This window comes from Melanotaenia boesemani, chromosome 19, assembly GCF_017639745.1.
Source record: "Melanotaenia boesemani isolate fMelBoe1 chromosome 19, fMelBoe1.pri, whole genome shotgun sequence".
Lineage (NCBI taxonomy): Eukaryota > Metazoa > Chordata > Actinopteri > Atheriniformes > Melanotaeniidae > Melanotaenia > Melanotaenia boesemani.
This window is the reverse complement of record NC_055700.1, coordinates 12,811,725-12,883,813: the sequence shown is the minus strand read 5'-3', so window position 1 is coordinate 12,883,813 and position 72,089 is coordinate 12,811,725. Positions and strand designations below refer to the sequence as shown.

Genomic DNA, 72,089 nt, shown 5'->3' with positions numbered 1-72,089 from the left:
TGTCCTATTTATTTTTATATTCCATGCTGTAATTCCATTCAGAGTAACAGAACTGAATGCGTAATACATTCCCCTGTTTCACTGTGCTCCTATAGAGTTACAGAATATGAATGTCTAGTTTCCAAAGAAAAAGAAGGGAATGAAAGCACAAGTAGAATTTATATTGCGTGAATGTATGTTTTGTCATTGCCTTCCCTGAACTCAGGAAGAAAGGTCAAAATGCACACTGTATACTAACGGTTGGCATCCTTATTTCCTGTTCAGAAAAAATTATATATTAGTTTTTTATAATCAAAAGTCTATTAGCCAGTTCATCATAATGTTACAATTAAAACTTGCATTTCTATCCTAAAGCTTCTTTTATGTCCTTTTTTGCCTTATCTACAGCATCATACAATACTAACACAACATGCAGACTGGGCTCTTGCTTTGAGTTTCTCTCCTGCATTATCGCTGTTCACTATCTCTTACTGACCTTGCTGACCTCATATATTGTAGTTGTATTCCAATGTAATGACAGGTGCATATTCTTCTTTTGCACACCTTAGAGCTAAATACTTTTTAAGACTCAGAATATGTCATGAAGAATGAAAAATATGTTTCAAATATGTTGTTTTCTCTTTTGGTTGGGTGTACAAACATCATTTAGTCAATTGCTATGAGGAGAAATACATATAGACACATGTATTTTGCAAATCATTATCTACCTATCAGGTGATAGACACCAAATACTTTATCACCCCAAAAAGAAATAATTATAGTGAAAGTTGATGTTATTGATAATATCTAATTTCTAATACATTTGAAGGGAGAATTTTGATCAAGAAGCCAAGTAAAATCATAAAATTCCAAATTTGTGCAGTGTGCATGCATAAAAATGTTACTGTTTTGTATCAAGTATCTACATAATCTAATGTTCTTAATAAATGTGCTGTTTATTTGCATTTAATTGACACTTAACTGAGAGTGGCTAGATACAGCACACTCCCATCCACTTTTTTTTTTTTTCTCCATCAGAGCTACCTACACTTGTACAAAGGAAAAATTGAGAAAGCCAGGCAAGTGGTTCTTCTGAGTGAAGCTGCTGCAACAAGTATTGGGGAACCGTATCATTTTATAAAACAAAGGTGGCTGTGGCAAATGAAGTGCCACGTCTCTAACAGCACATGTTTTGCTGTGTTATCAGCAGTCAATCCCTTCTTGGTTGTTTTGCTTGATTCACCAATGTCTCAGAATACAGTTGTGTGGTTGCTGGGCCATCAAGTCAAACTGGTATGCTAGACCTGAAAGAAGTTCATCAAGGTAGAAGTATGCTGTCAAGATGAATTGCCATGGAACAGACACAAAGGCATGGACTCATTCTTGGTGTCATCCTGGACTTCTCTCATATAATTTCACTCAGGAGGTTGCTAAGCTGTTTGAATTCCTCCCCCATAGGGTGCTGTTGGTAATACAAATGAGTATAGATTAATATCCTTCAAGTCCACTCACTCACTTTCTGCTAGAAACATCTGCATAAACCTCTGCCTGTAGGACACACGTGAAGTTCTGATTAAACTATGAATATAGTAAAAATCCATTTAACCCTAATAGCATATTAGCACATATATGGCTGCATTTATAACATGATATATTCTGTAATGAGTTGTCAAGGGGGGGGGGGGGGACCCAGAAATTCAGCCACACACAGTGATGGAGTATGAAACAAGAAATGGGTTTATTGAAACAGGGGCTCCAAGGCAATATCCAGAGACAGTCCAGCAGGGAGTGACAATAAGGTCCTTATTTGCTGTGGGGTACAGGATCCTGAAAAAGGGACTCCAGACATGAACAGGGAAAATCCAATAATCCAGAAGAGTAGTAATGAAGCCGGCAGGGTCATACACGAGAAAGCAGAAAACAGGTTACTTATCAGTGACAGGTAAGGCTCAGTGGTCAGTCCAAAGCATGGGTCAAAATCCAGAGAAGGCAGACAGCAGGAAAATCCAACAGGGAATCAGGCACGGGGAAATCCAGGAGACGTGGCAAGGTCGGCAACAGGAGTCTAGAAACAAGGGATGAACGCTGGATATCAACAGGGTTAGCAATGTTGACCATCTGGCAGGGAAGCAGAGGCTAGAGAGTGTTTAAGTAGGGCGGGAACCAGGTGGAGAGAGTGAGTAATCAGGGCAGGTGGAACAGATGAACTTAATGAGAGAGTGGAGGTTCCTGCAGGCAGTCATCACTGCAGCGCAGTAATCATGACAATATTGTGTTCTACAGTTGCCTTTTTAACTATGAAATGTCCAAATAACAAGGTGAGCATTAACCAATCACCAGTAAAAATGAACAAATATGTGTTTTCCTTTTTTCTCTTACTGTGCATATACTTTTTCTTGTCTTTTTAAATAAATCTTAAAATTAGCCAACTGACTGGGCAAAAATAATCTCAACACCACCTTCAAACTGTGCCTATTCATCAAAGAAAATGCATCAACTTTGTCTTGATCTCTAAATTAAATGTGGAAATGCCGGGTCTTTTATGAAAAAAAAAGAAAAAAAGCATAACTTTCTGTCAATAACAGTTGGCTTATCAAAGTAACTTTTGGGGCATATATTTTTATAAAAGTATAATAATACTGTAACAGTCACATAATCATTTATCTGTCAATTTGAAAATGATGATGGTTTGAGCCAAAATGCATTTTTTTGTGCAATGTGACCATCACCCTCATATGAGAATATACCATGGTCGATGCATGTCAGCAAACTTTATTGTTAGGGTTAAAAATAATGCTACTTAGTTAGGCTTACAAGATCTACATTATACCTCTACATTTTACCCATCTCTAGACTCAGTGGAGAATAGTGAGCTGCCATGTTTTGGTGCCCAGGGAGCGGTTGCGGGGCCACCTGTGTTGCCAACCTGGAAATTTGAACCAGATCCTCCATCCCCCAAGGCCGCCTCTCTAACCTCTTGGTCACCAATTCCAGCCTAAATGTGGATAACGCATGGAATGTTAACCAAATTAAAGTTAAAACTTAAACAGTTCTGGGTTTCAATACTTGCTGAAGAACAAATGAAAGCTGGGAATAAAGCCATAGGTGGGTTCAGCTGATAGATTTAGTAACACTGTAAACCATCGAAACTGGCAATCAACAAACACTGTTAAACAATATATGGAAGATTTTGGACTTTGCACTATTTGGGGATCTTGTCACCCTAATATCAGAGAGTACACCTTCTTTTCTTCAGTTCACCATTCATACTCTAGGCTAGATTATTTTCTGGTTGGTGGCTCTTTGGTGAGTGACGTTTCAGAGACCCAGATTCACCCCATCACAATCAGCAACCATGCACCAGTTTTCTTCACTTTGAGGCACACGAGAATCACACCACCTACTAAAAGCTGGAGATTTAAGACAAAATTAAAGATTCTGACTTTATTAGCTGCTTCACAAAAGAGTGGGCTAGATACTCAGAATACAATGACAAACCAGGAGTCTCAGCATTTGTTCTATGGGAAGCAGGTAAGGCGATAATGTAAGGCAAAATTATCTCTTTTGTATCACATAAACAAAGAAAGAAAATTCAAAATTATTATTATTATTAGAACTAAAAAAATAAATCATTAGAGGACGCCTACAGTGCTTCACCAGATGAACCAACGATGAACCAAATAAGGAAGGCTAGACTTGAATTAAATGAAATAACAAGAGAACAGAATTTCTGGTGCAAAGATTACACTTGGAGACATTTGAACATTGTAATAAATGTGGAAGATTCTTAGCTAATCAGTTGAAAATAAATAAAGAAAAGTCTACCATTCAAGATTCAAGATTCAAAGCGTTTATTGTCACATATCAGCTGTTAAAGATTCAGTAGGTAATATTACAGCTGCTTTAGAGACACACCATATCCTGGATCATTTTCAGTCTGGCTTTCGCAGGGCACACTCCACTGAAACAGCCCTGCTCAGAGTCACCAATGACATCCTGATACAGAGCGATGCAGGTCATTGCTCTGTGTTATTGTTACTAGACTTGACCTCAGCTTTTGACACTGTAGATCATCGCATCCTGCTGGACAGGCTGAAACACTGGGTGGGGGTTTCAGGATCTGCTTTTAAATGGTTCTCCTCTTATCTCTCTGGGAGATTAGTCTCCGTGGCTGCTGCAAAGTTTAAATCCTCTTCTTCAGCTCTTGATTTTGGTGTTCCACAGGGGTCTGTTCTGGGTCCTTTATTGTTTATTTTATATTTGCTGCCACTGCAGCACATTATCGGCTCTTTTAAAGATATTTTTTATCATTGTTATGCTGATGATATTCAGCTTTTTATTTCTTTTAAACCTCAGGATGTTTTTAAGATTTAGACATTGCTTGGGTGTTTGGATGCTGTCAGGAGCTGGATGAATGACAACTTTCTTCAACTTAATCATAAAAAAACCGAGGTCCTTGTTTGTGCCCCTGACAGATTTTTACCTGAGATAGCTTGGCCCACTTGCCTCATGCATTAAGCCCTCGGTCAGGAACCTTGGGGTAACCCTTGACCCTGCAATGTCCTTAGATCAGGGGTGCCCAAGTTCGGTCCTCGAGATCTACCATCCTGCAACTTTTAGATGCAACCCTTCTCCAACACACTTGAATCAGATGTCATCCGCATGTCATTCAACTCTGCAGAGGCCTGGAAACGAGCCAGTCATTTGATTCAGGTGTGTTGGAGAAGGGTTGCATCTAAAAGTTGCAGGATGGTAGATCTCGAGGACCGGACTTGGGCACCCCTGCCTTAGATGCTCATGTAAAATTACTTGCTCGCTCTTGTTTCTATCACCTCAAAAACATTGCTAAGCTGCGCCCAGTTGTTTCACCATCTGAGATGGAGATGATCGTACATGCCTTCATCTCTTCCAGACTGGATTACTGTAATTCCCTCTTCACATGTTTAAACAAAAAATCGCTTGACCGTCTCCAGTTGGTTCATAATGCTGCTGCAAGGCTGATAACTAAATCCCCCAAATTCACCCATGTCACTCCTCTACTAATCCAGCTGCACTGGCTGCCCATCTATTACAGGGTGCATTTTAAAATTCTGGTGTTTACCTATCAAGCCCTACATGACCAGGCACCTGAATACATCAGGGATCTCCTACAGCTCTACATGCCCAGCAGGTCCCTGAGATCGAGTCACCAACATCTGCTGGTTGTTAAACCAACACGGCTGAGAACTAAGGGAGACAGAGCCTTTGCAGCAGAGGCTCCTGTCCTCTGGAACTCCCTTCCTCTAGGCCTGAGATCTGTGGACTCCATGACCTCTTTTAAAAAGCAGCTAAAAACACATCTTTTTAAACTTGCTTTTACTTAGTTTTATTTGTTTTTATTATCTCTGTATTACTGTTATTTGGTGTTTTATCTTGTTGTTAAGCACTTTGTGATTTTATCTTGAAAGGTGCTATATAAATAAACATTTACTTACTTACTTACTTACTTACGCATGAGCCAGATGCAATAAACAACATCTTTAGAGATTTCTATAAAACTCTGTATACATCACAATTAGATCCATCAGACAACGATATTCATAATTTTCTTAACAATACAGATCTTCCAGGTTTACAGCAGGAACAAGTCACGGCCTTAAATTCCCCCCCTCACAGTGGAGGAGCTACATGAAGCCCTTAAACATACGCCCTGTAAAAAAGCCCCAGGTCCGGATGGCTTCCCAGCAGAGTTCTATAAAGAACTCTGGACAACACTGCCCCCTACATTTTTCAAAATGGTGACACAAAGGAAAATGGTTACTTACCCCTAAACATAAACTCTGCCACCATTACTGTACTATTAAAACCAGGTAAAGACCCCACAATACCATCTAGCTACAGACCCATATCACGGATAAATGCAGACCTTAAAATAATCTGCAAAGCATTAGCTGGAAGGTTAGAGAAAGTAACTCCTCTCATTATACACCCTGATCAAACAGGCTTTATAAAGGGCAGATATTCCTCTGTTAACATGCGGAGACTAATTAATATAAAGATTATTCTACCATCAATAACCTGGAAACAATAATAGTTTCTTTAGATACAAAGAAAGCTTTTCATCATGTTAACTGTAAATATTTACTAGCTACTTTAAACAGATTTGGCTTTGGACCATCTTTCATTAACTGGATTAAAATCATTTATAGTTCTCCCAATGCGAGTGTCAGAAAAAATGATCAAACCTCTCCAAGTTTTAATCTACAAAGGGGTGCGAGATAAGGTTGTCCACTATCCCCTTCACTTTTTGCTATATTTATTGAATCACTAGCCACTGCAATTAGACAAAATCAAGCTAATAAAGGCATTCAGTCCAAAAATTTATTTCATAAAATAAGTCTTTATGCTGATGACTTTTTACTATTCCTCCAGAACTCACAAACCTCTCCATCTGAAACAATCTCACAATTAATAAATTTTCATCACTCTCGGACTACTCCGTTAACTGGTCTAAGAGCACAGTTCTACCCATCAACTGTAGCTTTCAAAATCTACCCAGCATCACAATATAATCAGGTACCATTAGATACATGGGTGTAAATATTCCCACCAGGCTCTCAGAACTAACAAAGCTTCTTAAGACTATAGAAGCTGATCTTGCTTGCTGGAAATCTCTACCCATTTCACTCATGGGGAGAGTTGCCACTAAAAAAATAATGGTTCTACCTAAAATCAACTACTTGTTTTCTATGATCCCTATGAAACCTCCCTCCATCTGGTTTTAATCGCTAGAATCACACATCTCCTGATTTCTCTGGAAAAATAAACCAACCCGGATAAATTTAAAAACTTTATAGAAGCCGAAAGATAGGGGAGGATTAGACCTTCGTAACTTTCAACATTACTTCCTAGCTAATAGGTTGCAATATGTCCTAAAATGGCTTAAACCTAGTCCACTAGACGACCTGTGGATAGATATAGAACAAACATTTTGTGACAATTTGGAAATTTCTAATCTTCCATTTTTCAGCTAAAGTATAAAAAAGCTGAAGTGCTTCAAAAGTGTCAACATCAGCGCTTCTCTGACAGCCTGGCGGGAATTTCTCAAAAAAAAAAAAAAAAACTCCTTAATAATACCATGTACACTCACACCCATCTGGAGCAATCCTGATATTCTACTAAACAAAAATATGCTAAATTTTAACCAATAGATTAGCAAAGAAATTAAATACTTTGAAGATATTATCCATAACAGAAACATTTTGTCTTTTAATACACTCTCATCACAATATGGGATTAACAGCAACAGATTCTAAGAATATCAACAACTCATGACCCTAATACACACAAAATTCCCCCTTCACTGAACTGACCTGGCTCTTCCACCAATGGTAGCAAATTTTATGGACCCCAGTACCTTAAAGTTACTTTAAAAAATATACAGATTATTGTCAAAAGTAGATGATTCAAATTCCCTACCTACTTCAAAATGGGAGATAGATTTATCCATCAATCCTAGTCAACCATTTTGGCTACAAATATGTCTTAATGCCTTTAATATGACAGAGAGCCTAAATTTACAACTCATACAATACAAATCCCCCTGCCTTTGCTGTCCTAGGCTTGGTGCTCTGTGGACCTGCTGGGCCTTTGGGGCTTTGACCCCCCCTATCCCCCGCTGTTGCTTCGGGGTGCGCCGTGATTACGGCCCCCTTGCACATTTCCTCCTTGTTGCATGGCCACACACACATTCACACGTGCATTCTCACAAACATGCTTGTCTCTCCATTCGCTTCTGACTAGATGTTGCTGATGTTTATGTGTTGGTACATTTTTCTGCAGGTATGTTTGATGACTACTGTACTTCTTCATATTATCATTATCCTATTTTCTTTATATATCATGTAGTACTGTGGTAGTTTATATTGTTTTTTGTGATGTGTTTTAGGCAGCCTAGACAATTGTTATTTCCACATTTTAATCCTGTCCTTGTCTCCCTTTTTTCCCTCTTCCTCTATCTCCCTGGCAGGTTTGGCACTGACATATAAAGACTAAAGAATATAAGATTACAATAAAAATAATAAAAATATCAAGGGCAGACATGTATATTACATGTCTCTATTGGTAGAGCAAGTCTGTCAAGCAAAATACGGCACACAGACACCGTTCCATACGTTAGGATGTTGGACAGAACAGGGTTAAAAAAAAAGAGAGAGAGAATAAAGCCATAAAAACATCTGACAAAAAAGGCTTTCCGATAAGAGTTGAACCCAGCTTGAAGCTTGACTTTTTTTCACATAAAAAAAGCAGTTAGCATGCTACTAACATAAGAATTTGGGCACATGTAAGAGACAGTGATGGTATGATAAAGCCACAGTATTTGCAATTGTTTTTTTTTTTTTTTGTTTTTTTTGAAATTCAGCAAAAAATTCATAATTTATGTATTGTATTAGACTCATGATCAGATATACTTTTTAGATAGCAGAGAATAGTCTTTTTTTTAAATACCATATTAGTGTAAAAACAAATTCATGTTTTCTATGGCTGCAGATCTGCATTGCTCCACATCATGCTAATTTTGTCATCTTCCCAAGTTTAAGTATCCTAACGGCCAAAAACTGTGACTGTGAACATGCCAGAAGAGGATGTGCTCCCTTCTTTCCACACCTTTATAATTCATCATTAGAGAAGTACAAGGACACACATGTTATTAAAATCCTGGTGAGAAATCATTTCAAATTCTTCTCAACTCCTCTAGCATGTCCACCCACTGAGCTTTGGACAGGAGGCCAATAAACCCAGGCTGAAGGCAATTTCATAATGCTTTGCACACCTTAGGAGTAATCATTGACATGGTGCCACAGCTAATATCAGAAACAGCTAATATCATTTGATGCGAATATCCTGCAGCTAAAAACCACAAAGTTAAAGTCTGCATTTCAGAAGCATCCATGGGGGGGTGAGATTGGGGGATGGAGAGATGGGAGGGGGGTTGGTGTTTTTTGTGTCTGATGTGAGTAGCACTGACCCTCACAATAATACAGTATGCTCATGTTGTGGACTGATAATATCAGTAGTATCAACAGTGCCTCATACATGCATTTAAAAGCAATAGCAGTCTGCCTTCTAAACTGAACTGTACTAATAACAAAGCAAAATATTATAATTTATTTTGATATTATCTTGGCTGACAATATTGTTTTACATCAAATTTACTATTTAAAGTTTACTCTGGTTTTGTCTGTGTTACTAATTGTGCTTTAGAACATTACCTCTGTAAAACAATCAGAGGTTAAGAATTTGTTGCTCAAATTCTTTCCTATCTTGTTATAAACCAAGCTTTCTCTCTTCAGGGAAGCTCAGGGTTCATTTCTGAGTTCTATTGTCTGATCCAATAGCAATATACAATAGCAAACATGGCAACACTGGAGATCACATTCTCAGAAAGAGACATGAAAAGAGGTAGCACAGTAGATGGTGGTAGTCTGTGCAGCCATTAAATACATTGCAGCATCTTTGTTCTTTCTGCGAATTGCACGTAGACTAAACTGTGCAACTTTGTCCCAACAATTTCTGGGTGGTATGCCCTGTTTACTCTGTTGGGGTACAGATGCTGGGGGTACTCTGAAAACATACAGAAATACAAATGAAATGCATGCAGAGGATAGACAGAAAGCTTTGTCCATATCCGTATGTATGGTACTGGCTTATTTAATATTGAGAATAAATTAGCTTTAAGATGATGGTCCACCATACTCTTTGCAGGTTTCAATAGTTTTTGGAAAATCTTCAGTTTAATAGTTTTAGCAATGTCCTTAGTATTTTTTATTTTTGTGATGCAGACCTATAATTTGACCTTTCTGGAACAGAGAAGCATTTATTCCAAAACCTTTGTGCGATTATTCCTACATGGATGAGAAGGAATGAGAAGCAACTCACATCATCCGATAGGAATAAACTTGTTAGGATTAACTTGTTGCCAGTTTAAGCACATTAATTCACTGCTATATTTTTCCAAAAGGAAGTGCAGTATTGTGGCAGGCTATGAGGTCAATCTTTTTTCATAGTCACAAGAAACTAATGACACATTGACTGCACAGCTGTTTTCAGACAAGAAACTTGTTATAGGCGCACAATAAAAGTCGTCAGTGGAGCAGTATACCTTTTCACATACATCCAATAAAATACATAAAATACATATATGGGGCCCAGCACTGCAGCCTTATGGCTGTAGTGTGGGCCCCGGTGTAGGACATAGGTAGACTGGCTTCTGGTACGGATGGATCCCCATGATATTGTTTCCTCACAGCAGCATCAAGCCAGATGTTTATCACTTTTAGTGTTTTATACTACATTTAGTTTAGAGACAGAAATCAGGGAGTCATGTTTGTGCAGAATGGGGGAGGGGGCTGCTTTGTGTGTATGTATGCATATGTATGCGTGCAACTGTGTGAAAGACTGAGTTGTTTTTTTTTTTTGTTTTTTTTTGTTTTTTTTTATTGTTATGAAGTCTCTTTTGATGTGTGTAAAGGCTTGTTTTGTTTTTAATATGCATGAATTGATTTTTTCATGTAAAGCACTTTGTGTTGCCCCAGCATGAAAAGTGCTTTATAAATAAAATTTGAATTGATTTGACTTAATTTGATATATATTCATTTTCTGTACCACTTCGTCTAATTAAGGGTAAGGGTACAAACAACCATTCACACTCACACCTAGGGAGTATTAGAGTGATCAGTTAACCTAACACGCATGTCTTTGGACGGTAGGTGGAAGCCTGAGAGAACCCACACATACACGGGGAGAACATGCACTCTCCCCACAGAAAGGCCCCTGTTCACCCCTCCTCCCAGCCAAGGCTCGAATCAGCAACCTTCATGCTGTGAGGCATATATATATTAGGGTTGTCAAAAAACGGTCGTAACTAATTAATGTTCTTAATTGCGATAATATTTTTAACACAATTAACGCAAGCGCGGCATGACAAGCTCCATACATCCTCCATCATTTCTCTGTTATGATGGTGGGACATGGAGAAGCAAGATGGAAAAGATGAGAATGAACACATTAATGGAGCAATATTTTTTTTTTAATACTTTTCCTGCATTTTGCTCAAATGTGTCTGCTCTAGTGGCTCTCTGATAGTCTCAACAGTTGTTAACTTTGGGTGATGCTGCTGTATGACTTATCACTGCCGCACAAACACTCACACTTCAATGTTAAAAGGAAAAATTTGTTTTTAGACAGATTATCAGCTTTATCAGAGTTTCTTCGTCAATGTTGGCTGTTTAACTTCAGTTAAATGAGAGAAATTTCCACCATGGAGATGGTTGGTGAGATAATGCTATATAAAATATTAATTATGATCTAAAACATGGTAGAGCTGATTTAGAACAACATATTACATGCTGAATTTACTGACCCATCTGACTTTTACCCAAGAGAAGGTCATTTAACACTTGATATTTGTCAGCACTGGCTCGTTCTGTTAATACCATACAGTACAAATGGGTCAATTTCCGGCACAGTCATGAATGATGATTAATCATGATTTATTCATTTGTAAGCTATTATTCATATATATATATATATGTCTAAACCTTATGTCTAAACCTTAATGTGTGACTTTGAAAGCAGTCTGGAGTTGAACAGTGGTGAAAGTGTGACATGATGGATGCTTGGGGGCAGTGTTGTGGAAAACGTGATTCCACCTCATACCTAATGGAGTGGCAAGCCTTCCTTTAGACTGCCAGAGATCCCAAAATAAAGGCCCAGACATTTGACCAGGCTGACAACACTGCTGACATCAAATTAAAGTTTTGTTATCCATCTCCACTGGTGCTCTGAGATAAAGCATTCTATAGCACATTGCATTAGGTCAATACATTTGTTGGAATAAAATAAATAAAAGTAATATATATTATCATTTGTACAAACCTTGAAGAAATCTTTATTCCCACATTTTGAGATAGGATTGTGCATCAGACAGCCGGATTTCATGGTGTACCTCTTTGCAAGAACCTTTCACAAGCACACGCCACCACATAGAGACAAATACTCACTGAAAGAAAGTGACGCAAAACACAATGCTGCTTTTAACCTTTTCTTAAAGCTCTCCAACCATGGGCATTTAGGCATCACAAACACAAAAGAGAGGAGTGGGCAAACAGGGAAGCTGCCCCAGAGTGACCCCACTAGTAATGGGATGACTTTGATATTCCCTGAGCACATGACACAAGGTACTTGGATTAAAAGCCTTTTATTCACCATGACCTTTCCCTTGCCGTCTTTCCTCAGAGAAATCTTCCCTGCCTCTACTGCCATCACAGTGACAGGCCATCCCCACCAAAACAAAAGGCCAAGTAGTGGGGTGACACAAAGTCAATATGGGAGACTTGTTGATGTTTGAACACGTCAGAGTTTAACCTCCATGTTATTGTTGTTTGTGTATCTAACTAACAAGGAAGAGAAAGCATTTTAGATGCTTATTAATTAATATTATTCAGTCCTTTATGCATTTTTAACAAAATGTAGATTACCTTCTTTCATTATTGTCAGGTACTCTATGGGTTAGAGGTGAAATCTGATGAATAAAATGTTTTAAACTAACATATATCAAAATTTCTTTCTCAGTTTTGATTAAATCACTGGCATTTCACAGTCCATCACCCATTATCCAATGTTGTATGATTGACAAGACTCAGAGTGACAGGTACTTGATTGGAGTTCAGTGTTCATTTTTGTCCCAAACGTTGGTCATTATCACCTTCTCTCTGACATGACCAATTGCACTCAATATGTCGTGTCTGTGAATGCACATGAAATTGATGGATGATAAAAGTCTATGTTTTGACACATTTTGTTGCTGCTACAACTATTATAAAGTTAACCTTCGTCTGAAGTGTTTGAGAGGTGTAGGGGATATTTTAGTGCAGCAGGAACAAAATAATGATTGTAAATTAATTGCTGAAAAGTGGAGATGTGAATATGCAATGATAGAGTGACTATTGCAAAAAAAAAAACTGTCTTGTAAAAATTTTTTTAAAAAAGTAAACAATAGTTTCAAAAACTCACAATAGATTCTCAAAACTGCTTTTACTCCAGCTCTGTGCCCACATATTATAGCCAATAAGGGACTGCTTGTATCGTATTTATGCACATAATGAAGACTGAAGTGAAATAGTAAGAAGTTAAATTGGTGTTTCTGTGTCTTATCTTTAATTCCCTAGGACAGAGAAAGACCTAGAAGAGCAATATTTGAAAATGAGGCTGTTCGTAAAGTTTAGATTTCACAGATTTGGATGCATTGTGTTTCTGTTCCCTGCTTGGAATCTCCACTATAATACACTAAATTCTTTTCACTGAATAAAACAATTTGCATTTTATTGGCATCAAATTCTAATCCAAACAACATTCTGTTCCCAAAGCTACAGTGCATATGGTGAAGAGCCTCAGAAAGACCTAAATGGTAAACATTATTCTGCAAAAACAAATGCACACATTATTCTCAAAAATAAAACCTTTTTTTCTCTCCCTTAAACTCACACATATAAACACACTTCACCTCTTCTCGGTGAATAGATGAAATGTGAAATATAATCATAATAATTTGATTTCAATGGGTATTTACATGTATGTTGTTGCCCTAAATTAATTACGGTCAGGCTTTTGGCTGGCGGCTCTGTTTGTCATTGTCCAATTGGTCCATGCCACCCGCTAGTAACTTTATCTCTCAGTGCAGCTTTCCATCCACCATGGCCAAGTCCTCATTGCCTCCACCAACAAAAAATTGTCCTCTTTGCACAAGGCCCCCTCATTCATTCTAATTAAGCCAACTGAAACTAAATAGCAGAAGCTTTGTTTACAAGGGGTTAGTTGTGCTCAGCAGTCTGTGCACGAAGGCACTTGCCTTTGCAACCAGTCAGGGGTTTATCTAAAGCTACACTTACTGCTTTCACTAATTTACATTTATGTTTTCCTTTTCACTTATTTCCATATCTGCCACTGTGGGGCTATGTTGCCTTCACAGAAGTAATGTATCAATCACATTTAAGCTATAGGCTGTTCCTGAAGTGTAAAAAACATGAGCATATAATCAGTTTTCAGAAATTTAATGGTGATGAAAAAGCATGATTATCATCAAGGAGAAGAAAATTGCCAGATGAGGCCAAGTACAAACACAAAAGCCTGTTTAAAACAGACTAAACAGCATTGTAAAGAAAGAAAAACTTCCAAAGAGTTATAAATGGTATTAGTTTTATTTTGGTTTGGTTTTGATATTAGTGTCTGGAAGTACTCTGTTGTTTATTAAACTTGCTGACTTGAAAAAAAGTGAGTGATGCGTCTTCTTCATGGATATTGCAATTGACAAACAATGCAGTGGTGCAAAATTCCAAATTCTGAAATGGATGGCGAATCATAATCATATGCATTCACAAGTTACATTAATGACACTTATTAGACTGAGTCAGAAAACAGTTTATGGGCTGTGAATTCTATCTTGTTCCAGTAAACCTCATCCATCTAATATAAGTGATTTTAGACCAATTTACTCTTAAATCTCACATCATCTTGAGAGACTATTATTGGTTCACCCCAATAAACAAGACAACACCTTTCAGGACTTATTACAATTTGCTTTGGGTTGAAGACCTCATCATATTTCTGCTTCAGTAAGCTTACTCTCGTTTGGACTAATCACACAGTACTGTGAGGATCATGTTGTTTGATTATTTTTTTTTCCAAGTGTTTTTAACACAATTTGACCTACACTATTAAGTGAAAAGCTCCAGAAAATTCAGGTGGATACCACCCAAACCACCTGAATTTACAACTACCTAACAAACAGACCACAGTTTTTGAGACTGGAAGGTTGTGTGTCTTACAAGGTGGTCAGCAACACATGAGCACCACAAGGAACTGTACTCTAAGAAGTCCTCCTCATACAGCTCATACTTCCATCAGACTTCTAGTACAACTCTGCAGTTGCGGGGCACATCAGTGATGGACCAGAAGCCGAGCACAAGGAAGTGGTCAGACAGTTTATGAGATGACCAATGACTTCATATCGAGCACAAACAAAACAACAGATGATTGTGGATTTTAGAAGTAAAAGGGTTAAAAAAAAAAAGAAAAGAAAAGAAAAAAAAAGGAGCACCCCAGGATGGAAACTGTTTCACTGTTTGTGTCTTGTGAGATGAGGTGAAGAGTGGATATTTACAGATACTTGGTAGTTCAGCCAAACAGACTAGACTGGAAATGCAACACCAATACCATTGGCAAGAAAGTACAGGGCACACTCTATTTCATGAGTAAGCTGAGATCCTTCGATATTTGCACCAAGATGTTGTATCTTCTATGTGTCTGTTGTGGAAAGTGCAATCAGCTTTGCAGCCCATCTGCTGGGGCAGCAGCATGTAAGACACACACTTAACCCTTGAATGTTTGCAATATGAAAAAAGCCAGAGAAAACTGTTTCTTTGCATTTTTTTTTCTTTTTCTGTGGACAATGATGATCTATGTGTTTTAACAAATGATCTAAACAGTTAATTTGGAAACAATTGGCATTACATACCCAAACCAAGTGTTATGGCTCAGGCAGGTTAATTTCCACAAATTTTTAACAAGCTTCTTTATTGTCACTGAAAATTTTGCAATATCAAATGATAGAGTAGGCAGTCAAAGAGGTAAAGATACTGAAAAAAACTGATCAAGAAGGTTGTTCTGTGCTGAAATCGTGAATCTGATTGTCCAGAGATGAATGCTGTGCAAGCTACCGAACATAATGGACCATTCTTCACACCTTTTACTCAGCACAGTGCATAGAGTGTGTTTAGTGAAAGGCTTCTTTAAGTATGCTGCAAGACAGAAAGGTACAGAAAAAGTGAGACACATTTTTGTGTTTTCATGTTTCACTCTAAGAAAGACAAATTAAGCATCTTGAACTTCGAAACTTGAGGACATTCCTGTAGCTGTCACCCTCCAGAGCAATGTGATTACATGACTGACAAATCAATTATATCTGTTTAAAGAAAGAAAAGAAATAAAACCCGCTACCACATTATAATTTCCCCTCAGGGGATTCATAAAGTGTGTTCCATTTTTTTGTTATTTTTATATCTAATGTCTACGGAACTCACAAAAATGTGGGTAAAGAAACAAAAGTACCTTTTAGGATCAACATATACGACAGCATTTCACTTGTATGTGCATGTGACAAATAAACAACTTGAAACTTAAAACTAGCTTTCATATGTGATTGCAGCAGCATAACAGGAGCACCTCCTGGAGGGAAGTTTTCTGTATATTGCATCTCTAAACCTGAATGAAGTGCTTGTTGAAAGTAAACAATGGAACAATTTCCATAGTCCTTCCAGTGTGTGAAATGGGTGTAGGCTATATGTCCTCAGTGGAAACTTGCTAAGACATGCTAACAGTTGCTAAGAAGTCAAGTGTAATGAATTGATGTATTATATGGTAAATTGTTTTAACTGAATTACCTTTCTTGGAAAACAAATATCTCAGTTATCCAAGTTTTGTCTCATAATCTCAGCCTTTAACTTAACATTGTAGTTTTTAATTAGCTGGATCTGTTTGACTTAGTTTATAAAAGCTACAGGATGCTTTTTAATTGTTAACAATTACAAACTGCAACTGCAGGCATGACCACTAGGTTACCCTACCAACTTGGCCATCAAATTTTTAGAATGGCCAAAAAATAGGTAGCATGACTGAGATATACAGAAAATGTCCTTTGATGTTGACAAATGCAGATTTATTAACAACTGTCAAAATCTGCATGTAAAAACATCCATCCATCCATCCATCCATCCATCCATCCATCCATCCATCCATCCAGAAGAAAAAAAGAAAACATTAGGTTGATGTTTGTTCCCACTCTTGCTAAGTCAGCAAATTGGTTTCTTTTTTTGCAACAAAACTAGTGAGATTTCTTTTTAAAAACATTCAGGAAAAGACATTAGCTTTGCCTCCATAAAGTTAACCCTCCATTTTCAAAGAAAGATTCTTTCAAAGTGAGATCGGTCCCATATTACATATTGTTAGAAAATATGGAACTTGTTAGAAAAATACATGACATTATCAGCACAGCAGATAACTATTTTTTGTTTTGTTTTTTTATGGGGGGGGTGTTAACATAGAAGGTAGATGCCTCCGATGGTTTGGCGGCATATTTCATCTAGACATTCCTCTAGATGTAATAGAGCATAGAGAACCATCAGACTGAATTCCCTTGGGCTGTCTTTATTCTTCTCATGTGGGTCATTGGGATTCTATGTATGTTCTGAGAAGGCCGGTGTTGCATACCAAAGCCTATTTTCATGTCTTTTGATGATGAATGACTTATGTTTGAACTGCCAATTGTCCTTGTTTTCCCTGCGGTAAAAATGTAGTTTAACATTCAACCATGCTCAGAGGGTTTTACTTTCAGAAGATGGTAGGACCAACTATCTGCTACCTTGCCAGTCTTAAGGTTTAAACCCACACACTTCTACTTGATCAATCCCTGGATAACTCCGTTTGTTTGCTTATCAATCAACTGTAAACTATTTTAAACCTTAATAGAACAGCAAAGAATAAAAAAATAAAAAAATAAACTTTTGTGTGTAGATGTAGCTGTCCAATTATGAACCTACCAGAACAATCTTCTTTCTTCTGTGTAGGTCGTAGCCCTTGAAAATGTATTCTGTGTTGTGGCAGCCAGTCTAGCCATGTCCACAAGTGAAGTGCATGTGATCTGTGCTGCATTGAAATGAGCAGGGGAAATTTTCAGATTTTCCACTAAGCCCCGTTGTCAGCCAAAAACCTCCAAAAAGAGAGGTATAAGAATTTACAGCAGGTGTAACAACTTACTTTGTAAAAAGATCTGCAAGCTGTTTGAAGGGCTCAAAGAGACTTTGCAGCTTTAAAGAAACACCCTGTGCTTTTGTTTTTTTTTTTGTTTGTTTTGTTTTTTTGTCAAGGTTTTACTTGTTGTTTCTATTTGTCTCCTTTCCAGTTTGTTTTGTTTGTTTGTTTCCTGCATCTCATCTTTAAGTCTCAGCTGATGACTTTTTCCCCAGGAATGTTTTCATCTTTTTAGCTAACTAACTGTGTAGTACTGTGTGGAATGGAAATTAAACTTGTGAAGGAGTAACATTTCATTTCTTTTGTGTGTATTTGTAATATGACATGGAACTAAACAGAATAATTCACTTTAACTGTTTTATAGTATAAATGTTGTTCCAAACTTAGGTCATATTTTGATGTTACTGTTATTGTATTTTAATTTTAGCATTGCAACTTTTTATGTAAGGTATAATTGCTGGGTTTAAGCCCCCTAAAATTATACCTCCATCCAGCACAATCAAATGCACTACCATGAAACTGGTGATAGTAAAACTAGTCAGTGGAATCTGACTAAATTTAATTTAGTCTAACTCCAGTTTAGTTTATTCCATACTTTATTTCAACCAAATTTAGTCACTAAGTTCCACATAATATGAAGAAAGCCCCCAACTGTGCTCTTTGCAGGTCTTACCAAGCTCAGACTATTTTCAGTGAAAGTGTTAATCATGAAAAGTGCTCTTTAATACATCAGCATTAGAAGTTAAAGGAGCGAGCAAGAGGATAAGAAAACTGTAATATGTAGTGGCAGTTAGCAAAGAGCCAAACCAGAAGAGAAACAAAACCCAATATCCTGTAAAGTGCTTAGCTGTGACCAATTATGTATCAGCTGGATCACCGGCAAGAGGAGAAATTGTTCAGTCCCTTCTGTGTCACTCCAATAACAAGCTTTTAAGGTAAGAACATTATGCTGGAAAATAAAGACACTTAGAAGATGGTTGGGGTGAAGGCTGTGAAAGATATCTTAAGTAACAATTAATATATCCCTTAAAAGAATAAAAAACAAATCTGCATGGTGTAAAGTGTAGTTGTATCTCAAGTTAGAATCAGGTAGCCCACAAGGCAGCAAACTCTGCTCTTAGATATGCAAATGCAACACCTCCTTAGATTATTGCTATTACCTGACTTTGTCAGAAGGCAAAATAATGTGACAAGCTACATTTCACCTGAAATAGACCACAGATCATAAAGTTGTATCATAATGTGAGTGATATGTGCACAGAGAAAAATAAAATCCCAACCAGTTGTAAGAGATCCAATGATTTCCAGTCCAGGTGCTACAGTATATTGACCCAATCAATGCACTTAACAGTCATATCTATGCTCTGTCTCGTGAGGATTTCTGTCAGACTTACCTCCACAGCAGTTTGAAAATTCATTGCTTCAGGCATTTCTTCTAGGTATCTGATTCTAAGAAGTATTGAGTTAGAACATCTCTGGCAAACTGACTAATGCTGCACCATTTGCAGCTGTTCTTATCAGGACTCAAAAGATTCTCTACAAATCCAACATCTTGGTTTTAAGATGCGGGGCTTGAACTTACACACTGATGATTTGTAGATTAGGATAAAAAATTACCATTTAAAGATTTTAAATCAGTTAAATGAGAAGGAAAGAAAATAAGGAAACGGATAAAACAGGCTGATTATCACACAGGTATGAGACCACCTGGCTTGCATTAGTTTGGCCACACACTTTATTTTAATGCAAGTAAGCATCATCATCATGATCATAATTCTCCTTTGCAAAGGAAACACAACCAGAATACAATCCAAATAGAAATAAAATAATTACAAAAATGAAAAAAATAATTAAACCAATATCATATATTGGTTTATATATATATATATATATGACTAGGAATCTAGGAATGGTCATTCTTAGTTATTTGCATGTAGAAAAGAAGGGTGTGGACCAAAAAAGCAAATATAAAAGCAGAAAATGCTCTGTATTGCTGTATTGCCTCTGAGGTGTTATAGCCAAACAGCTTCGGAGGTGTCTGCATTTTAAAGGAAAGGGATTTGCTTTGGGCACACTGCACTGCTTATAAGTTAGAGGATTATCCAGGACCAAGCTGTGTATAGTCAGTTAGGTGTGGGCAAGTATGTGAATGCTTGCAAGAAAGTGAATGTCTGAGAGGAGGTGAGAGATGAGCACGGAGGCAGAGCCTGTGCACAGCCTTGAAGAGTGTAAACAACCTTGTGTGCAGCACAGCACCTCAGGGTGTGAAAGTCTGAGGGAGAGACTGCTTTACCGGGTACCTTCAGTTATGCTCAGATGGAGCTTCCTGAACTCAATCTGCCCCTAAGGCTTTATTGGCTTCATGTCAGGCTAAATCACAGATTTGTTAACCTGATTATGAAAACAGAATTTGAACATACGTACACCATTATGTAAACGAGTGTAGTCAATATCAAGTCAACATAATTTTACATTCAGAGCTTAAAAGTTTTTCTGGCCTGCATTGCTTTATTACTCATTTACTGATTTCTTCTTTACTGCTAAGGATTTCTCAGCAAACATTCCTTAATATATTCTTTTCATCAGCAATACAATCTCTGCATTCAGAGAAAAAAAAAAAAAAAAAAACATTGCACCATCTGCTGGTAGCAAGCAGAAATCCATTCATCAAGGTAATTAATAGAGAATGGGACTTTTCCCTGCAGCCACTCATTTCAGAGTGCTACCAGCAAATATAACACTTTAATAAACACTACACTGGAATACTTTGTCTTTTTAATTTCATCATAGTCACTCTTCACCTCTTCACACGTGATATTTTGCTGAGAGCTGAGAAAGTTCCCCAGGGATATATGATTGTGTGTCATTGTCATTGTAAAGCTTAAATAACTTTTAAGGCTCCATATTCCACAAGTTTTCATTTCTATTACTGTACCTCCACCAAGGCAGAAATCAAATAATTAGCAGCAGTGGTTTGTCTGTCTGTCTGTCTGTCTGTCTGTTAGCAACATAACTGAAAAAGTTATCTATGGATTTTGTTGAAATTGTCAGGAAATCTCAGAAATGGAATAAGGAAGAAGTCATAAGATTTTGGGGGGGATCAGGATCACCGCCTGGATCCAGGATTTTCTTTAAAGGATTCTTAACTATGGGGAGAAAATTTTGCCATTATATATATATATATATATATATATATATATATATATATATATATATATATATATATGTGTATACACATATCTGCGCTGGTCTGCGCTGAGTGCTTCTAGTTTATGAATGCATTTACAAATAATTATTAAGCTCCTTGAAGTGTATTTTTGAAAATGCTTCATTTTTTTACCAAGATGTAAGACTGTAAGATAGAGGTTTATGAATGATTGCCGGATATTTAACTAGAAATTTAACTGTTATATATTTAACTGATTTTGGGAATTTGCTTAATCAAAACAATGTTTTTCTTCTTAATTCTTAATTGAACCCAAAACATAACAAAAATCCCCCCAAAAATATATTAGTAATACAGTATATACTTTATCAACCCAAATTAGCAAATTTGGCTCTGCATTTTATACATCTCCAGACTGAATAAAGAGCAGTGGACAGCCAAAGAATTCTATGTTGCAGCTAATGTATGCCTTATAAATACAAACAATTTCATTAAGATTAAAATACAAACTATTTCATTAAGATTAAAATACAAACTATTTCATTAAGATTTAGAGTAATGTATTTGTATAAAAGAGATTGTTAAGATGTTAAGCATTTTCCGGTACGTGAACTTATTTTAAAATTATTAGACAAAACCTTTAAATATGACCATTTAAAGAACACCATTATTAAAGTTAATTCATTCCAATGGGAAAAAAAACACTTATTTTTTTTATATGTGTGTTGCTTATGCTAATACATCAGTGCAGATATGAAGCCTTTGAACACATGATGTCTATAGTTAGTTACCAACTCTTTGGCAACTGTATTTCATTTGTTTATTTATTTATTTATTTATCTTTTTTTCCTTCATCTGGAAATATACCTTCAGAGCTTGAAGCCTATCACACCACTGACATATGATTTATTTTTTTTTATTTACTTTTTTTTTTTTTATTTACATTTGAACACAAAGACTTCATGATGTTGTCAACGGAAAAGGAAAATAAACACACACACACACACACACACACACACACACACACACACACACACACATTGATTTTGCAGAAAAGAGCTGTGACGACTGTTTTGTGCCTTGAGGCAATTGTATGCTTTATGCATAGCCTAGATAACACTTTTTACAAGATGTAGTTTTGCAGACAAGAACAGATTTGTTCTGAGATGCAAACAAGCCTGCACATGAAATGTACGCTGTTCAAGGCCAAACACTTCCACGGTCATATACGGAGATGAGGGCAGTCCAAAACAAGTATTGTGTGCCTTGGCTGCAGATCTGAAAATACTGAATGAGTTTGTAAAAAGACTTGAAACCTGAGAAAAGACCCAACATAAAGAAAAACACCATTATTTCCATTACTTCACCAGACAATAAAGGTTACACATGATTCATCATAACATCTCGAGAGAATGATGTTTTCGAATCTTCGTGCTCATTGTTTTTCAGGTCAGTCATGAGTCAAACTGTCCAGAATCAGAATAAATATCAGCTCATATAAAGTCTCATTGTTTGTACAGTTATGGGGTTTATAATCTGTATCAAATCCATATCTTTCTTCAATTGACAAGTCATTGAAATATCAACATTTTTTTCCCTTAGGTGTAAAAAGCCATGATTACATTCCCTTAATACTAACAAGAATTCTTTGCTGTCTACTGGTATTTTTACATTGAGTAAACTAAATGAATTTGGAATCCATGAAAAGTTTTATACTTACAGCCAAAAGACAGCAAGAAATTCTTGCGATCCAGGTGTTAATCTTGTTTGCTGCATTGTATGCTACACACCAAGCTGCATACTTATGAGACACTTTGGGATTTAATGTGTTCATACTGTGGCAAATTGTAAGAATCCTCTTTTATCAGGATTTAGTCAATTCTTGCCCCTATTTTTGGTTTGAAGTATGTGATGTTTCGTATACTTCAGAGTTTATCATATACCAGTGTAAATGTAGATGTTTATCAAGGACTGAAATGCCTATAAAGGAAATTCACACTTGAATATCAGCAAGAAAAGTGACAACAGTAGATGTTTCTACAGACAATGGATGTAAAATACATGTGCATTCCCTCTTGTTACTGCTTATTGAACAATTTTCTTTTAAACTATCAGATAAATACACCATGTCCTTCACAGCTTGCACGAGTGTGTAGTACTGAGTGTCTGGTTCTTTATTCCATATCACTGCTCTACATTGTGTTGCACCATTACTCGGATATTTCTATTCCTGTGAAATCTGCAGGATCTTGGGAGCTTTCAGAGATGTAAGAAACACAAAAACACTCATTGTCTGTCAAGTTCACTTTATTAAATGTTTTCTGAAAAAGGAAATATGAATTTTTTAGAGACATAGGAAATAATGGCATCTTTGGAATCCTATCTCATCAAATGGATCTAATGAAAATAGTAAATGCTGCCAACTCTAGTATACGGACACTGTATCCTACTGCATGCTTAACAAGTTAATCAACTGACAGCCTGTCTCATTTCAGCATTCAGACAGGTTACTTCAACAGAGGCAGATGAACACTGCTAAAACAAACAAAAGAATAAAAAAAATTCTTAAACGGCAACCAAATTGTAAACTTGAGATTTTAATTTTTTTTTTTTTTTAATTGTTGCATTTTTTAAATTTCAAGTGTGGATGTTTATTGATAACAGAGTGCTAAATATCTGTCTGGGATGCTACTCAGAGGTGCGACATCCTGTTTACAATTCGGAATGGATTTCTCCATCACAGCCACTGAAGATAACACAATGAGCCGAATACAATGTCAGGATGGCATTTATCACAGACTTGGTTTGTTTTTAGACTAAAGAGGGAATCTTAAGGTTCAAATCAAATGGGATAAAGCCAGTAAATCAAATGTTCGGTCTGACATGTGATGTGATAATTTTTTTCTGTGATGGCAGCAAAATCAAAACTAAATACTATTTCATATAAAAACAAGGATTAAAAAAAAAAAAATGAAAAAGAAATCTTGTGCCTTAATTCAGAATGGTCCCAGTTTTTCAAATACATTATGAACAAATCAGGTTATGAAATAATTCAAAGTAAGAATATTATACAACACTTACAAAAACAAAACAAAAGAAAACAAATCTTGGTAAAAATGACATATAGACAATACATACAAGTTAACCTCATATTGCACAAATACTCAAGTGGCAATTTGTACTGGCCCTCTTTGTTATGTCTTAAAAATATGCACCCCACGATAAAAGGAAGAAATCTACATGTTTGCACATGTATGTGGCAGGGAATACGCTACATATCTCACATACAATGAGAAAAGATTTTACAAAGGTTGTTGATTTGGAACATGATCGAGATTATATCTGAAGGTGAATAAATTATTTTACCTATCCAAATCAGAAGGTGAATAACTATTTGACATGTGATTATATGTATATATATATTTATATATCAGTAAAGTAAATCAGTGTATCACATAATAAAAAGAAAAGTTTGACATCACAGTTTGAGTGCTTGTGTCAGTGTCATGTATTGTAAATAAAAAACAGGTTTTTCGTTGCTTGCTTACTGCACAAGACATCATAGGACTATTTTTTAAAGATGCAAAACAAACAAACAAAAATAAAAACAAAGAAAAAACTGTTATAATAATTTATCAGCATTCATTCTGCACTCTTAAAGGTCCCTAACACTCTACTATGCAATTTATGATGCAGCCTATAAATGTAGAAATCAGTTATTCATTTTAACAAATTAATGTACAACATGACAGGTTTCCTGACTTTTTATATTTTCTTTGGTAATTAAAAACCTACATTTGACTTTTTAAAGGTGTTTTGACTGAGCTAAAGCACATTTAGATGGCTATGTTTTTTTCAGTGCAATGTGTCCTAAAGTACTTATTGTACTGTGGGGTCAAGACATGAGCTGTATTCAGAGCTGACTTGTAAATATTTTTACTTCAATAGAAATCACAATAAAACTAATGGAGGAAATTTAGATATCAAAACTGTACATTTGTCTATTTATTGAAAAAAGGGCTTTATATCATAATGTCCTTCAGTTTTTTCAAATACTAATATGAGTCAATTATAGTGATTATTCTTTATTTCAAGAATATGCTTTAAAATATTTTAAGCCAGTCTGTATCGCCATTGGTCTCGCAGTGACAGTAAAGGTTTTTTTGGTGCATAGACCTCATTGTTTTATGTGGGCGCACCCCCAAACGTGTAGATAAAGACGCATCTGGTGAGGCTTTCAGTAAGATTACCTCCATTTTACAGCTGTTTCAAAAGGGTGACAAAAATTTAATGTTGGTCAAACAAAACCCTCATTTGTCTAAATTCAAGGTGACCCATTTCTAATGTTTAGGTGAGATCAGTGCTATTTTTCATTTTCTTCCATAGAGCTAAATCTGAATGTACTGGTGGCTCATTGTAGTTATTACAAAAATAAAGATACCCTTGCCTTTTTTTCTAATAAAAATAGAGTAGTTGCTCAGGGAATGGTGAGACTCTGGATAAAAAGAAAGTAGATTTCAGGAAGCAGGACAGACTTAGTGCCAAATTTTGAATTTAGTATAAAAGTATACACTGTGTAAAGCAGATTGGTAGATAATGGTGATGCACATGTAACTGTCCCTACTGAATATGGACATTATGCAGTGGAAAAGTGCTGGCATTCAATTTGCCGACTAAATATTTTGTAGAACCTCCTCCTAGTAGACAAAGCTGCATGTTTGGCACTTAAGTCGAAGCGTGTGATGTCTAAAACCTGAACTGGAACATTACTGTAGCCCATTTACTCAGCTCTGAATACAGAAATGCATCTTAACTAGTGGCACCATGATTAAAAAACTGAAGCATTTTGAGCTCATATAATCAATTATTTCCTTTACAATGATTAAAATTATTTTGGTGATTTATTAGTAAATACATTACAATAATCTGTAACCTCAAGTAAGCAGTGGGGGAAATCATTGATATGATAGCACTGATACATCTGCTGTGTGGCATAAAAATGGCACCATAACCTTGTTTTGTGAGCTACCAATGACCCACAGGGTCACTTAAAGGGTTAACCTTGAGTGTGAAAGAATTACACAATTAAAAACTAAATAAAAATAATCAGTTTACCAGAGAAATCTGGTTTTAAGTTTCAACTAGTCCACATATCCGAATAATAAGAGGTAGAGAACCATTAACCTTAAACTCCAATTAATACAAATACCCCTTGATGTCAGGAGATGACAGCTCCTGACATCAAGGAGATGTCGTCTGGTTGGAGATGCAAAAATGTCGATCTTTTGCATTCATGTGATGATACTGATGAGTTTTTGACCTAGACAATGGCCATTTATATTTTTGGCACTCATGTTAGCAAAAGAGCTTTTCATCTGTTTTTCAAAGTCTGTCTTTTGACCTGTTTGTCTCCTGTTTAACAATTATTGTGCTGCCATCACACAAGCACAATTCATTGAAAGGAATGCGGTGAATTTCCTGTTAGCTCTTGGGGGATATGGTTTGTTTTTCCTGTTGCTGGGAGCCAAATTATTATTTTTTTTTTCTCTTGCCCTCTTTGACATCCTTTCTAAGAGTTTGACTTTAAATAGAGGCTGCAAAGGTGAGCATCAAAGGCTACAGGTTAGACTTTGGTTACTCATCATCTAGCCTTCGCCACCCACAAACTCCCCGATTATTGTCAGACATATGTCAAAGACCAAATTTGTGCTTTTTAAACGTGAATTTAAAGGTAGCAGGCAGTTGAGAAATGTTTTTTTGGAGCATTAACATAAAAATGCACAAAAAAACAAATACATGACTTTGAAGGGAGCTGACACTGAAGTCTCACGCCATGCTGCTGGTTGGTGTGCTTTGGGTGCTTCCAATGCTAGCATTGGCACTGCTATTCTCAGAGGGGGACGGGTTGGTGGAAACAGGTTGTCGTTTTGCTCTAGAGCAGGGACATCCTGAGGAAGGAGAAGAAGATACAAACCGGTAAGAACCTGATGGCAAAAAAAGGAAAAAAAAAAAGAAAAAAGAGAGAGAAATTAACAGGAAAAGTTCTATTTCTCACCAGGAAGACCAGCTGCAGTTGAGCTCATGTGCAGTCCAGTCGGGTATCCTGAGTTAAACAGAATGAGCCCAATTAAAAACTAGACTTTAATTAGGTCAAAACTATAATGAAGCAGAATTACTGCATCCTCAGCATGCATTTACCTGTTTTAATTTTGATAAACCACAGTGCTCCAATGAGTAATACTCCAATCAGGAAGCCTCCAAAAGCAATGCCCAAAACACCAGATAGGCGAAATTCAAAGCATGGTGAGGCTGAAACGCAAATGAGAAAAAAACCAAATATGAAAGATTCAGTTAACCTACAACAACCACAAGCCAAACATGGTGGCAACCATTCATTCCAACACATTCAAATAAATGTGCAGAAATGTAAAATGTTGAATCTGACATGATGCTGATTGGTGACAGGAGTGAGTTGACGATAGTATTCTTTTCTAAGAGTAGATAAATATAATTAAATGTGTTAAGCGCTATTTGCTTTGTAGCAGCAGTATTCTGTCGTAGCAGTACTATCCTTAACACTAACGTGTGTAAATAAATAAATCATGTAGCATAGCTTAAGTTTCTTTTGTAAATTAATCCAGGGGTAGTTTTTTTTTTTTTGTTTGTTTGTTTGTTTTGAGAAATGTTCTTTACATCAAGAGCAGTTTGAGCAGTCCATCATGATTATTACACTTCAACTCATTTTGGATTTCAGTAAGAATTTCATCCCAACCAACCCAGCAGTGTCCATGCAGAAAAACGTCTGGAAAATCTTGAAAATGTTCCAGCTATCTGGTGTTTAAGTATGTTTACAAGTTTATTGCTTGACTCATGACACATTTTTGTTTGGTGTTTGGAGATTACCTTCCAAAATCATTGAATAACTTTTAACGCAGCATTTGAACGAACATCGAAGACGTCTGTCGCAGCTTGGAAATAAAAACCCAGCTCTTAAAATAAAGGTTAGCAACCTTTGGCAGACAGGCAACACATAAAACATAACATAAAATTAGTTTAATCACCAACTACTGCAGTTATGTTCATGTTTTTCTTTGTGTTGCTTATGTTTTTTATTTATGTATGTACAGTCATATGCAAAAGTTTGGGCACCCCTGATCATTTTCAAGATTCTTCTTTATAAATCACTGGTTGTTTGGATCATCAATTTCAGTTAAATATATCATATAGCAGACAAACACAGCGATATTGGAGAAGTGAAATGAAGTTTATTGGATTTACAGAAAGTGTGCAATAATTAATTAAACAAATAATGGCAGGTGCATAAATTTGGGCACCCCAACAGAAACATGTCATCAATATTTAGTAGATCCTCCTTTTGCAGAAATGACAGCCTCCAATCGCTTCCTATAACCTCCAATAAGTGCCTGGATTCTGGTTGAAGGTATTTTGGACCATTCTTCTTTGCAAAACATCTCCAGTTCAGTCAGATTTGATGGCTTCCGAGCATGGACAGCCTGCTTTAAATCACACCACAGATTTTCAATAATATTCAGGTCTGGGGACTGAGATGGCCATTCGAGAACATTGTACTTGTTCCTCTGCATGAATGCCTTTGTAGATTTTGAGCAGTGTTTAGGGTCATTGTCTTGTTGAAGTATCCAGCCCCGGCGCAGCTTCAACTTTGTGACTGATTCTTGAACATTGTTTGTAAGAATCTGCTGATACTGGGTAGAATCCATCCGACCTTCAACTTTAACAAGATTGCCAGTACCTGAACTGGCCACACAGCCCCACAGCATGATGGTACCGCCACCAAATTTTACTGTGGGCAGTAAGTGTTTGTCTTGGAATGCTGTGTTCTTTTCTCGCCATGCATACCGCCCCTTGTTATGTCCAAACAACTCCATTTTTGTTTCATCAGTCCACAGCACCTTATTCCAAAATGAAGCTGGCTTGTCCAAATGTGCTTGAGCATACCTTAAGCGACTCTTTTTGTGGCATGTGCGCAGAAAAGGCTTCTTCCTCATTACTCTCCCATACAGCATCTCCTTGTGCAAAGTGCGTTGAATGGTCGAACGATGCACAGTGACACCATCTGCAGCCAGGTCATGTTGTAGGTCTTTGGAGCTGGTCTGTGGATTGAGTTTGATTGTTCTCACCATCCTTCGCCTCTGCCTATCTGAGATTTTTCTGGGCCTGCCACTCCGGGCCTTTGCTTGAACTGTGTCTGTGGTCTTCCATTTTCTCACTATGTTCCTCACAGTGGAAATTGACACCTGGAATCTCTTAGCAAGCTTTTTGTATCCTTCACCTAAATCATGATGTTGAACAATTTTTGTTTTCAGGTCGTCTGACAGCTGTTTTGAGGTTCCCATGTTGTCACTCTTCAGAGAGGATGCAAAGAGGAGAAAAACTTGAAATTGGCCACCTTAAATACCCCTTCTGATGATTGGCTTCACCTGTGTATGTAGGTCAAGGGTCAATGAGCTTACAAAACAAATTTTGTGCGCCAATAATTATTGCTAAAGGTATTCAAATCAACATAACAACAAGGGTGCCCAAATTTATGCACCTGCGTATTTTCATTTAAGTAATTATTGCACATTTTCTGTAAATCCGATAAACTTCATTTCACTTCTCAAATATCGCTGTGTTTGTCTGCTATATGATATATTTAACTGCAATTGATGATCCAAACAACCAATGTTTTATTAAGAATAATCTTGTAAATAATCAGGGGTGCCCAAACTTTTGCATATGACTGTATGTATGTATGTATGTATGTATGTATGTATGTATGTATGTATTCCAGCTTGTTTGTCTTTTTGTAGGTGCTCCTGATGATTGTCAGCTTTGTTGTTGTTGTTGCAGGTAGTTTTCTGGTTCCTTACAGGTGTAGCAGCTGGTTGTCTGGTTTTTCCTGTTTAGATTGAACAGCTGATGTTGTTACTTTCTATCTAGTGTATCCTTGTCTCTCTTTGTTTTTGCTCTTCTTTTCTCTTCTGCTTACACTCCTCTTTCTTTTTCCCCCACCCCCTTTGTGAGGTCCTGCATTAATATGTAAATTCAGCAACAGACAATAATAATAAAGAATAATACTTAAATTATCAAGAGGGACCTTGTATACATAAAGATTCTCTTGGCAAAGCAAATTTGTTTGGCACAACACAGCAGCCAGACCACCATTCTGTTTGCTATGATGCTGGATGGACAAGGTGAAACAAAAAACAAACATAAAATTTGAAAAGTAGCAGCAAATTTTATTTTATTTTTTTATTTTTTTGTTGTTTTGTATGCTCTGTGTCAGTCTAATCGACTGTCAAACAATTTTCTTACTTAAATCTAAACCAAAATATGAACATGTGTGTTGTGTTGTATATCAGACAGAATTGTGTATACATGCTTTTCCTTCTCTCCTTTCTCTATTGCCTACAGAGACTTTTCCAAAAGCACCCAGAATATTTGTAAAAAAAACTAATCATCACCTGTGCATGAGTTTCTCTCACCTGCCTCTGCAGCCTCCTGCCTCCTGGTGAAACAAGCTAATCTAGGGACTGTACTTGGATTTATAAAATACTGCCTTCCTCCCCTGCAGTACAGTAAAGTATGGGGCATCAGAGACAGAAAACACTGATTGTTTTGTAGAAACCTGCTACCATTCTACATAGTAAAATCGTTTACATGATGGCATGTATAGGGTTAGTCAAGCTGCAGTGAGCTGGGATGCACTTGTTTATTTCTGAACGCAAAATGCAGCATTTAAGCTAAAATGAATGGGCGTTACATTCCAGTAAATGAGAGTAAATGAAGCTCCATATTTTCATTTTACATGTAAAATTTAAATGTTTAAGACTACAGCAAATGCTACCATGTTATTTGTTTAAAACAATAAAAAAAGAAATAAATATCATCTGCAATGAATAACTCAGAGCACTGAAACAGTGACATCATGTGGGCATTTGTGCTAATTTCATTCCAAAACTAGTCTTTTAATCCAAGAGCAAAAGAACGGGCCAGAAACATCACAGCAACTTGAGTAGGCTTTCTCTAGAGACCTGTTTTCTTCATTCGGTCATTGTGTAAGTGAGGGATTGACAGCAAAGCTGAATAAACAGAAGCAGGAAGCAGAAGCTCCAGTGCAGGTGGAGAGAAGGAGAGAGACAACAGGCCTGTCGTGCGACTCCCTGACCTCTGTATGAAAACCACCAAACAGGAAGGATTGCTGAATGGACCACTCAGTCCTGCCCACTACAGCTTTGCTACAGAACGCACTCTGCTAGTCCTGCTTATATATAGTGAGCTTTGTATAAAAGGCAAAACTCAAATTCCAATCGTTGCCTTTCTGTTGTACAAAAGAAAATGAGCATAAAGGAAACTTAAACATAAACAAATCCATTGTCAATGAATATTTATACATAATCTGCTTCCTTGTGTCTTTTTACTCAGACAGTGAATTTCAACTGAAATTTCCGACACATTAATTATCATCTGCGGAAACTACTCTTTCTTTTAGTAAAGACATCTTTCCTTATTTGAGTCAAATGTGTTGATTAGTCTCACAATAGCACAAAGCCCACCAGTGCCCGTGTTTGGATAGCGGTATAGTCAGACCTCTTGGAAACACAAAGGACTTTGCTTCCCCCCCACTCCTTCCCCTGAGGGCCATTACGTCTGATTGTAGCCACAAGGTCAGCGTGCAGACTTTCCTAAAGGACAAGACCCTGCCCTGCAACCGCTTACTGGCTTCGCAGCATATCCTGAGTTTAGTGCTATGACAACTGCCTGTGCAGCATGTGGTGTGCGCTGTAAGCAATAATAGGAATGAAAATTATAGCAGCAAGCAGCAACTCTTTGACGAAACACCGGACTACCAATTAAGTCCTGAAGGCATAAAAGGTAATTTAAAAGTTTTAGTTATTTCTCTTAGAGTTCAAAGAGTTTATTGTTAGTGATTTAATTGTAAACCAATTATCTTCACATGAAGGGTTTGTTTGTTTGAAGAAAAAAAAAATAGAAAATTATTTAAAATAATTTTAAACTCAGGTTGATTTTGAAAATGAGCTGATCTGTGTTTTGGAGTTAAAACTGAACTCACTTGGTGGTTGCAGACATGGCTGTGTAACCTCCAGATTTCCCTTCACTTTTCCTCCATCTACGCATTTCTGAAGAAAAGGACAAAAAAAAGACAAAAAGCAGCTTACCAATACAGCTAAGGGACCACAACATCATCCCAACTCAGCCACACACACTCATTCCCAAACAAAACAATGAATAATTAAAAGCTATATCCAAACGACTGAAACACTAAGAACCCCTCTTTTCCAAAACTGAATTGATAGTTAACTCAAAAGCTGTATCATTGACCAGTTTGAACTTCTCCCTCAAAATCTATTCATCAATTAAAGTGGTAAAATTTCTGGTGTTAAATTTACATTTTGCATTTGCATTTAGGAGCTGCTGGTGTGAACCCAAGACATGTTGTCAATGGAGCTCTCAGCACAAGTGAAGCAGACCATCCTTAGGCTAAAAAAACAAAGCAAATCTATCAGAGGTATAGCAGGAACATTAGGGGCAGCCAAATCAGTATTCTGGGACTTAATGAGAGAAAAAGAACCCATAAACACTCAGATGAAGATTGCTTCAGTAAAGGCCTGGCAAAGTATCACAAAGGACAAAATCAACTCCATAGGGATTTTCTACAGGTTTAGACTGCAGGCAGGCATTACCTGCAAAGGTTTCTCAACAAAGAACTGCAAACAAGCATTTTACTCATGGCTATGTTAATTTCTTGAATCGGTTTTGAGACCCTTTATGTTTATAGCTTTTATCCCCAATCCCTTCCTCTAATTTGGATCTAATTGCTTTCTAATTAAAGCTGAGAGTCAGCACTTTGAGTCCACATTCCTTGTAAAACTTCACCATGAATATTTATTTTATATATTGCAGCTAAAGTAAAGAAAAAGTCTGTTGCTGTTAAAATGCACCCAAACCCAGTGGGAATGGAGCAGCAAAATGATGCTTAGTAAATTCGTACCTCATTGTAGCAAAGTTTGACAAAGCATTCCAGGTTCCAAGTGGTGGACGTCAGCTCCTGGAGCTGGTCTAAGGAGAAGCTGAGTCTAGTGCGGTTTAGACAGGGACCAAAGGAGCAGGCCTCTGGAATGAAGGGTAAGTCTTTCACAACAGGGCATGACCCCTTGGACTGCACAAAGCAGCTGATCACCTTAATCTTCAAGACGATGCCCCCCAAAGTGTCCCCTGAAATCTACAGAAAACAGAGAAGAAATTAAATAAGCTGCAGCTAAAAAGAAAAAAAAAAAAAAAACACACAATAGTCTCTCAAATGGTTATCAGCTGAATAAAGGTCAACCATTACATATGTTGTAAAAACAACAACAGAAATAATGCAGAATTTCTAATAGACAATAACTACTATAATGACCCCTTTCATTTCTGTATATGAACAACCATATTGAGCCAGTAATATACACTTAATGGTAAATTTGCAACAAAGCAGGAGGAAATCATCTGCTGATTTCAATGTGACATCTTTAACTATTTTATCTACTATCATTAAAACTTTAATGACAGTAAGATGAGATGAGATGGTTTGGATATTATCTTTTTGGCTTGCGTCAGCATGGCTTGTTTACAGGTAGACAGCAGGGACCAGCGCTGTTATTATCTTCCATTATCCACCTATTACCTTCCACGAGGTCTGAATGAGACAGTAGGTTTCACTTCAGCTGGACAGAGAGGTTACCAAACAATGCTGTAATGCTGCATCCTTATGCCCTCGGAGATAATTAAAAATCACCATAAAGAAGTAACAGCCTAATTTTCGTCTCCAAAAAGAGATCAGTGAGCTATCAATAAATAAATGGATCCTGACTTAGGATTTCCACAGACCTTTGATCCTCCACTCTAGTTAAAGGTGGACAGGAATTAGGTGAGATACATTTTTTTTTTAATTCTAGAATAATTTTTAAATATAAAAATATAGTTTTTGCCATTTAAAGGTCCACATTTACGTCAAACACATTTATTTTATGAATCACAGCATTCAGCAAAGCATGTTGCAAGCCACTCCGTAACTTTTAACATTTAATAAAAGCATATGATCTGGTCATTTCCACATACAAGAATAATAAAGCTTCCAGATTTAGGATGTTAAGGAAGATTTCCATGTGCAAGAAAAAAAAAAACAAAAATAAAAAAAAAGGGAATGTTACTTTTAAAACTAGGGATGAGAGGCAGGTTTGTGGTCTGGTATTAATTCTGAGCACCGTAAGGTATGTTAAGTCTTTAGGAGTTGGCTCATAGACCCTTATCTTCTCCACATATACAGTGTGCTAGGGCAAAACACTAAATCTATACTGTCCCTAATGTGTTCATTAAAATGTGTGTGGGTGTACACAACAGCAAAAGATGATAAATATACTGTAATGATTGTGAGTGAAAACTAACTCTTGGTCCTTGTTACCATGATTTGGAATAAACTGGATGGATGGATGGATGGATGGATGGATGGATGGATGGATGGATGGATGGATGGATTCTTACCTCTGCATAGATTCTTTTGTCACTCTGTACTTTGGTGTTGGGTTCCAGGGGTGAACGATAGTCTGGGGAGCTGTACAGCTTCATCACCAGAGGCATCTGATGAGGGGAATTAGTTGTCATGGGAATGACTGGTTTTGGGACTGTTTCTATAACTGGAGGAGGTGTCCCTAAAACACAATGAAAATTGAAATATTACTGAACATATTACATGACTTTGTGAAGCATGCATTGCATATGAGTAATGGATTTTGCACTTCCCGATCTACTCGTCCTGCAGAATTTTTTCGTTAATTATTTTATTTTATTTTATTTTTTTGGTTAAAAAAGATACAAAAAGAGGAAAAATTTACTTTTTATACTCATACCGTCAAAGTTGTATGCTTTTCCAAGAACCAGGAAAATGTCTGAGTTAATCAGTCTGATTTCAGTATAGCTGGTGAAAGAAGAAACTTTAAAATATTCCAAAGCCATCCTTTGTACATCCAGTGCTTTGTCGCTTTGTTGTGTAGTTCCATTAGGTTTGATTTCGTGTTGTAAGGAGGGCAGCCACATAGCATTGTTAGACTGTAGAAAAAAGGACAAGTTTAATTAAATCCCTTGTAATGCTGAACTGTCTTGTACAGGTATTTATTATCCATCAAGCATTGAAAAGTTTATCATGTGAAAAAAGTGAAGTCTTAAGTGAGCTGTGTGACTTGGCTGACAGCAGTGTGATGACAAACTTTATGTGAACTTTTTCAGTGAAATAATGTGCTTTATCAACCGTTTACTGTTTGTAGAAACTATGCTCAATTTCCATCCTATAAATTAAATTTAGAGTTTTTAAATGTACACAGGCCAGTCATATGCATGTTAATAGTTGCACATTATTTAAATCCCCTGCTTGTGCCCGTTCATCTGCAAATAGAGGACACAACCAAACAGAATTTTCACTTTTGGATGTTTTTTTATTCTGTGAAGCTCTGTGGCTAACTTCAATTACAAGTTGTTAAATTCCAAACTTTGTGTGGAAATGTTCTCAAACACTAAATACAAGCAAACCTATGCATAAGCATGGCTGACAAATAAGGGCCCTGGAATTTATACGTAAGCTTACACCAAGCTTGGCGACTTGTGGATTGACGACTGTCCAGTTGGTACCCTGAGGGCCTCTCAGGAAGACACTGGTCTGTTTTCTGTCCACATGCAGCAATACGTTGCTGCAATATGAAGAAGAATATGTCACAAGACAAAGTTTGCCAACAGAAAATACAAAAAGAACAAAAGTTCATGTCTTATAAACATATAGGTTTACCGAATTTCAGAATTCTCCGGGATGTTGATGATATGAAGCTCATCTTTATTGTCGTTCTGTTGCTGCGGGATGCAGTATTTGAATGAAGAAGGATTTAACTCAATCTTCATAAAGTGCTTCTTTAACATATCTTCATTTTCAAGTATACATTCAGGACGACCAGGCTTGGTACCTGTGAAAGCACAAATATTTTTCTGGATTAATTAATCCTTAGTTGAACAAAAATGACATGAACAGGTCATTGTCTCCAAGAAATGGAAAGCCAGTAATTCTGTTTTAATTCTAAACCACATAAAATCTTCTGGTAAGTCATATCTATTCAGACCTTATGTATGAGAAAAAAGTGAGACTTGAGGAAATTGTGCCATATAGTGTTACTGCAAACAGAACAGACATTTCAGGGTCACACAAAACCATCTGCAAAGCTTTCACTAAAAATGATTTTGGAAACAAGAGCCTATGATTCAAGGAACAAATAAAATTTAATAAAATACTTGGCAGATGATTGAATGAAGAGCTTTTATTATTGTGTATAACAGACTTCACAGAGTAACTGCAGTGCCACAGCCCAGACTAAAACAGCAAACCAAATTATTTCATTAACACTCTCGCTTTCCTGCTGTGAAAGATGCTCTAAGTGTAGTCTCAGCAGAGCATAGCTGACGTTGCACAGTTGTATTTTGCTGTAAAACTAAGATCCCACAGAACCTTAGATAACATAATCACTCCAAAAGTCATGGAAAGTGACCACACTGAATAACAGCATAAAGTTTCTTAACTGTTATAACAGTTTTGGGTATCAGGACTCAGTCGAAACACTTGTTTAAACTAAATGTGGTTAAAAACTTATAAATCTGATAGTTGCAGCATATGATTGACACGACTGTTCAATTTCATCTGTCACCTTCTGGCCTGGAGAGGGACAAGGAATTGGGACAAAAACAAAAACGAGAGAGAGGAACAGGAAAAAAAAATCACATTAAAGCATCTATCACATCAGATTTTGAGTATTACCACATTTAATTTCTTTCATAACCTTTCTCAGAGCTTTGCTGAGGCTTATAATGCCATAAAGAGGCTTTGCTTGGAAATTATTGTGCTTGCACTGAGAAACTCACTGCTGTCCCTGATGGAAATAACATCTCACAATATCCTTAATGTCCACTCTTTACTCAGCCATGACTCTTCACTCCAAAGCATAATGGCTTTGCGCCGCCATCTTCAGCCATCAGTGGCCAATCGTCCATGGATTCCTTTCCAAATGTTTTCTCATATGTTATGACATCTTATTAAAGGGAAAGCTCGCCAAAAACCCAATACATATTGTGCTATGTTCTGTAGTTCTGTGTATACATCTAGAATGTAGTCCTCCATGCCAGAAATCTGTCGTGACATGATCTAACAAAAACAAAGAAGAACCATGGCAACAACAGAAAAACACAACATCCAGCATGGAAGAGGATCTACAAGACGAGGGAATTATGGTGGTCTTGGGACTATTGTTAACAGAAAAATCCAGAACTGAAAAAAAAAAAAAACATACTGGAGACAGCATGAAGACAGACTTTATATCCTTCCTTGTTTCCCAGTCAGCTCGCTCTCTGATTGGCTTATTCCGTTCCACGTCACAATCCACAGAGTCACAACTCAGGAGTCGCCAGCTTTCCTCACACACGTAATGACTTTTGGTCGTAAACATTGTCGGATTGTCGGCCGTGACCCATTTTGGAGCCGATTGTCGGGATGAATTTGCTTTTAACACACCTCAAACCAAATGATAATTTTATCTTATAAGACTCAAGATAATCGGGCGTTTGCCCTCCTTGGTCGGGAAGGGGCAAAATCAGGACAAAAATGGGCCAATAATCTTTATGTGTGTACCTAGCTTTAGCAATCATTATTACCATGTTATCACATCTATATTTGCATGATCCCAAGTGTCCCATATCATGAGCATGCACACTTTGGAAAAAAAAGCAGTTCCTATATAAATCTGTTGATGAGCTTTGTGGACTTTTCTGAGTGACTGAGTCATAATTTTTAAAGTGAGAGACAATAATATCATTGCAGTTTCCCAAGCAAAGCGTCTTCTTCCATAATATGTAGAAGAATCCAAATCTTCCCACAACACAACAAATATATAATAATAAAGAGAGATTAATAGGACTACAGAGTAAATTTAAGAATGAGCTTTGTTCAGCTCTGAATTGCAGAATCTTCAGGATTTTTAATGATAATGTTTAATTCTGCTAACTAGTCAGGATATATGTATGTATGTATTAAACTAATCTCACTTATCCCATTTGTGAATTTTGGAAATCAAAGCAGTGATTACATTCAGCAACAGAAATATTTTTGGTGGACTGATGGCTAAATCCCAGTGCAATAGCTTCTCAGTGAGTTAATCAAAAAGAGTTTTATGCACACTTCAGATAAGAGAAGGTTAGCTGTAATGAATGTTATCCAGAGTGCTCTGGAAACAGCAGTGCATCCATCCTTGATTACCATACTGCAGACTCTCAGTTATGTAAGCTAAGGCTGCATGATGTACAGGCCATAATTACTTTGTTCTTTTCAGCAGCAAACATACTGTTTCAGACCAAACAGAGATGCAGATAGCATATCCTAGATGAAAAGCATTCTGTCAAAGCTGATATATCTGAAACACTTTTAGACAGCAACAAAGGTTTTTTACAGTACTGCTGCATCATCTTCCATGCTTCCTTATTTCACTGGAGTGATATCTCAACCAGTCATTAGAACCAATCTAATCTGCCAAATGCAACCAACAAGAAAATATTCTATGAAAATGCATGCTAGAATTACAAATGTTTCTCACCTTGTGTTCCTTTCACTAAGATTGTTGCCAGATTTCGAATAGTAGTGAATGAAGTCACACCCCCGAACTTCTGTTCTGCCCACTTGACCAGTTCCTCATTTTGAGTGGGCAAGTCTTCTATATGGATGTTTTCTTGATGTTGGGATGATGGGATATGCACAGGAGAAATTATGGAGTTTATCTGGAAAGTAGAGCACAAACCAATTAGTTTAATTAAACTCAATTTCCAAGAAACAACAGTGACAAAATCATGTACCCACTCCAACACTAACACAGAGGTGTCTCTGCTTTGTGTTTGCATTATGTTGTTAATTGTTAAAATTACCTAGTGTTCTCCTCACCATGTTTGCCCATCCTTCTCATTTTTCCTTACATGTTTCTTACACTCCACCCAACTCTCCCTCTATTCTCTGAGCAGGGCTCCGTTATAAAGAAGTGTTTATTATGGTTAAGTATCCACGAGCCCAGTTGCACAACCCTGTTGGAGCCAAGGTCTTTCCTTTGCTTCCTGAGTGGGGCCAGGAAATGGGACCTTTTTTAGCTTTGTGCGTCACCGCAGTCGGCTGGAATCTGGCTCCATACAAGGTATAAATATATACATCCATCCCACCGACTAGACACTGCTGTTTCCTCGTCTGGGCCAATGAAAAATAATGGAGTTTGCATTCAGCATTGCTTGAATAAGAAGGCAAGGGAGGGTGTTAGAAATAGAGAACGGGGACTGACAACAATAGCACCCTGTACATATGCATAACAACAAGAAACAATTACAGAAAGATGCCCTGATATCCAGTTTAATTTGGCTCAACCTCTGACAATTTTTTAACATGGCTGATTTATTCTTCATACAGTTTTCTACAAGTACACCATCTCGTATTGTAAAGACTTGCTCAGGAACAGCTAACTCTGCTGAAAGAATCAATGAGGTTGTCAACCAGAAGCATTAGAAAAATGTATTTCAAGTAAATTAAAAGAACTGAACAGATTCCAGTTTGTCATAAGATGTTTCTGTGCTTTCTTTTAATTACATCATTTATTTTTAGGCTTTAAGATGTGCAACGCTTAATAGATTTGGTCTCAACAACTGCTCAGCCTACTTTGTCTCGTCACCGTTTCTGTGGTAGCTAACCATTTTTCTACCACTGCCACACACAAGTATATTTAGAAAAGAGGGAAATGCAAATTACACATGTTTACATCTCATTGCATTTTGCTAAAATTTTGATGAAAACACAAAAGCTTAATATTTTAAGAAAATGTGTGTGGTCTGTAAATAATACTGTTTGCAGTAATTAACTATCAGATTTCACTGAGGGACAAAAATCCCTCTCCCTACCCATCTGTATGAATTTGTGTGCCTTTGCATCACAAAGCAGAACAAAGGGTAAAGCCAGTGAGCCCGAGGGAGTCATTGGTCTTTCCCCATGAATATTTGATTGACATGGGATGAAAAATAATGTGAACTACAAACATAAAAGCAGAAAAGCTAGTCATAGCAAAAATGGGCAGACAATGAAGGCTTTGAAAAAACAATAGGAAGGAAAGGTAAATAACAGTTGTTATAATTTTATCAACTGCAGATATCGACTAATAAGCTCGATATTCGGAGGGCTCAAATGATATGTAATAAAGGACATCAGTTTAGGTTGAAAAAAAGCTGATGTATTTGTACAGCTGTGCTTCCAGATTCTAGCCACCATGAAATACTACAGTTCATTCCCAAACGGGGGATTTACTTTAAAATATATGCATAGAAAAAGTATACTATAACTACTTTTAACGTGGGGTGTAAAATGTGAGTAACTTCCATTTGCAACCAGCAAACTGTCACATAAAATGCAAAAAAAAATATTCTTGCAAGACTTTATAGTCAAAAAATGTTGCTGTGCCTACGTTTTTTCTTTTTTTAACAACCCTGTGTATTCATGGCAGCCTTGGGAGGCCAACATGAACTGTCACAATACCGAGCTGTCAAGCTACTGACGTACTTTCTCAGATGCTGAACAGATGTTGATTCTCTTGCACTGCAATCTGCAGCAAAGCACTATTATCCCCCAGTGATACAGCTCATCCCACAAAAACATCCTGCAGTCACAGGCAATGTTGTCCAGGCTCTCGACAGGACATGATACAGGATGCTGTACCACACTGCTGTCAGCGTATCAGTAATTGTTGACATGCCTGCAAACATGTCATCACACTGATTGGATGGCTGTGATTTTATTTCACTCGTTTATTTTTTCATGCTTGAGCTTATTAATCGTGTCAGCAGATTATTTACAGTACTAAAGCTCTTTTTTTTCATGCATATCAGTGTCTTTAAACATACAAAGACAAAGAGCAGAGGAGGCTTCATTACAAATTCACTTGGGGAACTGTCAAATTTTAACTGCTTTGCAAGCAGTTTAAGAGATGATAAGAAGTTCACTGATTGTTCCTCTCAAATGTTTAGTATCTCAGAACAGGAGATGCTTTTAGATCAGTTTAATGGGAGTTGGTTTAACTGTCAAGATAAGTGGCCTTATCTCCAGATACTGTTTTTATTTTAAACTAACCCAATTTGAAGGAATGTCATTTATTTGAAGTCGGTTGTTGGTCCTTTCTTCATCGTCAACTTAAATTACTCATTTTTCTTGGATCACATGCTACACACATCTATTTAAACACAGCTGATAAAATGTTTTGTGGCCTTGCTGGGTTCACTTCACATATTAGCTATGAACACTGTATAAAAGTCAGAATCTCCAGTTTGATTGGAACATTAATTTTACAGCCCATGCCATCAGTCCCTCTTGTTATTGGCCACTCTGAAGCATCTCTTAACATTTTTATGGCGTGGATGGTAAAAAACACTAAAACAAAAAGTGCCTCTCACAGGGAAAGCATTGGGGAATAATCAGGGAAAATCAACATAGTTCTCTGTGTCTCCAAATAGGCCCAACAAGCTGCACAGCTGTGTCATGCTGATAGTACTGTATGTAAAACAGCTGGCACTACATGGGAGTTTTGGAGGAAAATCTGATTATACATTACTAAAAAACTCGTTATTTTTACTGGTGTCCCCACAGACTTGTAATCTATCATTTTGAGTTACAAAGTGTTTGATGGGCCTTTGTAACAATAGGAAGTTAAGGAATGTGGTTACAAATTATGCAACCTAACGTGTTACAAATGAGCTTTTGGTTAGTAGTCAGTTCTATTCACAAGTAAAACCTCGTGCTTTTAAGTTATATCTGCATGAAAGCTGATGTAGAAAACCATAGACACTCACAAAAACCTTTACTCCCTCGTTGAGGCTGCACGCAGCAAAAGCATTTTTTGTAGATGTGACGATAAGGTTCATTGGCTTTGCATTGGTCATGTTCAACTGGAACATACTCGAATCCTAATGGGAGAAAAAAAAAAAAGGAAAATGACACATTTAATCTCAGCCAGGTTAGAATAGATACATTTTTGGTAAGTTCAAGATGTAGATTTACATGTTAACAGTCTGATTTTTGCAACACAATTTGTGTTTTACTTAAGCAAGTTAGTTGCAGGAAAAGGCTAGAGCTGGTGTAAGGTAGAACATTGGGACTGATTAGGAAGCTCAAACTATCGAGGATTATAAATATTTGCTAAGAATAAAACACACAAGGTAGCAACAATGTTGCCTATAATACCTTTTTTCTAAATACATTGTGTTATGTATTGTGTTTTTTGTCCATGTCTTAACAAGTGTTGCAAGTACTGCACTTCACACACTCATTTTAACTATATTCTCACATAAAAACGTGAATGCACAAAAGTTATAATATTAACTTATTTGAATTTTATGAAAGGAAAAAAATCCACTACGCCAGGCAAAACTAAGGTGTGGTATTTTCCTGACAGTCAAACTTCTGCTAAGATTATTAATAAAAAACATAATGAATATCTGATTTAACCCTTTTATTAAAACTTATATAAAAAGTGAGTAGTTTAGAAACCACATTTATGACAAACAAGTACAAGTTATAACATTTACAACCCCCCATCTGTCACTAAATTAACAGAAATCAAATTGACAGAGTTGGAAGAAATTCTGCTTGTAGCACCAATTTTAAAAATAGTTCCAACTGCAGTTTAATTCTGCCAAAGTTTGATTCCATTTATTCCCTTTAGCAAAAAATCAGTCAGTATGACAACCTTCCTCATTTTTGTGCCCATAAAATGTCCACACATGCATCTGTTCAGAAAATGCAGAGCCAGTCATTTGAGTCAGGAGCATACTGCATGGGTGGCACAGAAACTTTGCTGTCCACCTTTTTATTGACTCAGACATTAATGAGAAATAACATTTCACCCCATCAACGCATTTCTGCACAGTGCAAGTTGAAAATACTATTTATATGATGTGCAGTGAGCTGCAACTTTTGCATTTTCTTTTGCTCATTGCATGTTTTGTTTTGTTTTTTCAGCATAAACAGGAAAATTTTGCTAGAGAACTTAAATTTGGGTGTCTGACTATTAGTAACCATTAAACTACTTCATATGCAGATGAATTTATTAAAATGCCAGTTTAGTATTTTAGCAGTTTACACGTGATGATGTCAGCTCAGTTTCAAGATTCAAACAACTTTATTTATACACGAAGAGCAATACAGTTTAGAGTCTAACTGACAGTTAACTTAAAAAACACTCACAACCATAAACCTAAACATAAACATTCAGATACTCTGCACTGGGACAAAATACATGAAAAAACAATAGGTTTTTTTTTTGTTTTGGTTTTTTTTTGTAATGAAAAAAAAAAATGTGTAGTGTGTGCTAGTGTGAGCTGTAGTTGAGTGGCTCACACCATGTCTTATAATCAATTACTATGAAAAGCGCTTTAAATTCATGTTCGTTCTCTGTGTTATTTGGAATATAGCATGCCATAGGCATTTCCTAAAACCCTCAAGATACTGTGTCCACCTCTGAAAAAAGGGCATATCATGTCTCCCTTTAACACTACTGGGACAAAATATGTGAAAAAAAACAAGTTTTTCATTATCCTTCTATGTATAACCCACATAAACCTAATCTAGTAATACCATACGATGTCTAAAACCCATTAACACAATTTAACACGTAATGTAATGTCTAATCAACCATATTCTACCCATTGTAACACACAGTGGTGATGTGATTCACTAATCACCACCACAGTCACTCTGAATCTTTAATTACTGTACTCAACATGTGTGTGGGCTGAATCTGGAACTGTTGAGTTTTATGGATACAAGTTGTGTTAAGATCTGGTGGAGTAATAAGTCTGACTGTAGAGATGTTTATTACCAATCTAACTTAATACCAATATTTCATAGTTCAAATGACTTTCCTTTTTTAATACCTCTAAGACAACTTGTTTTGGAATAAGCATTAAAGCCACTGATTTGCAGTCAAATTAATTTCAAGTTTCTGCATCCTGAACACCCTTAAAATAAAAGAAATAAAACAATTCTCCAGTGAGAAAAATTTGAAGGAACTCATTTGTGCTTCCACTCGTTTAGATGCCTTTTAAAATTAAATACTCTAATTTATGCTTGCATGTTTATTTAGAGTAGATTGTTTTCAGACTTAGGCCTGTTGGGGAGACAATGAGCATGCTGGGAAAACAGTATGAATGCCTAATATAAAATTAATTTACTCACTACCTTATATTTTCAGAGCAGGATCCAAGAGAATTGTTATGAGCTTAAGCCTGAGTTCTGTTGATTTTCAGGCGAATACAGAGCAAATTAGGTCTAAGGAGACCGGAGACAAATTGCCTATGAGTCAAACACAGATGCATCTGAAAGAGATGTTTGCATGCTGAGTGCAACAGACAGAAGCATGTGTCATCACACATCCATACAGAACAGAAGCAATCTAACCATGTATTGTGCATTCTGGGTCTTGCATAATGACTGCACATCATACACGTGTTCAGTCCCTTCTTTGGGGAAGACAGCAGACCTAGCTGTAAGATGTTGATGTTGGTTACAGACTAGATGAGTGGTCTCAGTCGCTTGTAAAAGTGACATCTGTTCAGTGTTGCCATTTTCCTCTAAGCATGAAAAGAACTTGCATCAAGGTTCAGTAGGGAATACAATAACTAGGGCTGCTTCATACTCAAGCTCTGTTCTGTCCATCATCATTATATCACACTGGTGCAATATTCGGTGTCTTCTCTGGTAGGAAGATGCACTCAATTCTTCATTAATGAATCTAGTTATTTTAAAATCATGTGAAAACCATAAATAAACAAAAGCAACTAGGAGAAGAGGATGTTAAATATTATCAAAGGTTAAATAAAAAAGAGGGAAGAGTGTTGAAAATATGCTCTGAGAAATGACTTTACAGTATAATGCATGTTGCCTGAGGCACTAAAGAGGATGGTCAAAAAACATTATACACTGATATATATATTTTACTTTTTGCCTGTACCTATACATGTATAATGTGTGTGATACTGTGTGAATGTGGTACAGGTAATAATATTTTGATAAGATGCTTGCTTTCCATCTGCTGTGCAGAAGATTTATTATAAAAATAGAAGATGGATGGATTGCCCTGAAGACAGAACAGGACTGAGCTTGTTTTTTGTTGTTGTTTTGTTTTGTTTTTGGTTTTTTAAAAAATCTCTTCAATCTTAAGTTGAATTAATACAGTGTCTGCCAAGAAATAGCTTTGAGGTTTTACTTCAATCATGTTTCTACAGAACAAATGAATGAATGAATGGCATTTCCTGGTGAGTACATTATGCCTCATACAGAGACAACTCAGCAGCCTTTTCCTTAAATACTCCTTTCTAATCAGGTTCATTGTTACGCTGTCTACTTTTCTGACTTTCATTCTTTTATGCTTGAACTCTGACCTTGATCACTCACCTTTGCTACTTTCGTTCCTGTGCTTTCAAGATACAATTGTTTTCCTTTTCAGACTTTTTTCAGATTTTTTCTTTTATTTTTTTTTAAGGACCTTCACTGATGCAGTTTCCAGTTATTCTTTTGGCTCTCTCCCTTAAGTTGAATTGGCTCCGCTGGTCTAGTCTCGGCCTTGCGCCAAGACCCTGACTATACCCAAGTCAGTGTGTGACATCAATAGGTCCTGCACAAGCAGCCCCTCCCAATGAATTCTCCTGGTCTGTGCAGCCCCTTGATGCTCCTGTAATAATTCTCAGGGTGGTCAAACTGTGAGAGCCAAACGTCCCTGGCAGGTTGTAAATCAGTACAAAAATAAAGGGATGGGGAAGAAGGTGATAAGACACTTTAAAGGACAAAGAAAGGTTGATAAAAGAGCAAACCTCCCTGCTGACTGGACTCTTTGCATTTACAATATTTTTTTTCTTAAGAACAGATAAAGGGTCTATGTTGGGACATAATACAAAATGTTCCCTCTGCAATGCTCCTTGCAACACACAGATTCCAAGACAAATTCATTATATGTACTATTTCAACCCCCACTGAGTTAAACTATTTTAAAACAAACTCAAGACAAAATTGTCATTTTCTCCTACAGAACATTATCTGTCTAGCTTTACTTTTTGGACTTCATAAAATGACTGTGAGTCCTTTCTTTCCTATTATACTTTAAATCTGTTTTGTCATCAAACTGCATTTTTCACTGATTTACAGTCCATTAAAAAAGACTAAAGAATTGGCACAAGAGTTCAACCACATTTGTGCCAGTAACCCACTCTCTGGGGCAAAGTCAATAAGCTGCTTGCACAATGTTGGCACTCTTACTCCAAACAAAACTAAGTTGGGTAATACGCCTCACACAGACCAGGCCATCAATGAGGCTAATAGCAGCATTAGTGTGCCTTTATGTATCATTAAAACTGGAATACATATCCTTAAATATTACATTTTGCAAAAGAAAATGAAATATGTTTCTGAGAAGCAAAGGAAAGTCACTGGAATTAATTTAAAAGAATTAAGAGATGTGTGGGCACGAACTGTACTGTAGCATTCACCGTCACAGCCAGACTGAAAACATTCGCTTCACTCCTCATAATCTCCACTGAATGAGGAAGACTGATCAATAGAGAGAAAATAAAAAGACATAATCAATATAAATCAGCAGCATAGGTGAAAGAACTACATATAGAGCAAACAAAGGAAGCAAACAAAAAGAGCACGCTGATAAAGAAATGACTAATGTAAGCTGACCAACAACGTAGGGCTGTGAAAAATGGGGCCCAGCACAGCAATAACAGCATAGAGATTAAAAGTTTTCTTTGGTTAGTTTTGATGTGATTCCCTAAAGAAAAGTTTAAAAATCAAAATGGACCAAGACACTAATGGTGCGTTAGTGTAGCTGTAAAAGGAATTATTTAAAAATAGCTATATTTGCAGAACTGCCTGTTATAGAGGTCATAAAAAAAACTGTGACATCTGGAGAAATCCTCTTTCTGTCATGGCTGGTGTCTGTTATATGTCTTGGCTTGTTATCTGGCTGATAAAGCTGGATATGGAGTGTGTTTACATTTCATAGTGTGGGATAATGGTTTGATTATTCAGCTAAAGTTTTAGTTTGCACACACAACCCTAACTTAAATCAAAATATGATCTAGCAACATCATATTTCATGTATACCAGTTGCTCTCTTTTTCCATTTAGCCTCATCTGCCTTTGGTTTAACTTTGGTTGATAATCTAATTCTGATTCTTTGTTAGGGCATTATTAGCATGTAATTTTTCCCCATGGCTGCTACCCAGCTTTCTGTCAGAGTTGAGTTTCCAATCTTAGCTCATCATAGGACCCACTCACCAACCTATTCAGCAGATCATTAATTGAAATGAGCTGTCTTGAAATATTGACTTATCATATAACAAAAGTTACAGGTTTGACTAATAACTAAGAATAATTCAACAGCAGCTCAGTTTGAGTTCTGCTATGCCATGACAAAATGACAGTTAGCCAGATTGCATAATGCAAAGATCTTAATTTAAACCAGCCATCATTCATTCTATCAGGTGCCGTGTACCTATGCTTTTGTGGAAAAAAATAGGACATTGTACATTTTTCTTTTCTGCTGACAATCTAAATATCTTAAAGGAATTTGTTTCAAGATTTAATGAATTACTAAAAAATGATGATAAATGAAACAAAGTTTTAGTTTAGCTCCCTTTATTTATAGCTATAGGTAAATTTGTTTTACAATGTATAAATAAAGGAGCCTGAACTTAAACTTGTTTCCTTTACCACTGCTTTTTACAAAGGGATCTCAGCACAAAGCTGGAATCCATAGATTCTTCATAAATGAACATCTAATGTTTCATGTATGCAGATGACATGGTAGTATACACTTAGAAGAAATGTGCCTAAGTGTCTAAACTATGTTGTGAAATACTGTAAAATGTTGGTTAGACTTAAGTTTAAGTGTTGTTTTGGACCAAACTCTCTAGTGCAAATAACAAATTAAAAAATTAAGCCACAGACTAAAAAATTCAACTAACCCCCCCAACCACCACAAAAAAAGGTCACACACTAATATTTTGTTGGACCACCTTTAGCTTTGATTACAGCAACATACGCTGTTACATTCTTTTGAAATGCCTCTGTAATGTCACAAGATGCATTTCCATCCAGTGTTGCATTATTTTTCACTAGGTTTTTAGTCCAACCACGTCTCCAGCACATCCCAAAGATTTTCAATTGGGTTCAGGTCTGGACTTTGTGTTGGCCAATCCATGTGTGAAAATGATGTCTCATGCTCCCTGAACCACTCTTTCACTATTTGAATCCGATGAATCCTAGCGTGATGGCTGCATCACTTTATCTGCCTCTCTTCTTACCCTGCTGCACCCATCATCCTGGAACAGGGTAAATCTGGACTCATGACCTTCTATTGCTCTGGAGTCCAATCTTTATGCTCCTAACCACATTAAAGCCTTTTTCTTCAGTTAGCTTCACTCATTAGTGGTTGTCTTATGGCTACACAGCAGTCGCAATCCCTTGAGTTCCCTTCACATTGTGTGTGTGGAAATGCCCTTACTTTCACTACTAAACACAGCCCTGAGTTCTACTGTTGTTTTTCTTTGATTTGATTTCACCAAACATTCATGTGATTGCTGAACACAATTTTCTTCCGTCCACATTTCTTCTTTGAAGTTGATGGTTTCCCACTACTCTCCCAGTTTTTAATAATGTGTTGGAAAGTTCTTATATCTTCTGTAAACTCCTTAGACATTTTCTCAGCTTGATGCATGCCATTGATTTGACCCTTTTTAAACAGACTAACATCTTTTCCACGATCACAAGATGTGTCTTTCAGCATGGTAGGAGGCCCGTTCCTATTTGCTTTGTTAAATCCAGGTGGTGACTTTTATTTTGATCAGGAATTGTACTTCCTGTTCCATATACTGGATACATTTCACTGCTTTAACACTTATTAAGTTGTAAAGATTATTTTTCATTAAAATATGGGAATATGTCTAATTTTTTTTCCCCCTACAAGCAGGTGATTCACTTGTACAACCTTGACATGCTTACCGAGCTGCCAAATTCCAGGTTAAGGATGTGGACCTCTGCCTTGTCTTCTCTGACAAAACTGGTCCAACAGCCCATTGCCAACTCCCCCACGTACACCAGTGGGCTGTCCTTAACCGCTGCTGGTTCACATGTCTGACTTGAGGCTGAAAAAAATCAAAGGTCAAAAAGTTCAAAGGGTTAAGCAATGTCAGCTGTATAGTCAAGTTATAATAAATAATTTCACACCTCCAACATTAATACAAAACTCTTTGTATTCTCCAGTCTAATGTGTCAAATAGCAAGATTTTGGGTCTATCTGTAATAATCCTGTCATACACTGACACAAAAAGCCAGTTAATAAAAACCTGTGTGAAAGACCGAGATCTATCATTTAAAAGATGGATAAACCCTGAAATATTTCAGATCCCTTGTCTGCAAAGAGCTAAATTTGTTATTAATCATTCTAAAAGCTTTTTCCTAGTTTCAAACTATGGATGTTAAATGTGAGGGTAGGACTACATTGTTTAAAAACAGATCCGCTACTCCACGTTTATCAGACGTGTCAGGACACTGGGCTGCAGTCATCCATCAAGGCTGCTCACTCGGCTCTCCGCTATGAGGCTGTTGTTTAACCTAGGATCCATGTCTCTGGAGGCTGAATTAATCAAGCCGAGGCTGTGCAGTCATGGGTGAGGTTGGTTATAAATGCCTGCTGTTTGACCTGGGAGATGTGTGTGTGTGTGTTCTATTGTGTTAGATTAAAGTGAGTTTAAGGTTGCTAGGGCAAAAATATTCTCTCGCAAAGTTGCTCCTTTCTAAAGAAAAATAAGGACAGAGAATGGAGTAAAATGACAGCTGTTTTATTTGCCAACTTAAATAGAGATCACTGTACTGGCACATCCCTATTCTTTAAGTTAAGAGTCCAACTAACAGAGTTATTTTGGCATTATGGTTGTAACAGCTATGGATTTAGACCTCATTACAAAATTCACATTAACATACCTTTATGATAGAAACATTCCTATCAAAACACCATCCACCTAAATATTAAATAAGTATACCCAGAGTAAGATGAGTATTAGCATTACATGACTGATGCAGGCCTCATCAACCCAAAAACAGCTGGAGCTGAAGTGTCATACCATAGCAGCAACAGCTAATTTAGTAAGCAAATGCTGCATGACACACCGCTCCACTGACTTTTATGATGTATTTGGTCTGTTTACCCAAAGGACCACCATCCATCAGAGAGAGGAGATGTGGTGTAAAGCAAAGGAAGGGGTTAATGGGAGCTTCCAAAGATTGAAACACTGACCGGATGTCCCTTATTTAGAAGCAGCACTAATGAAAGGCCTTGGTTAAAGCAATGTCATCACTGCTGGTGGGGGGAGTGGACAAAGATAGAGATAAAATGGGATGGAAACAGATGAATTCAATGAAAGGTAAAATAGAGGGAGCTGGAACTTGTTACATAAGACGTTATCTGTTTTTTTCCTTTGTGTGTCTGTTCTTTATTCTTGCCCTCAAAATTAAATTGGGTTGGTATTTTTTACTTTCATTCAATTATTTGTTCGTGACATCTGTGACTGTAAAGAGGGAGGTTCTTTTAAATTACCATTTCACATTTCTTTAGAGTTTCTTTGTCATGGTCAAATCTCTTAGATGCAACTTGTAAGAACTGCAGAAGTGATGTCTTATGTCTTATGCATGGCTCCAATTACTTTTTTTTTTTTGTACATTTTCAGGAAGTAATGCATCTTATTTTTCATGAAATTAAAAACATATTTCCCACCAGATAGTGGACTAAGGAGGGATGCATCATTTATGGAACTATACTTAACTGTTTTGAACCATGGCTTTTCTTTTAAATCAAAATGGAGAACCATCTACACTCCTTCGCCTTCTCTCTTCCCCTCTTTTGCCCCAAAGGTCAAGGCTGACTTCCTGTTTTTCTGGCCCCCTGTGTTAATGTCTATTGCTCAATATCCACATCCATTAAGTTATTTCTCTCTTGTTCGGCTGTGACAGAGTCAACGACCCATGACTGTCGCCCGAGAGGTCTTAGCATAAATCACATTGACTGCCTAAGAATACGTGAGTGTAAGTAGATGCATGTTTCACTACTCTCCTTTTCACGTGCCACCATAGGATATGAAGAACATTAATTTTGCCCCCTTGACCCAGGAAATGCCAATGGCCCAACTAAACGGTTTGCTGGTAAATGAGGTATAGAAGAGCCATTCTATCATCTGTCCTCTTTATCTACTTATATCAGTCCCCTCCATTTCCCATTCCATGAGAAGACTTGTTTATAGATGTCAGTGATTTTTCATTTAGATGTTAAGTGTCAGTAACAGACGTAAATAGAAAACATTGGGGGGGACAGAAAATAGGCTGAATTCATGTAAGACAAAACAAATGTGATTCTAGGAATTGCTTTAACTTTTAAGGCAACTTTATTTTCATTAGTTATAGATGTTATCTTACATATAGATGAAATAAAATAGTCGCAGCAAACTGAAAATATACACAAGACCTGCAGGTTACAGCACAAATCAATGCAGATCAATTAGCTGATACTAAAAAAACACCCTTCAGTGAAATGGCATTTCTGAAAGCAATGAAGTCAATCAGATCCAAAATAATAATATTAAAAAAATCTGATCTGTTTCCTTCACATTTTAGTTTCAAAACCTCAAATATATTCCAGTAGGAGACAGAAGGCTGGTTCATCAAATGATAGACACCCATTTCCCTTATGGGTTCAACTGTGCATACTACCATTAGACTGTGGTTATTTTAAAACATATCATAATAAACTTGCCATTAATTTTTTCTGCTTGGTTCAGTCTGTAAGCCTACTTTGTTATTTTCAACATGCTGCATTTTAAGTTGTCATACTTTTTAATTATATTGGATGAGATGGCTGGCTGGATGGATGCAAAGGTAAGCCTCACACAGGTGAGCTCAAAAGACGTCCAAAAGACATTACAGTCTAGCTGTTATTATCGTTGTATGAATTACTAGAGTTGGGCCAATACCAATAGTAGCATTGGAAATACTCACCGATCCTGCCAAACCTAAACAAAACAAGGTGAGTATTTCTGCCTAAACACTATCCCATACCATGGAAAGGGAACCATAATTCTTTTTTTCCACCACACAAAGACACGGGAAGTTTCATAATCTTGGGTGACGATTGTTCTGAGTTGGTAGGCGGAGAAGCAGCTGCAGTCCCTGTAGTACATAACATTTAGCATTAGCATTATGTCAGCAATTTGGTGTTATTACTCATTAGAAAATCCCACTAGCAAAAGAGCGACATGCCTAATATGCAGAGCTGAAGTTTCCAGAGGCAGTACGAATGCTGCCAAATTTAACACCAGCAACCTTATGAAGCATTTGGGTTGCTAAAGAGCACAAGGACTTTGTTGCCTTAAATGAAAAGCGTAATAAACCTCAGCAACAACAAACACAGGCAATGCTTTAAGAAATTTGCAAAAGAAAGCCAAAATGCCACCACAATAACAGACAAAGTTTTATAATTTATTGTCCTGGAAGGCCAGCCCCTGTCCGTGGGGCATCTTGGGTAAGAACTTACAGTGACCAGGAAACGGTCACTGTAAGTTCTTACACAAGATTTTTTTAAATAGAAATTCTTTTGATTTGCGTTATCTACTCAATAATTAAAACAGTTCAGTGGAAATCATTGTTTAAAATGTTTTATAGTTTAATCTATTTTAGGCTGTTAAATGATAGTAATTACAATATCCTACATTTAATTTATTTAAATTATAAATTTAATAGACCTCTCAATAAAATAATACTGGATCGGTACTTGGTATCTGCAGATAATTAAACCACAGGTATCGGAATCAGTATCACACAGAAAAAATGGTATTAATTACATAATTTCTACTTTTTATAGAGTACCATTCTGACCAATCACACCCCGTTAACAGATTGATCATTAATGCATCAGAGAATTATCTCCATTGTTTCCAAATTTTAAAATACTTTGAGAAAATGTGATTAATTTATGATGCCAAGCTGAACCTCTTCAGTTTCACAGTCCAGGAAGGACCCATATAATTATGAAGAGTGCAGTGTAGCTGCACTGAGGACAGTAGTTGTGCTTTGGATTTACTTGGAGGTGATTAATCATTAAACAAAAAAAAAAAAAAAGGTATTCAAATCTATTATTTACAACAGTTCACACTAAAAATAATCAAATTTAGGACAACCACTTTACAGAATAAACTACACCATCCATGTTAAATTTGTGAATCCATAAAGGAACAAAAAGTGGGAATTACATTACATTACTGCTCTGAATACTTTAGGATATATGTTTTTATAATTTATGCACGTAGCAACGTACTAAACTAATTAAGAACTTTATAATACTTTAATAAGTTTTTTTTTGTTGTTGTTGTTGTTTTGTTTTTTGTTTTTGTTTTTTTGTTTTTTTGTCTATTTGTTTATTTATTTATTGGTGTGAACATATCCTAGGCCATTAGCAAGGATTAAAAATGACTGAACTATGAGATGTTTTTTGTGGGGATTGTTTGATGCTGTTTTCAATGTTTACAATAAAGCTATGCATTTGATACTACAGATCAATCTGATTGGGTATTTTCTTTTTCATAAACATTACATTTTAGAAAAGGGCGTGTTGTATGTAAAATAATTATCTCAGAAGTGTCAGTTTACCCAGGTCTATTATGGTTGCCTCAGATCTGAGTATTCATGCAGTGCTAAGTACTGACTTTCAAAAACAGACATCTCAATTTACTTTCTATCATCCATCAGTCACATTTCAATTTAGATTCAAGGGATTGGCTTATTGCAGCTCAGTAACTAGCTAGGTGAGCATTGACTCATCTTGGAAAAACCCAGCAGACAGCTTTGATTTCATGCCTTGTTTTTCATGCTCTCCTTCACTGTAAATCACAGCAAAGGAGCATCAGCTACTTGCCAAGATTTTATATGGAAAATGAAAACTTACAGGAGCTCCAGCTGGATAGTATGACTGATATTCATAAAGAGAGGGAAGAAAAAGGGAGAGGAAACCCTGACGGCAAACAACGTCAAGACCAACTGTCTCCCATGTTCCCTCAGGGCTGAGTAAACTGTTTGTGTCCAGGGTCGGGCGACAGAGTCATGATGGGGAGGAGGGAGGGAGGGTCCTATCGGAGTCAGTCTGAGGGGGAAAGGGGAGCTGCAAGGCATGCTCAAGTTGCTCTCTTGACTCCACGTACACACACACACATACACACACACCTATTGTCCTGGCGTTTCCGCGACTGTAGATTGAGGCCTGACCATCCACAGGAAGGTAAACAAACTCTTATCAGTGCTCTGCAGGGGCCTGCACTGTCCCCTGGCCTCTCACCCCTCCATACTACACATTACACACTCCATGCAACACACAGCCTTCCTGGCCATCTCACCTCTATCTTCAGACCTAAACTGCTATCAAAAAAAAAAGAAAAGAAAAAATGCTGATTAGTCCTGTCAGTTAAATAGCCTAAAACTTTTGTATGTGCGTCCATGTGCCAAGTCTTGCTTCCAGTGTTTGCTGGAGAGGAATTGAGGATGTGATAGCTGGTCTGGAGACAGCCTGTCTTCACACTAGTTCTGTTTACACCTCTGGGAGCCATTCGTCCGTCGTCTCATCGTTGTTGGAGGCCAGAGGAACAGCAGCGCCAACAGCTGCATTGTTCACCATCTGACTTTATGCCTTGTCTGCTGCTAGCATTTAACTATTCCAAATTCTTTGCTTTAGATTATCAAAATTATGAATATTTTCTAATGCAAATGTTCATATATTTTCTCAGATAATCTATAATATTCCATGCATTAACAGTTACTTGGTATCGTGTCTTCTCTGTCTACTTATATGGTTAGATTTTCCCCCAGTATACTGGAAGAGCACTAGCAAAACACAATTAATCAACTGAAAGTTAATTGGTGGATAGACAGACTAATTTAGCCAGTTTCATGCTAACTGTATGCAGCTGAAGCAGGCTGAGGCGTTAAGAGATTCATGGCACAGTGGCTGCTCCCAATCATTCGGGATTGATGTGGCTTTTGCACAACATATGCTTCATGTAGCAGCAGCAGAGATTAGCTTGTTTTTCATGACTGATTTTTGCCAGTAAATATTAATACTTTCTGATATGAAGGCAGAATAGTAATGAAGGCTCTCATATTTCCTAAACATATTTATAGTTTAAAGTGTAGGAGGAAGCTTCGGTGAAAAAAAACACCAATCTGCACTGCATAGTCTTTTCTGGCTGTAAGAACAGGATGGTTTTTGAATCAAAACATAAAGAGAACTATGGGACAGCTTCAAGTTTATGATTTCATTTTTACAGTTTAACTAATGGACATGTCTGTACAAAAGAGAGACTTCTTTGACCAATGTGAATCTATTCAGGCAGCATCTGTGAAAAGATTATTGAGTATCCAGAGTTTGACTGGTTGATATATTGTAGTTATAGTGTTTGAGCTAAGATTAAAATAATCTGTCAAGGCTTTTTCTTTGCTTACTATATTTTGCTCCCTGACATATCACCGAAATGAAAAATCCAATGTCCAAATTCAGTGAGAATTTTCCTATAACATCAATCTTACACGCAAACAGTCAACATACACACACAACCAGACATCAGAGAGAGATTTCAGCTCACTACATACAGATTGAGCAGTGTGGCACCTGAATCAACAGGAAAACTACCCACCCAGTACTTGAATCAAGAGGCTCTGCCATTATATTATACAACACATAGCTGCTGATTGTGTTGCACTGACCAGTAGTTTTTAGTATATTACATGGAAAATAGTAGCTCGTTTTGAATTTGATGGCAGCAAAACATCTTGAAAAAGTTGGAACAGGGTGATGTTTATTGTTGTGTAGCATCCCCTCATCTCTTAACAACTCTCTGTAAATGTCTGGCCAGTGAGGAGACCAGTCACTGCAGTTTAAAGGATAAATGTTGTCTAATTCTTGTCTGATGAGGGATTCCAGCTGCTTAACAGTCCTGGACCATTGTTGGTGACTTTTTTTTTTTTTTTTTTTTTCATTCTTGGTGCTCCAAATGTTTAAATGAGCTTTCCCTCAGATAAGATGTATATGTTCTAGCAAGCATTATATATTCTAGCAAGCATTAGCCTCCAGAAAAAAGAATTAAGAAAATGATCCCTGAAGGTTCTACAAAGGCTACAGGCTTCAAGAAATATTCCCTCAGGGTTTGAACCATGTAACTTTGAAGCCAGTGCACTAAGGGAGGTGTGGGAGCAGGACTCTTAGGAGGAAGTATTCTCATAATTAGACTCTTAAATGCTGATTGAACGTGAATTTTGGGGAAATACATATACATTAGTTTGCTGTTAGGACTGCTCAAAAATCTCTTACATCCTTATCATCAGGAAAGAGTCTAATATAATCAAAGCCATCATCTTCCTAAAGCTAACCAACTAGTTTAAATTAATAAACATAAAAATAATAAGTCAACTAATTAAAAAATAATGAGGAGTATAAACTTTTTGTTTAACATAGGGCTGAAACATCAACCTCCTGAGTTGAGGTCACATCCGTTGCGACCTAACCAGGAAACACTGAAACTATGAGATTAATCTGATTGGCTGATCAGTCCACCCTCAAGCTTCAACAACATTCTTTCTCTCTCACCTTTATTTATACAGGTTAATTTAATTGAAACACTAGATCTCATTTTAAAGAGCAATATGTATTTTTCTAAAAGTTTAAATCTATTTAGAAGTGATGAGTTTTGCATTTTGGACATCCACCTCCCAGATTTTCAAAACACTGGAGCTGACCAAGTAAAGGGAAGCATGATCTGCTTTATTTGCTTAAATGGAGAAGACCAGATTTCTACAAGGAAGAAGAAAATGTGCTAAAATGTAAAGTACTTAGTAAAAATGACATTTCATAAAATAAGAATCTGAATTACACAAATTATGTTTCTTGGAATATTAGCTGGCATAAAAGAAAATACAGGGAACTGAAGCTTAACTTGTAACAATTTGCACATGTTCTTCCAGGAAATGTGGGGGCTGGGTCTGCGCAGAATAATCATTAAATAAAGTCCCTGATGAATAAAGGTTAGTGAAATTAAGAAATACAATGCTGGCCTGTCACAAGGTTTCTTTAACCCTGCTCTGACTCAGCACCACTGACTTAAAGACTCAGGTGAATAAGCAGACAGACCAATAGTGTTCCCTAATTATCGTGTTCCATCTTAATTAACAGGTACATTTCCTTTCTGTGCAGACCCCAGGGTTGACTGGGTTATACTGACCATCAATGAGAGTATGATAAACTGCTGTTTTAAAGATTTGAGTCAGGCTTAAAAGGAAAATGGAAATATAGAGTGTCATTTAAAAAAAAATGCAATATTTGAGTCTTACCCTAAAATTCTTTTATTTTCCCCTCAGTTTCTTTGTATTTACTTGCCCCAAGAATAACTTAAATAACCCAAAGTCGACACAAATAGGGAGAAAAGACAATTCTACCATTTTAAATCAGAGTGAGAATCTCAGATCCAACAAATATCATCATTTATATGTCAGAATGAATCTATTGTGAAGAGGGGAACAGTAAAAGAGACGTGGGGGGAAAAAAACAGAGGAGAGAACATGGTGTTAGTAAGGCTCCCCCACACTACTTTCTGTATTCAAACAGAGGAAAAGCAAGGCAGTCAGAAATGGATTGTTATTTGGGAGGGGCATAACATTGTAAGAGATTGAAATCGGTCTGAGGCAGCGACAAGTGGTCGCGTCTCCCTGCCACCCAGTCTGACTACAGGCTGAGCTGGCTCACTACAGTAAAACAAGGGAAGTGGACTGTTTTGACTCTCAAAGCCATTTTTAACATGATGTTTTTTCTTTTTTCCCTTCTCTCTTTTTTGCTACACTGACTTCTGAGAATTCTGAGTCATCTTTTTTCATTCTCCTTTCTTTCAAAATTCGTCACATCCCATTTCTGACAGATAATAAAATTTCTTTTTGTGTGAATATTTTTCTTACATCTCATTACTCTGATTTTCATTTGTTCTGACTGATAATTTCACTCTTACCCCCACATGTTCCACTCTTTTATCACTAGTCTTGTTTCCTATATTTCTGTTTTTTTCAATCTATTTACTTCTCTTCTCCACAATCTTTCCTCTGAACCACTTATCTGCTGTTTGACAGTCACACAGATTTGACCCCCCACTCCCTCGCTGTCTCCATGAATCAGCCTTTATGAATTTTGTTATCTCTGTTTGTGTTACTGTCTGTCTAGCTCTGTGTCCGTCTTTAAGATCCATTTTCAGACAGCACTCCCTCCTCCTCCAGCAGCTCGCTAATCACTTTTGTACTTTTTCCTCAGCCCGTGGCGGGAGACTCAGGGGTTGGCAAAAGTGCAGCAGGAGGTCTGGTAGTTAACATCATGAAGCCTGAATCCCACTGGGAAAGCTGTTGCAGCAGGGGGCATATTCAACACTATTTCCCAGCCAGGAAATGCCGCATACAGAGTGGATGAAAATCACAAAGACTTCAGTCAGACGCAAAGATAATTGTTAATGTGTGCAACTACCACAGCCAGCTTATGTGATAGCGGTTATTGTGCTTGGTCTGAAAAACATAATCTGAAAATCATCTTCTAAGGAGGGCGCATACGACTGCTTCACATGTAATAGGCTGCTGGTTGGACAAAATGTCACGCAATGCCTGGCAATACAACCAAGAAAAAAAAAAGTGTTATCCAAACTTTCTAGATTTTTTTTAAGTTTTAAAGGGCAACTCGACTGATTTTATAGAGAAAAATATGACTCCCCTTAAAGAGAACTAAATTACCTGTTGCATTGTTCAAGCTTTATCAAGTCTGGGGAAAAAAAACAAATGACATCACCAGTGTTATCTAATTCCAGCTTTGTAAAAATTACAGGTCCTATTAAAAAAGTTAGAGTGTCAAAAAGGAAATGTGTGTACTTTTTTGTGTTTCATCCAAACAAAAACAGGATTTAATCATTTATCGGCTCCCTCACAAAATACCCACATTCATAAGGTGCCACATCATCCTTCCTAAATGCCTTGTAACCACACAGCTGCAAGGTGTCATGCTGGGCCAATCTACAAACTTAATTCTGCTACTAAATATAGAATATTTTGTGTTTGCAAATTTTGGTTTTCCTTTATTGTTTTATATCATTTTTGTTATTTTTTAGCTTAAATTCCATATTTTATCTTACACAAGGTGAACTACGAAATGCAACATTTGTTATCCAGCCAGCCTTTTCTTCATGTACTTAGTGACATCATCATGCAGTACATTTGCATATTATTTGCCAAGTGGTCTAATCATTGAAGATGGAGGCCAATTGTTGACGATTCACATGTCTGCCATCTACCTATGGAAAGTGGTAACAGATTTAAGCTCTCATTCTTGAGAAATTGTCTGGTGCTTGTCGCAATTTTGTGACTTTGGCACCTAAAGGGTTAATTGGCCACCTTAAAACAAAAATAAATGAAAAACTGCATTGCCTTTTAATATTACTGATCAATCTACTGAAAACTCTGAAAACTGCAGGTCTCCTGAAACTCTAAGCAGTTTTAAATCAGGGTTAAAAACTTTACTATTTGCTGCCTACTATCAAAACAACTGTTAATTTCCCTACATTAACCTTTATTTCTTGCATTTTATCTATTTTATTTTAGCTTTTTTCTTTAATTTTATTTAATTTCTTTTATGTCTTTCAAATTTTGCTTTTAATGCACTTGTTTTTGCTTCCTGCCCCCCGCTGTAATGCTTTTAATGTTTTATGTAAAGCACTTTGAAATGTCTTGTACATGATGTGCTATGCAAATCTCATTCAGTCATTGTGCTGGAGTCAGAGATCAGAGTCTTTAGAGCATCCCCACACTGAAATAATGTACCACTGATAAAGGTTATTTAAAATGAGTATCTCAGCTAAACTAATATAAAGGGGAAATAGATTCCACTACTGAATAATCTTATCAAGGCAAACAAATATCTGAAGTTAAATGACAAATGGAAATCTGAAAAATGGACCCACCACAGGTGCACAAAGATAAACCTGCAGGCTGAACTAAGACCTCCAAAACAAACTACAACATTTTTATCACAATTAACCTGCCTAATGTTATCTGATTACTGGAGCTTGATAGAACTCTGCTCAGAGAATTCAGATGAGCTGCAAACAAAAAAGTTTGGTTTTAAAGTCAAAGGCTGGGCTTCATAATCCCAAGATGATTAAGACAGACCCCCAAAAACAAAATTATCTGTTAGTCAAATTGTAGAGTAGGATTAAATAAGTTTCTGGGTTTTTTCTTTAATTTTATTTTTTGCCTGTACCTTAAGAAAGGAAGCCAGACAGCCAGTGTTTGAACTACAGACACACTCTGGTGGGCTAGACAAGATAACCACACTTTTTCTGTGATTTACCTTGTGAGCCATCAAGCATATTCTTTAAAAAAGCTAGAGTTTATAAATTTTGCTGGATTATTTAAATAGAAAGCCACAGACGGTTTACGCCTCCGCGTCGTCCATTAATTTATGATAATGGGCACCTTGTCGGGCATTATCCCTTACATATATATATATAAACAACTCACAGGTGCATTGATGAGTCAGTGGGAATCTATATGAGCGTATTATAACAGTATTTATGTTTACGATTTAAGAACATTAGGTGAGATGAGCAAATCCACAAATTTTAGTATCTCTTATGTAAACACATGAAAATAAATTAATTAATCCAGCAGCTATACAACAAGGCTGTAAGTGGTGCTCTTGGTTTAACTGGGAGTTTGATGGTTGCTGCACTGAAACCATGCTTTCGACATCACAGGAAGATTTCAGCAGTCTGATGTCAAAAAAAGTTGACAGGGTGGTCAAACATAAAAAGAAAAAAAAAAAAAAAAGATTAAAGCTAAATCAAGACTGAGTCCAAGCAAAACACAATATACCACTGCTTTGGCCAAGTGTGTCATGGGATTTGTGGTTCGCTGCAGGCTATTTTTGATTTACTTTTACTTTTTTAGTGTTTACTTCTTCTTTCAGCAGCTTTCACATCATGTCTGCACTCACAGTTACTTGCTGCTGAACAGGATTCCATCATATTAAACTGACTTTGAATTACATTAGATGTGCTGGTAAAGTCGCTTCTCATATCTCCATATTCAGCATCAATTTGGGGATGTCTTTTTTTTAATGTTTGATGTTGCGTGTCATTTTTCATGTTTGTTTAACCGAAATGTAGTCCTAAACCCAGTTAACAATGTTAGAGAAAATGACAAATTAATATGACAATACTGGACCATAAAATGACCAACACGCAAGACAGAAGATAAAAGAACTCATGTGTGTCACATATGTGTTTTGATTAATGCTTCCAGCATTCAGTACTCCGGGTCAGAATGTGTTGCTATATGAAAACAATGTCACAGCTCCCTCTGGGTCTTCTCCTAAAGCTGCTGTAGCAGATGCACAAATATGAAGTAAAAACGAAGATGCTTGGAGCCATATTTGAGAGAGAAGGAAAAAATTATTGTGACTACAGAACTATGTGTCACAGAAGCAATTAAAGCTGACCTAAACAGCTCCTTACAGACTCCACCAGCAGACAGTAAGACTGATCCCCTGCAGTGGAAAGACACATAAGGTCAAATCTCCACAGGTCTGTCAGTTGGTCAAAGCATACCTCTGTATCCCTGCCATCATCACCCCTGCTGAGAGGATGTTTAGTACTTGAGGCAATATTGTGATTTGTCATACAGTGGGTCAGCATTGGAGCCTGATTTAGTAAACAGGCTTGTTTTTCTGGCACATAATCTTAACAGTCTTGCATGCTTGCCAGGGCCATTTTGACTTATTCAAAAAGCAAGCCATTTTTCTGGTGTATGTTTACATGCCTTAAGCAGAAAAAAAATGTTATTTGGCACTGAAATGTTTGTTTCACCTTCAAGCAGAGCTTGAAAATGAAAGCATATATGTTTATTTTGTTGACAGTTCACTTTGAAACTGCTTTACATCAGAGAAACTTTTGTTGTGCATTTTAATTTTGACATTTATGGACTGAAAGGAGTTGTAGTTTACATTTACACTCATTTTAAAAGAGCTGCTTGAGGCAGAGTTTTTTGTTTTTGTTCTTAATGTCAGAATTTGAAACAACCAAAAGCAATTTGTCTACAAACTAGAAAAGTGTTGAAAATACCACCTAATCTTAAAAATCAGTTTATGAAAAAATAACTTCTTGTCTGGTTAAAATAATATCTCATAATAAATTATAATAGCCTTTTGATATTTCTAAAATCAGATCAGTAGAGCTGAAACTTTACATTGATTAAGTTTGTACAAAACACAGACAAATATTAATTTTTCAGTCCCGTTTCATTAAATAAACAGCATGCGGATACATGTTCTCAAAGAACATCATGGTGCTGCAGGGAACTGGGACACAAACACCCCATGGCAATACTGCAGTGTGAAGCTGGATTACGGCCCGTGGGGATATCAGGAGGGCTCCTGATCCATTTACCACTTTTTAGGGATTACAGGTTTGAATTAGTTGCGGGCAGCCAGCCACATGCAGCCAATGCACAGGGGGCAACAGAGGGGGATCTCAGATTTATCAACATCCACATGTTTTCTTGTGTCTTGTGCATGCATTTAAAGAAAATGTTCTTTAGCCACTAAAACCTGAGAAAAGCTTTCCTGGATGATTTGATGGATCAGGAGACAGCCTTGGAGCTACATTGGTTTAGAAACCATACTCACCTTTCTACTAAACTTTAATATCCTTTGTGTGTATAATCTTTAACTTGCTGTCAGGATAAACAGTCACTCTGTGATTTTGTAGAAAATTAGTTTTGCATAACCTCTCTGCAGATGCAAGTACATCCACTGGAGCACATAATGCTATTTTGTGACTTCAGAACACAAGGCAGGACAAGATTTATATCTGCCTTTGATATGCCTTTCAACTTTACCTTGACAGAACTGTCTCGAAGAGGCCCAAAATTTTCTAAATTTAATGGCCCGGGGTCTGTTTTCTGAGGCTAAAAGTAATGAATGTTAACCAGTAGACTCACCCGAGGTTGCAATGGTGATGCACAGAAGGGCACACCTTGTCACAAAACCCTCCATCTCTTAAAAGTTTTTTTTTTTCTTCTTCTTCTTCTTCTTATTGGAAAAGCTGAATCTCACTCTCTGGGGTGTGAAGATGCTTGGGGAATAGTTGAAGTGCTCTTGTCTGGTGGCAGATCAGCAATAACTGTGGAAGTGACAGAGAAAGTCTTAAAAAGGTGGAAAGGTCAGGGGGAAAAAGAATCTGAGAACCAGTGAGGAAAAGTGTTTGATAAGAATCTGACCACATGTGTCAGTTCTACTGTTGCAAGATGGTGTCACGAAAAAGTTGCCCTAACCCTAACCCTAACACAAAACTAGCCTATCTATTCCTGATTTACCAGAATTAACGATTAATATGCACAATTAGAGCGCAATTTTTACCATGGAAAATGTAATGAATGATCTATTTAACATTAAAATTGATAACATAAACGGGTCATTAACAAAACACCTTCAACCGGAATTAACTCTTGAGATAATCTCGCAATATTTGTGTGTTCCTGATGCACAACTAGGGTCCGACCCAGAGGTTATATGGTGGTCACTAAACTTCTGGCGGAATGTCTCAGGAAGCACTATGGCATCGCTTTCTTTAAATAATATCACAATGCCGACATCAGATAAGAAGGAGACTGCTCTCGTTATATAATTCATATAGAGGGAAAGGAAGAGCCTGTGTAAACTGTTTATGCTTTTCCAAAGGAAAACAGAAAGCCCCGTTATTTCCTTGGACATTGCGCTACAAGAGTCGTTCTTTCAACTTGTGTCAGAACCACTAAAAGGCTCAAAGGATCAAACAAAGTGCGCTAAACTGGTGGGACAGGCAACATGTGTCTGAAGGGAAATTATAAGATTTTCCAGCCGTCAAAGTGATGTGGAGTAAACAGCGTTCAGTCCACAGCTCTTTGTTTTCATAAGTGAAACATCTGACATCCTCTAGACGTATATTCTGCCGATTTTTTATCCCACCTAATCGTTTTGAAAGACATAAAATACGGACTTGCTCAGGAGGAGTTTGAAAAAATATTGTCTACTGGGTGTTAGGAAATTAAAAACACATCCCTAAAGAGTGGATCGAGAGAGTGAAAAGAAAGGGTTTCAGTCAAAACTTACTTCTTAAGTTGGTGGCTGGCTTGAATGATAAAGCAAGGTTTTGTAATCCACAGACGAGGATGTGGCTGCATTCAGCAAAGTGACGATGCGTGGACTTTCCAAACTTTTTTGTGCTGCCTGGGCGGTGCAGATTGACTTCTGTTCCCCTCCCACAGGAGTTTTTTTTCCCCCTAAGTTTTTGACTGCTGCTCCTGCTACACAGTGGTCAATGGTACAAATGTTTACTACGTGTACATACCTTAAAAAAAGCGAAAAGACGTGTAATATGGTAAATGGGCTGTACTTACAGCACTTTTCTAGTCGTGTTGACCACTCAAACAAGACAAGACATTGCATATCATTACAAAGCACTGAGGAATATATTCAATTACACCATATGAAGTGTAGTGCATGGTTACATTAGAAAAATAATTTCTTGATTGAAGCACATGGAAAGTTCCATAGAATGGTGCAAATGATGAGGGGAGACGTAAAATAGATTCTTCCTTTCTTCTAGATTCACGTGTAAATATTATTAGATAATGTAGAGGCATGTGAGAAAGTCAGAGAGAACATCAGTCAGCTGTTTACGTTGTTGTCACAAATGTTTAATTAGATTCTCTTATTAGGTAATTAAAAACCATTTTCACTAGGGTCTATAGCCCTCAGACATAATCTTCTAATTTGGAAATGAGTTTTTTGTATTCCTCAGCAAACCATTTTGTTACAGTTGTACACCCATTATCAGTTAAAGGTCATTATTATATTCTATGGACTATATTTAGGAAAATTATGCATTATTCAAAGATATTAGCAAGTCCATTAGTGATAATTAGTTAGCAGGTATTGCAGGTGCTTATATTATTTGCACAATCTTCTGCTCCACAATGTTGTGGCTTTAATTTCACAGGAAAAATGAATGCTTATTCCTGATAGAGATGAAAAGACAAAATAATGGAAGAAAATGTGTCTGAAGTCACCTAATGTGGTAATCAGATAAATGAGTGAATGAGAAGCGATTTAAGACATAGAATTAATAAGCTAGACATCATAAAAAGTGCAGAGGAAACATAAAAAATAATTCTGCTTTTAAGATTGATTCTGTGAGCTCTGATACTGTGGCACTTGAACACATTATATTTCAATTTCCTGAAAAAGAGAAAATGTATTTAATGTGACTTTTGGGGTTTGGAAAGTAAACAGTTTAGTCTCAAAAGAAATGCTTTACATGTTAATTTACTCTGTAGCTCCAAATACAGTCCATAAATGTAAAATAACAATGTATCTCTAGACTGTTGTTTTTCAGGGCATTATCCATGTGACAAGACAGGAGCCATTGTAGAGAAATACAAAAATGTGTAAGCCGTAGCCATTTATTTCGCGTTATCTAAACCAGGTTTCTCCAAATCTGGTCCCAGAGCACCGCTACCCTGCAGGTTGTTTCACTGCTTACACTCATCTGGTTTAAATCAGAGTCTTCAACAGGCTTGTGGAGAATTTGAGAACAAGTTGTTGAGCCAGTCCATTTAATCTGAATCAGATGAGTAAGAGTAGGGGAACAGCTAAAACTTAATGGCCAGTGGCCCCTGAAGACTAGATTTGGACAACTCTGGTCTAAACCATCAATTTATCTTAAGTCTAATCCAAACCACATGTCTTTAACTATTCCCCCTAACTATTTGGATATGGAAATGATGAAGAAAGTCAGATGTTGCAAGAGAGGATTAAATGGAAAAGAGAAAGGGCAGAATAAAAAGTAATGCAGGACATGTTTTGAATGTGTGAGTCTGCAGAGGCGATGTCCACCATCACCTCCTTCTATTTGATAAGCATTTATGGCTAAATCAAAAGTGTCAAACAAATGACAAAATCTTAATACTGGATGTTCTCATGTGTGAAATATTGAACATAAATGTTCAGCTAACTGCGTCACATATTTACATAATGAACCTTCTTGCTGTGACTGCAGTGCTAACTGTGCTATTTCTAAAATATATTGGTGAGCTATTTGTTTCACATGGTGCTGACCAATGCAAAACATGAGACTGAAACAGTTTTCTTTCGCTTTGTCTTCAGAAAGAGAAATGAAGCTCAATCATCATGAGATCAGATAATTCAAATTAGTGAAAAAGGTCACTTAACATTCAAAAATTTATAAGCTGCTTTACCATCAACTTTTAGGCCTTGTCTATCTATACTGTAAAGTGTCATCTAATTAACTCTGCTGCATTTGGCTCAGCATTTAGACTCTGAGCAGGATGTGTTTCTCTGTACACGTCAGAATTCATTTGACTGTGTGTGTGATCATGATGCCTCTTTTCATTCCTGCTTTCCTTTGTCCAAAAATTTCTGTTACATAACAGGTGTAGCTTCTCATGCTGGGCAAAGATTTGCACCTTGTGGAGATTTAGGCCCTCGTGGTCTTTGTAAGTTTGAATTATTTTGTTTTTGTAACCAGTTGATGGCTTGTTTCATTCACATACTCCTTTAAATAGGCTTAAAAATAAGTGTCTGAAAGAGACGGTTCCACATTATCACATACAGTGTAATTCCTGAACCCACCAATTTAAATATCTTTGTATTAAAGTTTGTAGTGTGCAGGTGTGTACAAGGCTTTCACTAAACCACTAAATGTATCCCTATAAAACCAAAAAACATGAGAAGAAGCTTAAGATTCTTGTGGACAAGTTATTTCTAAAAGACTACCACATCATCACAAAAGAAGTGCAAAGAGTAGACAAAACATCCTTTCAGTACTGAACAGACCCAGAGGAGTCATCCTCCCTCTAAATCAACTCTCCACACAAAGCCTATTGGCAGATGCAAAAAACGGAGGAAAAAGTAAGCAGACACACTTTTCAACAATGCTTCAAAAGTATATAAATAACTACAGCATCTAGCAGCAATGTTTTTTCTGTCCTACATCTTGTGGCTGCAGTTGCGTGTTGAGTGTTAGAGATGTCAAAAGTGGCAGAGTTAAAAAAGAAAAATCTTTTTTTTTTTTTTTCCCCCTCTCTCTTTTATTCACAGTGGCTTTGTTATCTCAATAGGCATCTCCTCTGTATTAAAAAAAAGTGTGGCACCTAAACTTTGCAGAAAAATTATATGATTAGAGGACAAAAGAAATCAATTACAGCTAATTATAATTAAAGCATGTCCTGAAGGTTTCATTTTAGGACTGCAAATTAACCGTGAAGGTTCTGATTTCAACTCGGGTGTCCTTCAACATCACGATTTAGCAGATGGATTATGGCCATAAAGCAGTGCAGCAGTTCAGAGCTCTTATTTATTTATTTATTTATTTATTTATTTATTTATTTATATTATATTATATTATATTATGTTATATTATATTATATTATATTATATTTATACCAGGCAGAGTTTTTAATTTCATTATGCCCTATATAATGATAATAAAGTCTGATTCTGATTTGCTAAAAGTCTAGCTAATATGAATGATTATTACAAGATCTTTATCTACTACATTTGAGTTAATTGTTTATATGTAGAAGATACCCTCTAATATAGGAATCCACATCTTTTTACATACTTCGCATTTGAGGAAAAACAGCAGAGATTAGGCTGGCTTTTAAGCTGAGGTAGCAGTAAGGGGTTCAGAGTGGATGCACCTCTGAGCTGAATAAAGAGGTAAACACAAAGCTTTACCCCTGTGTAAAGGAGAACAGGCAGAAAACACCACTTTCTCCTTGCATATTTCACTCAGTTTATCTATATAGAGCTAGTTCACAGTAAAGTGATCTCAGGGCACTTCACTGAAAAAGTAAACATGTTTAAGACTCTCTAGACATTGATGCTGTTGGCATACCTCATTCAAAAACACCAGCACTCTATTTCAAAAGTATAAGATTATAGATCAATAAACTGCCTCCATATTAACGTGTAAAGATGAACAACAACGGCATAATAAGTGTGTCCTCTACATGGAGTTATAGTATCATCTGATGAAAATAGCTTTTGACTGCAGTTGAAGCATTAAGTGACAAATTGCCCTACACTGCACAATGCTGAAAAAACCCCACAACGTATTCAATATTAGCTGATATTTACTGTCTTGACTCAATAAACTAGACCTCATTCTTTCATTGACATGGGATAAAACACTAAGTGGAGGCAATTTAGTTTTTCTTGTATTCTGTGGTGCTTAAATGACAGCAGGCCTTTGGTAGCTTACATGACTTGCATTTAGCAGATGGGGAGTATGTCACTGTTGGCATTCACCTCTGCAGCTGGCTAAAGGACACTTCTACAGTAACATTCTGCCTCAGTGGCATTCCTTTTTACTGGAGCCTGCCCCCTCCCAACTTTCCAACCCCCACCAAGTAGTTTTTCAATAACAGGAAACAATCGGCCATCGTCTTTCATCACAGGTTGACGTTAGTTCCCGCACGGTGCCACTTGGTCTCTTTGCTGCCAGAAAGTGAGTCAGTGTGCTGCAGTCTCTCAGAGAGAGAGAGAGAATAAAGGGTATGCGTTGGCTTCCTCATTTCCTTATCATCCTCTAAGGGGGGAACTTAGCCTTGCACTTGTAATATCCTAGACTGATACACGATGAACAGAAGCCTATCTTCTTTACAAAGACATTTAATGTACATCTCTGATCCTTTCAGGGAGTGAAATGACAAGGCCAATTTGCAAAATCATATCTCATTTTGAATAGAATTTGAGATTTTCGCTTGAAGTGAACTAAGGTTTCAGTTAATTGAATAGTCTCATTTAATTTTAGCTATAAAATCCCAAATAACTGTCTGTGACATATTGCTCCCTAATCATTCTTTTAAGGATGACTGACTGGTTGCCTTGATGAGTCCCCTGATAAATTGTATATTCAGGCTACATTTGGCCCAACAGCTTTTAGAATTTATGGACTATTTAGATTATAGACTGTCCTTTTTCCTATTGCCTGTATCATAATTACAATGTCACACACATTGAGAGAAACATGTCCTTTTTCGAACACTTTTATGCAGTTAGTACACGTTTTATTACCCAAATAGGTTAAACCACACCGACCTTGAAGTTACAACCACTGTATGCAGCTACATAATAAAACATGAATATGTTTGGTTTTTGCATGAATACTGATTCAGCATTATCAGTGCTAAGACACTACTTCTTGTTATTGTGTGAAACCTGATGCAGCATTCTTGCTTAATGTTGTAAATGATGACTTTATTTCTCTTTTTTCTTCTGAAAGCTAAAATTTTAAACCACGGTTTGAAAAACATGCTCTGTTTCAACTTCCACTGCTGATATCTGTAGAAGTATGATTTATATTACTATTTTTAAGTATTTCTAAATAAATGTGTCTTTCTTCAGGAGTTTACATTTTTGGCATATGCACAACCATAAATAATACTCCCCAAATATTCAACTTTCTATGTCAGAGTTTGTAATTACTAAATAAATAAATGAATAAAACGAAATCATGCTTTGTTCAGATCGGTGCATCTAAATTTATTTGTGAACGCTTGGGGTGATTTTATTTATGTGTTATTAAATCAAGCAGATTGTGGAGGAGAGGGTTTTTGAGACCACATAAAAAAATCTAAATTGGCCATTATGCAGAGATGAACAGTTGACTGTATCGAAGATGTGGATAGTGGTGTAATTGGCTGGCATTTAGAAACTTAGATTTCTGCAGTCATAAGCTGTATGTAGGAGGTAGATCTAAATAATAACTCAAGCACATATTCCATTTGATAAAAAAAAAAAACCTACACACAAAACCACCCTGCCTGTAATCATTTATAATTTTAGGTTTTAATGTAATTCAAAAGGAGAGATTAAATTACTTTTATAATGGTCAAGAAATTCAAACACTATTATCTGGCATTTGAGACCCGTAGGAAAAGGTTTAATTAAGTATTGGGTCATCCGTCGGCACTGAGGGGAACATGACGACAGAGTGGACAAGCAAATTTTCAGTAAGGATGCTTTTCTTGGGCTAGCAAGAGTAGGCATAGCTTATATAATCCTGAGAGACACATTATTATCTGCAGTATGCTGGGGGTAAAAAAGTGGGCTACTTATACAAAACATTCATTAGCTAAAACACTGAATATAAAAACACAGTTATGTTATCCTTTTTGATAGTGAGGACTGTGTTGGCATCGTCCCCTGTGTGTCGACAGAGATGAACCACTCTGGTGCCCCTCAGCAAGGCTCAAAACTCCCAACTGCTCCCCGGAAGCTGAAACATGGCAGCCCACTGCTCTGTAGTAATTCTAGAGATAGGTAAAATGCAGACTTTAATTTCCCAGCTGGGATAAATAAGGTAGAAATGATAAAAAAAAAATTTATTTTAAAGCAGTGGTGTTAAATGGCATCTCCTCACATTTAACTTATATAGAGTTAAATAACACAAGAGAAGGTTAAAATGAACAAACAGAATGTCTTTAAGGTGACATGTGATTTGTATATGTTATATCCTATCTCAAGAAAGGAACTATCAGTTCCCAGATAGGAATAAATAGCTAGATTTGTTGATAACGTGCTGGCAGATCCTGCTTACTGTGACTTTAAAGATTTCATCAGGTGTCAGGATTGTTCCAGTGATTTTTACTTCCTGAAGTACTATCGTTTATTTAATAGGTTAACTTTAGTTTAGAGCTCTGAGCTGGAGTTAAATCCACACATATAGTGACACATAAGGCATAAAAGCTCCCTTTCTCTCCCTCAGCTTCTCACACAAGTTGTTTGTCTTTGTTGTTGTTTTATATTCTGCTGTACGTGATAGATTCCACAGCAACCTCTGCTTATTCCCTTTGTTTTGTACCTTTAACTAGGAGCAGCATTCCTAGCATTCATGCAGCATCCTCAATGACTTTCTGAAAGTGCTCACAGCCGCCTCCTCCTGATTGACTTTCCGATGGACACATCCTGTCCACCTTCAGTGTTTTTCCCCTTCCTCATCCCTACAGAGCACAGTTATGATCAGAGCTTTCTTTAGAGAGTAGTCCGGATACCTGCTTGCTCGGCAAGCTGGAAATACGTGTATTTGTGTCAGAGAATGCGGAGGGAGGTGAGAGTCAAAGGAAGACCAGTTGGTCATCAAGGCCTCAAAGGGAAAATCGTAATGACATTGGTTACTATGGATGTTGGAAGGTGTCCCGTATCCTGTTGTGTCTACATGCTTCAGCATCTACATCATGATTTATGAATAGTAAAACATTTCCTTTGTCCTCTCTCTCTCTGTGTACTCTTTATAATAATAAATGTCAGCCTGTGTACCACAAACCTAAGGGCAGTTAAGATTCTTACCAATGCCGAATCTGTATAACATAACTGTTCATTGTATAGGATCTTTAATTTTGTGTTTTGTTTTACATATATCACTTTAAAAATACCTCTATTACATGTGGACATATTAAATGAAAGAATATCTGTGCATCACATATAGTTGCAAATGTATGAAATAAAAGAAAATTGAAATATGTAAAAAGTTTCCCCACCTTGTTCATAGGAGATGATGTCACTGTTTAAGAACACTGGTGATTAATATGGCAGCATTAAAGAGGTCATATCATGCTTTTTGGAGTTTCCTTTCTCACTCTCAGTGTCTTCCTTCTTTTCTTTTCTTTTAAAAGCTCATCAAAGGGAGTCCCACAGAAGAGACTATTCATCATCATTATCATGTAAAATATTTGTATAATTTCTGCCTAGTGTCT

At 36.8% G+C, this 72,089-nt stretch overlaps 1 protein-coding gene across 1 annotated transcript; it reads right to left on the bottom strand.

Moving 5' to 3' along the window:
* Positions 1 to 23,278: 23,278 nt before the first annotated feature.
* eng (endoglin) lies at positions 23,279 to 64,524 on the bottom strand. Its single transcript, XM_041969891.1, has 14 exons — positions 64,420 to 64,524; positions 63,270 to 63,451; positions 49,167 to 49,309; positions 41,957 to 42,070; positions 38,686 to 38,866; positions 35,847 to 36,018; positions 35,649 to 35,751; positions 34,918 to 35,116; positions 34,553 to 34,719; positions 33,024 to 33,254; positions 32,085 to 32,151; positions 27,188 to 27,298; positions 27,045 to 27,092; positions 23,279 to 26,937 (listed from the first exon to the last, which is right to left on the bottom strand). Exons 2-14 carry the CDS (start codon positions 63,322 to 63,324, stop codon positions 26,816 to 26,818), a joined length of 1,713 nt encoding a protein of 570 aa, XP_041825825.1. The 5' UTR covers positions 63,325 to 63,451; positions 64,420 to 64,524; the 3' UTR covers positions 23,279 to 26,815.
* Positions 64,525 to 72,089: the final 7,565 nt, after the last annotated feature.

What these genes read in the sequence shown, in the direction of transcription:
- eng (XM_041969891.1), bottom strand. Translation starts at nt 63,324, where the DNA reads ATGGAGGGTTTTGTGACAAGGTGTGCCCTTCTGTGCATCACCATTGCA. An exon ending in CTTAGTGAAAGGAACACAAG is followed by an intron (nt 36,019 to 38,685) that starts GTGAGAAACATT and finishes GTGCTTTCACAG; the next exon opens with GTACCAAGCCTGGTCGTCCT. An exon ending in GCCATGTCTGCAACCACCAA is followed by an intron (nt 27,299 to 32,084) that starts GTGAGTTCAGTT and finishes TTTGCGTTTCAG; the next exon opens with CCTCACCATGCTTTGAATTT.